This window comes from Schistocerca piceifrons, chromosome 2 (genome assembly GCF_021461385.2).
Source record: "Schistocerca piceifrons isolate TAMUIC-IGC-003096 chromosome 2, iqSchPice1.1, whole genome shotgun sequence".
NCBI lineage: Eukaryota > Metazoa > Arthropoda > Insecta > Orthoptera > Acrididae > Schistocerca > Schistocerca piceifrons.
This window is the reverse complement of record NC_060139.1, coordinates 1,072,157,939-1,072,230,027: the sequence shown is the minus strand read 5'-3', so window position 1 is coordinate 1,072,230,027 and position 72,089 is coordinate 1,072,157,939.

Sequence of the window (72,089 nt, the reverse complement as noted above, 5' to 3'; positions counted from 1 at the left end):
CGCTTTTCGGTCCTTTGGTTACATTAAACCTACATTGAAAACTTCGTGTGTTCTAGGCGGTGGAATTCCAACACCAGAAAAATCCTCTGTTCTAAGGAATAAACCATGTTGTCTACAGCACACTTGCACGTTGTGAACAGCACACGCTTACAGCAGAAAGACGACATACAGAATGGCGCACCCCCAGACTGCGTTGTCTTCTATATCTTTCACATCACTTGCAGCGCCATCTGATGTTGAAAATTGTAACTACCGTAATTTCGAAAGTTTGTCCGCCTGAAAATGTACTGTTGTCCCACGCATATTGCAACAAACGGTGTATTTCTATCGCTGCTCGTTTAGTTTTTATTGCCGTTTCAAATATACCGGTCATTTTTGAAACACCCTGTATGTGCGACACCTGCTGTAGTATTTCAGGTAGAGGATCGGAACATTGCAAAAAGATTTTTTCTAGTCACAGACTGCATCTGAAACATTTCATTTGCTTCAAAAACTTGCCCCACTGAAAGACCCATAATGTTGTCATTTTATGTAATATGTGCCTTGCTTAGTGCTTATTATCTTAAGCAAACCCACCTATATGATAGTTTCCCATATGGAGTTCCACCAGCGGCAAAAGAAACATGGACAATTCTATCCATCATGGGTAGCCAAGCTCCAAGGGCTAAGTAGGAAGTGTAAATTTGTGTGCGCTCACTGTCGACGTCCCATGACCTTAATTCGTGATGTCATTGTTCATTCTGTCCTCAACAGAGAGGTCCATCGTGAGGCATTGTGTTTAGAAGATCCAACAGTTGTGGAGATTTTAGCTATCATTATGGCTCTTGCAGTGTCACGAACTGTGTCTGAATGGTTTGCAGGTATCATGGATGTTGTGTCAGTGTGTTCATTCGCACAACATCGGCAGCATTATCCTCGATTTGTTCCCCTAAATCATTCAGTTTGCAATCGGACGTTACTGTTTCTTGCTGTCATTTGCCATTGTGTAATGACTGTTCCTGTGAATACTAGCAGCACCGTCGCCCACACAGGTATGCTGTGTGTGCCATTTACTGTAAACATGGGCATGTGGCCACGGGCCGTTGTAGCTCCCTGCGGGGGCTGAGCCTCAGACAAGGCTGTAGAGTTCACAGAATTGCATAGTGTTGCACTAGTCTATGGCCATGAGCTCAGTGTCACCAGTGGTATTTACATTATGCTGTTGATTTAGCAACAACTGCTCCATTTCCCAGTCAACACTGGGGCCTCTGTGTCCCTCATGAACCTAAAAAAATATCATCTGGGCTGACCTGCTCTCTCCTATACAAATTGTCATTCGGTCAGTTATGGAAATCCGACCATTCCTGTTCATGGGCAGTTCATGATCAACATTGAGTATCAACATGTAACGAGGGTGGTCACATTTCTGGCAGTACGCTGTGTGACGTCAAATAACATTTTTAGTCCTAATGCATTCATGGTTTTTGGTTACAAATTCAAGACATAGTACATCTTGTTACAAACTCAATTCTGATCCAGGAGATGGATTATCTCTGCTGTGAGCTGGGTCCCCTGTTTTTGTTAGGTTTGGGGGTGGTAAAAGGTTTCGAAGCACACATCACCCTCACACCAGTAGCCGTACCTAAATTTTGTCATGCTGTGCCTCTCCCCTTCACCCATAGATCAGCAGTAAAGGAAGAACTTGATAGGTTGCAGGGCCTGAGTATCATTGAACCATTTGCCTCTAGCCAACAGGCTACAACATTGGTTGTCATTTTAAAACCTTCAGGGGCACTTCTTTGTGTGGAGATTTCAAATCCAGCATTAACACTCAGTCAGGAGCGGATTTTTATCCAATTCCACAGACCAACTTAATCCTCATGAAAACGGCAGGTGGCAAATGTTTTTAAAAAATTGATTTGGTAAAGGCATACAGCATTGTCGGTATTCTGTTTCCCAAAAGATTATGGTTATCAACACAGTGTTTGGGTTATAATGTTACATGTGCTTGCCTTTTGGCATTCTGAGTGTCCCTGTTATTTTTCAGTGAGTTTTAGGACAGTTAATACATGACAACCCTGCTGTGCAAAATATCTAGATGACATTATAATCACAGGGTCCTCAGGGCAGGAATATCCTGACAACTTTTGGGCTCTGGTGAACTGCAATAAGCAGGTCACACGTGCAACCTGCAGAAGTTGAAGTTTTTCCAGGCAGATGTACAAAATGTGGACAATCTTCTTTCAAAGGATGGCATCTGGCTTATGCAGCATAATCTTACACCTATTGCCAGCCTACCTAAGCTGTGAAACTTGAAAGAAATTTAAGAATATTTGAGAAAGTCAGTTACTATTCAACTATCACTAACAAATCTTAAAGTTTTTGTTACATTAAATATTTGTTGATTTGGATACTCTGTCTGCAACTCAATAAAAGCAATGTTTAATTTTGCAGATATATGTAGTTTATTAGGGCATTATCAGTGGCTATGTGTAGTGGTAATGTATAGAACAACATTATGAGAAGGATAGATTGCTACTCAGCACATAGAGGAGCGGTTGAGTTACAGAGAGGCACAGTGAAAAAGCTACTAAACATACATTTTCTGTAAGTATTTGACTGGAGTGCAGCCTTGTGCAGAAGAAAAATTTGGACAATAAACAGTTTGTAACAGAGAGGTAATAAAAGTTTTTGAAATGTGGTGCTACAGAAGAACACTAAAGATTAACTGAGTAGCTTAGATAAATCGATCGATGGGGGAAAAATTGCAACACCAAAAAACAACAAAGGTAGAGTAATGAAATTACGAGACTACATTTGCCAAGAAAACATATTTAAATCACTAATACTGGATGAACCTAGGTTAATGTAAGCATGAGATAAGCCATTGCAAATGTGAAATGCTGGTACATTAATAACCAGTGTAACTGCCAGAATGTTGACTGCAAGCATGCACACACACATGCATAGTGTTGTAAAGGTGCCATATGTCAGTTTGTGAGATGGAGTTCTGCATGAGTCACACTTGGTCAGTCAATGCAGGGAAAATTAATGCTGTTTGTGGAAGATACTGGAGTTATCGTTTGATGGTGTCCCATATCTGCTCAACTGGGGTCTGATCTGGTGACCAAGCAGATGAGGGTAACATATTGACAGTCTGTTGAGCATGTTGGGTTACACCAATGGTATGTGAGCAAGTGTTGGAAAACACCCACTGGATGCTGTTCATGAGTGGCAGCACAACAGGTTGAATCACCAGTTTTATGTACAAATTTGCTGCCAGGGTGCTCCTGTGGTCATACACAGTTGCACCCCAGACCATAGCTCCAGGTGCAGGTTCAGTATGTCAAGCACGCAGACAGTTTGGTTGCAGGCCCCCATCTGGCTTCCTCCTAACCAACACACAGCCATCACTGGCACTGAGGCAGAATCAGCTTTTATCAGAAAAACAACAGACCTCCACCCTGCCCTCCAGTGAGCTCTTACTTGACACCATTGAAGCTGAAAATGGTGATGGATTGGGTTGAGTGGAATGCATATTACAGGACATTTGTCTCAGAGCTATCATTGAAGTAACCAATTTGTAACAGTTTGTTGTATCACTGTGGTGCCAACTGCTGTTCAGATTACTGCTGCAGATGCAATATAATGCACCAGAGCCATATGTACAATGCGATGGTCTTCCCTCTTGGTAGTGCCATGTGGCCATCCAGAACCTGGTGTTCTTGCAATCATACATTCTTGTGATCACCACTCCCAGATATCATGTACAGTGGCTACATACCTGCCAAGCATTTCTGAAACATCATAGAAGGAACATCCAGCTTCTCGTAATCCTTTTAGATGACCTTGTTCAAAATCAGTGAGCTTCTTACAATGGCATCTTTGTCACCTTAAAAGCATTCTTGACTAACATCAACTCACCACATCAAGTCTCAAAGGTGAGTAATGCCCACAGCCATTGCCTCATGTATTTGAAGCAAACCTGATTTGTATCCTCACAGTGGTACTACTAATGCCAAGCTAAGCTTGTTGACACAGGTGCCTACCAATTTTAATTGTATATTACAGCACTGAGGTTGGTCACCAAGTGACCAAAAATCGATTTTGTGGAAAAAAAAGACCAATTCTGATTCTCCTTCCAATTCTACCCACTATTTGGTCGTGGTACACAGAACACTCCTTGGAGTCGCCAATCATCTTCAATTTGGTAATAGAGGGAAGTGTGGGGTGTAAAAGTTGTACGGGGAGGGCAAGGCTGTACTATGTTAAGCAAGTTCTCACAGATTATGTGGAACTGTTGATATTTGCACTAGACAGACTAGCATGGAGAGCAGTATCAAACCAGTCTTCCATCTGAAGAGGGAAGGAAGAAAGAAAGGAAGGAAGGAAGACTGGAGTTTGACATACTCTTGACAAAGAGGTTACTAGAGATGGAGTACAAGCTGGGAACAGGGAAGGACGGGGAAGGAAATCAGCCCCGCCCTCTCAAAAGAATCCGACATTTGCACTAAGTGAGTTTGGGAAATCATGGCAAACCTAAATCCTGAGAAGAAGGTATCGAAACCATCATCCTCCATCTGAGGAAGATGAAGACGATGATAAGCACAACCACCACAAATTAATCTACCAAGCATCCATTTCAGAAGCTTCTTTTTGGTGTTGGATTTCTTTATTATGTTCCCAGATTGTGAAGTGGTCACTGGAGTTGAAAATCGTTAACAATATCTCTCTGAAAACAGTCTGCATACCATGACGTCAATGGCAGAGAATCACCTGCTGCACTAGCTGCGCGTTGCCCTCTGTGGTTGCCATATGCGGTCGCCCTACCTTTCCAGCACGTTCATCCGTCAAGTTCCCAGTCCGTTGAAATTTTTCAAACAGATCCTTTATTGTATCGCTTTTCGGTCCTTTGGTTACATTAAACCTACATTGAAAACTTCGTGTGTTCTAGGCGGTGGAATTCCAACACCAGAAAAATCCTCTGTTCTAAGGAATAAACCATGTTGTCTACAGCACACTTGCACGTTGTGAACAGCACACGCTTACAGCAGAAAGACGACATACAGAATGGCGCACCCCCAGACTGCGTTGTCTTCTATATCTTTCACATCACTTGCAGCGCCATCTGATGTTGAAAATTGTAACTACCGTAATTTCGAAAGTTTGTCCGCCTGAAATGTACTGTTGTCCCACGCATATTGCAACAAACGGTGTATTTCTATCGCTGCTCGTTTAGTTTTTATTGCCGTTTCAAATATACCGGTCATTTTTGAAACACCCTGTATGTGCGACACCTGCTGTAGTATTTCAGGTAGAGGATCGGAACATTGCAAAAAGATTTTTTCTAGTCACAGACTGCATCTGAAACATTTCATTTGCTTCAAAAACTTGCCCCACTGAAAGACCCATAATGTTGTCATTTTATGTAATATGTGCCTTGCTTAGTGCTTATTATCTTAAGCAAACCCACCTATATGATAGTTTCCCATATGGAGTTCCACCAGCGGCAAAAGAAACATGGACAATTCTATCCATCATGGGTAGCCAAGCTCCAAGGGCTAAGTAGGAAGTGTAAATTTGTGTGCGCTCACTGTCGACATCCCATGACCTTAATTCGTGATGTCATTGTTCATTCTGTCCTCAACAGAGAGGTCCATCGTGAGGCATTGTGTTTAGAAGATCCAACAGTTGTGGAGATTTTAGCTATCATTATGGCTCTTGCAGTGTCACGAACTGTGTCTGAATGGTTTGCAGGTATCATGGATGTTGTGTCAGTGTGTTCATTCGCACAACATCGGCAGCATTATCCTCGATTTGTTCCCCTAAATCATTCAGTTTGCAATCGGACGTTACTGTTTCTTGCTGTCATTTGCCATTGTGTCCTGACTGTTCCTGTGAATACTAGCAGCACCGTCGCCCACACAGGTATGCTGTGTGTGCCATTTACTGTAAACATGGGCATGTGGCCACGGGCCGTTGTAGCTCCCTGCGGGGGCTGAGCCTCAGACAAGGCTGTAGAGTTCACAGAATTGCATAGTGTTGCACTAGTCTATGGCCATGAGCTCAGTGTCACCAGTGGTATTTACATTATGCTGTTGATTTAGCAACAACTGCTCCATTTCCCAGTCAACACTGGGGCCTCTGTGTCCCTCATGAACCTAAAAAAATATCATCTGGGCTGACCTGCTCTCTCCTATACAAATTGTCATTCGGTCAGTTATGGAAATCCGACCATTCCTGTTCATGGGCAGTTCATGATCAACATTGAGTATCAACATGTAACGAGGGTGGTCACATTTCTGGCAGTACGCTGTGTGACGTCAAATAACATTTTTAGTCCTAATGCATTCATGGTTTTTGGTTACAAATTCAAGACATAGTACATCTTGTTACAAACTCAATTCTGATCCAGGAGATGGATTATCTCTGCTGTGAGCTGGGTCCCCTGTTTTTGTTAGGTTTGGGGGTGGTAAAAGGTTTCGAAGCACACATCACCCTCACACCAGTAGCCGTACCTAAATTTTGTCATGCTGTGCCTCTCCCCTTCACCCATAGATCAGCAGTAAAGGAAGAACTTGATAGGTTGCAGGGCCTGAGTATCATTGAACCATTTGCCTCTAGCCAACAGGCTACAACATTGGTTGTCATTTTAAAACCTTCAGGGGCACTTCTTTGTGTGGAGATTTCAAATCCAGCATTAACACTCAGTCAGGAGCGGATTTTTATCCAATTCCACAGACCAACTTAATCCTCATGAAAACGGCAGGTGGCAAATGTTTTTAAAAAATTGATTTGGTAAAGGCATACAGCATTGTCGGTATTCTGTTTCCCAAAAGATTATGGTTATCAACACAGTGTTTGGGTTATAATGTTACATGTGCTTGCCTTTTGGCATTCTGAGTGTCCCTGTTATTTTTCAGTGAGTTTTAGGACAGTTAATACATGACAACCCTGCTGTGCAAAATATCTAGATGACATTATAATCACAGGGTCCTCAGGGCAGGAATATCCTGACAACTTTTGGGCTCTGGTGAACTGCAATAAGCAGGTCACACGTGCAACCTGCAGAAGTTGAAGTTTTTCCAGGCAGATGTACAAAATGTGGACAATCTTCTTTCAAAGGATGGCATCTGGCCTATGCAGCATAATCTTACACCTATTGCCAGCCTACCTAAGCTGTGAAACTTGAAAGAAATTTAAGAATATTTGAGAAAGTCAGTTACTATTCAACTATCACTAACAAATCTTAAAGTTTTTGTTACATTAAATATTTGTTGATTTGGATACTCTGTCTGCAACTCAATAAAAGCAATGTTTAATTTTGCAGATATATGTAGTTTATTAGGGCATTATCAGTGGCTATGTGTAGTGGTAATGTATAGAACAACATTATGAGAAGGATAGATTGCTACTCAGCACATAGAGGAGCGGTTGAGTTACAGAGAGGCACAGTGAAAAAGCTACTAAACATACATTTTCTGTAAGTATTTGACTGGAGTGCAGCCTTGTGCAGAAGAAAAATTTGGACAATAAACAGTTTGTAACAGAGAGGTAATAAAAGTTTTTGAAATGTGGTGCTACAGAAGAACACTAAAGATTAACTGAGTAGCTTAGATAAATCGATCGATGGGGGAAAAAATTGCAACACCAAAAAACAACAAAGGTAGAGTAATGAAATTACGAGACTACATTTGCCAAGAAAACATATTTAAATCACTAATACTGGATGAACCTAGGTTAATGTAAGCATGAGATAAGCCATTGCAAATGTGAAATGCTGGTACATTAATAACCAGTGTAACTGCCAGAATGTTGACTGCAAGCATGCACACACACATGCATAGTGTTGTAAAGGTGCCATATGTCAGTTTGTGAGATGGAGTTCTGCATGAGTCACACTTGGTCAGTCAATGCAGGGAAAATTAATGCTGTTTGTGGAAGATACTGGAGTTATCGTTTGATGGTGTCCCATATCTGCTCAACTGGGGTCTGATCTGGTGACCAAGCAGATGAGGGTAACATATTGACAGTCTGTTGAGCATGTTGGGTTACACCAATGGTATGTGAGCAAGTGTTGGAAAACACCCACTGGATGCTGTTCATGAGTGGCAGCACAACAGGTTGAATCACCAGTTTTATGTACAAATTTGCTGCCAGGGTGCTCCTGTGGTCATACACAGTTGCACCCCAGACCATAGCTCCAGGTGCAGGTTCAGTATGTCAAGCACGCAGACAGTTTGGTTGCAGGCCCCCATCTGGCTTCCTCCTAACCAACACACAGCCATCACTGGCACTGAGGCAGAATCAGCTTTTATCAGAAAAACAACAGACCTCCACCCTGCCCTCCAGTGAGCTCTTACTTGACACCATTGAAGCTGAAAATGGTGATGGATTGGGTTGAGTGGAATGCATATTACAGGACATTTGTCTCAGAGCTATCACTGAAGTAACCAATTTGTAACAGTTTGTTGTATCACTGTGGTGCCAACTGCTGTTCAGATTACTGCTGCAGATGCAATATAATGCACCAGAGCCATATGTACAATGCGATGGTCTTCCCTCTTGGTAGTGCCATGTGGCCATCCAGAACCTGGTGTTCTTGCAATCATACATTCTTGTGATCACCACTCCCAGATATCATGTACAGTGGCTACATACCTGCCAAGCATTTCTGAAACATCATAGAAGGAACATCCAGCTTCTCGTAATCCTTTTAGATGACCTTGTTCAAAATCAGTGAGCTTCTTACAATGGCATCTTTGTCACCTTAAAAGCATTCTTGACTAACATCAACTCACCACATCAAGTCTCAAAGGTGAGTAATGCCCACAGCCATTGCCTCATGTATTTGAAGCAAACCTGATTTGTATCCTCACAGTGGTACTACTAATGCCAAGCTAAGCTTGTTGACACAGGTGCCTACCAATTTTAATTGTATATTACAGCACTGAGGTTGGTCACCAAGTGACCAAAAATCGATTTTGTGGAAAAAAAAAGACCAATTCTGATTCTCCTTCCAATTCTACCCACTATTTGGTCGTGGTACACAGAACACTCCTTGGAGTCGCCAATCATCTTCAATTTGGTAATAGAGGGAAGTGTGGGGTGTAAAAGTTGTACGGGGAGGGCAAGGCTGTACTATGTTAAGCAAGTTCACACAGATTATGTGGAACTGTTGATATTTGCACTAGACAGACTAGCATGGAGAGCAGTATCAAACCAGTCTTCCATCTGAAGAGGGAAGGAAGAAAGAAAGGAAGGAAGGAAGACTGGAGTTTGACATACTCTTGACAAAGAGGTTACTAGAGATGGAGTACAAGCTGGGAACAGGGAAGGACGGGGAAGGAAATCAGCCCCGCCCTCTCAAAAGAATCCGACATTTGCACTAAGTGAGTTTGGGAAATCATGGCAAACCTAAATCCTGAGAAGAAGGTATCGAAACCATCATCCTCCATCTGAGGAAGATGAAGACGATGATAAGCACAACCACCACAAATTAATCTACCAAGCATCCATTTCAGAAGCTTCTTTTTGGTGTTGGAATTCTTTATTATGTTCCCAGATTGTGAAGTGGTCACTGGAGTTGAAAATTGTTAACAATATCTCTCTGAAAACAGTCTGCATACCATGACGTCAATGGCAGAAAATGATCCCCTTAATGGTGCTAAGTTGGGTGTACTGTCCCCCATTCAGAAGGCATTATTTCCTCTCTCTTTCTCTCTTATATGAAGCTCCCAAAAAATCCACCCAGCAGTGAAGTTGTTTTCAATAGAAATCCACAAAAGGGAAATGGTCAGGGGAGTAATGTGGTAATTTCCTGACGGTTACAGCAACATCACCTACAAACCTTTCCCCACTAAGATGAACCTTGTTATGGAGAGTATGCAATCCAGGCAAAGGGACTTCAGTGTTCTTGGGATGAATTTCTTGGAGAAATGAAAACATAATCATCCATCTGCAGTAAGAGTGTGAGTCCCTCCACATGCCACTTTAGTATGAATGAAACAATGGAATTTGAAGCAACTTAACTAGTTTGATACATAGAACCTCTGTTAATACAGAACCTCTCTGCTGATTCAAAGAGGATTGGTATTTCAAATGTTAACAAAACCACTGGCATCTTCTGTCACTTACTGCTTACTTTTATAGATATAGTAATGATGTTGGTGACACAAACTGTTTCCTATCATTTCAATTTAGTTTCTTCATGAGTATCACACCCTTGCACAGCACATCATCTTTCTTGCATTTAATAAATTAGGAAAGTGCATCATAACTGGATACTGACCTTCGCAATTGTCATGTGAACATAATGAGTGCTGATGAAGATCACAATTACTCTCAGGAGTGTTCCACTTCACAACCTCTCCATTGGTTTAAGAGTTCCCATAACCTCATGTAATAGTGTTTAAATACAGGACTACTATTAATAATTTATTTGCTTTCAGAACTCTCTATAAATTTTCCAAAATATTACATGCATAAATATAATTGATGCATGAATAGAACTATAAACTCGTCATGTTTGCATTTGCACTCTATGAGTGTTTTATGAGGTCCTCTCTTGTCACACAACACATGCCCAATCAATGGTCAAGTTCGTTCCATACCTTATATGGCAAAGTCCTGTCAACGGTCATCACAGCAGCACTGATGTGTTCTCTGAGCTGTTCCAGTGTTCTTGGCAGTGATGATACGTCCTCATGAACCCGCAAATGAAAAATTGTTGAGGCATTACATCAGGCAACCTAGGTGACCAAGGGAACAGACTATGTCATTTTCACCACTATGCTCAACAAAGTGATGCAAAAGTTCATCATTTAGGTAGCGGCGAACATTGATGCTCCAATGTGGCTGTTGCCCCATCTTGTTGGAAGATGAAATTCTCAGAATTGACAATCAGTTGTGGAAACAACCACAACTGCAATATCTCAAGGTAAGAGGTACCTATCACAGCGTCCTTACGAAAGAAAAACGGCCCCTACAACTTCATATGTGACACTGTACAGCAAACATTAGCCTTCAGCAAATCTTGTTCACGTGGCACAATTCATGACGATTTTGAGTACCCCACACTCGCACATTACATTGATCAATCTTTCGAGATAAATGGAAGGTTGCTTCATAGGCGAATATCAGCTTGGAGCCAAAAATGTTCGTCCTCAAGTGTTTTCTTCTTTGTGATTCAAAATTGAAGTCATTGCCCACAATCTTCCAGTTCTAATTGTTGCACAAGCTGTAGGCAGTATGGTTTGAAATGAAACTGCTGTCACAAACTCTTCCACAAAGTTTGCTGCAGTGTCCCAAGTTTTAGGCTTGTGCAGAGAATTCATTCTTTGAACTGCATAGAAACTTTACCTCGCCCTCTCCCCAACTACACTTGGTACACTTCATCGAACAGTATTTTTCTGTTTACAGGTATAGCCTGTGTCCCTAAATTGTCAATACAAACAAACAATGCTCTGTTTAAATGGCAGTTCATTTCAATATATCCTCCTCAATGCATATTGCACTGTCACAACAGATAAACACCTCACATATTCCAGCAGACAAAAACTTTTTTCTTGCTTTGTTTCCATTTTGTCATGGCTTGCACTCATAATGCCAACTGGTGATCAAAGTGCAAACTTGGTGAATAACAGCTCTACTCAAGCATCAATCATATTTGCACATGCAATACTTTGGAAAAGTCAGACTTTGAAAATGGACGACCACTTAGGGCAGTTCTGTATAAATGAGTGATACTGTCTCAAACATAAATTCTTCACACTTCTAAAATAAGAAGATATTCTCACAAGTGATGAATGTTGTGTTACAATTTGTCTATGGCCTTTTAGATTATGCACCTATAGTTAGAATTACTACTGAATCTGAGGAAGGGCTGTTCACTCCAAATAACGGTTTGCCTAAGTCATTCCCCACATCAAAATGCAGCTTGCTGTGGTGTCAAGTATTTTTTTAGAGACTTTGTGTGGTGTATGCACAGCTACATGCTGCATGTTTCAGCTACCACAATTATGTATATCTTTTGCTGGCCAGGTATGGCCCCTGCCTCACTGTGGCATTTGTCTGTATACAGAAGAGGCAATACTGAGTACAACCACTATCAAGTGCCACTGTATCAGGTGGCACAGCTTTGACACTGTGTTGTGCAAGTCGCAGCACACAGTGCTGCAGTCACAGGCACTAATTTACGTCAGCACGGTCACATGTTCATGTGATAATGTGCACTGCATCCTTGGGTCAGCACTGCTGCTCCTGCTGACAGCGAAGTGCTGCACTGCCCTCATCTTGATCCATGTCCGATGCTGCACTCCCAGTCAGCCACTCTGAGGACATTGCTTCACAATATTAGCTGTGAATGTCCACAAGCTCATTGCCATGCGAGACAGTGTCATTACACCATCTTTCTCCTCACCAGTTGACTTCTTATGAGTCCCCAGCCTTGTAGGACCCTGTACTAACTGCACCTGCTGCTCATCTGGACAATGTCTACGGGTTCATAGTCTCATGGGACTGTGTCATTATTAATATTCCCTGCTCCTCAAGGTACTGTTGTTCTTAATTTGTGTAGATGTTCATTCCCAGAAGATGTACTAAGTTTGGTTCTTGTAATAAACAGCTGTTATTGAAACGTTTATGTCTTTCTTCAGCAAGCCTCACTCCTCAGTAAGAGGATATTTCAATTGGTACTATCCATGTGATCTGAGCTGTCAAGACAAGATGCCTGCCATACAAAATACATAATGCAACACTGTGACAGTGGACACTGAAGGTTACATAGAACATGCAATGTTTGTGATGTAGATCAGCTCCAGCTCCAAGGACAAGTTTTGCCACACTTGTATCAGGCTATTACTGGCATAGGTCTTGGTCTGCTGAATTCTTCTGCTCTGAGAGAGATGTTCCAGTGGAAGAAAGTATTGAATTTCAGCCGTTACTTAGTGAAATTACGCGTACATTCCTCAGATTTAAGTTCGTTAGATTTCTGTCTGTGCGGACATGTAAAGGTAACTTTGCATATGGTGAGCATCAGAAATTTTGCATGTTTAGGGTCTGGATTGTTGACGCTCATGCTCACATTCTGGTACATGTGTTCATTGTGGTACACATGTTCATTGAAGTACATGATGGAAGGATGAAGCCGATACTAACAACACACTAAGCTCACTCTCTGGTACATGTGTTCATTTAAGTACATGAGGAATGGATGAAACACATAACAACATTACAATGTGTTGGACAGCACACTGAGCACATGGTATAGTTTTTACGTGTTATCACCAGAATTTGCTCTGTTCCATACAAAATGCGATAAACGTGAGAATGAATAAGCTATTTTCAAATAAAAAGAAACATTTTTTCATGTATTTCTGCTTGATATTCCTCATGAAGCTTCCTCCACTTGAAAATTATGAGTTTCATCCAGGATGGTAGTTTCCGAAATGTCAGCCCTGTTGGTAACACAACCTCACAGGTTTCTCCTACCTAATACCACTTGAATTTAAATTTCTGTAATCCATCTGTTCTGGTTTAGAGGGGTGCTTCTACACCTATAAAACACCTTGTAAAACTGTGTCATTAACAGATAAATACACATTACTACTGAGAAACAGTCAATTTTTTCTTAGAATTAAATGCTCTTTTCTTTATGCAAATTTGTTTACTTGGTAAAGGTGCAACTAATACATAAATTAAATGAAAAGCATGAAAAATTTTTGTACAGTAAGATGCTACAAATAAATTTTAAAAAAAATTATTCCCAATAAATGGTCTCTACACTTTAGAAAACTGATATATACATTTAACACAGAAAATAGAGTACATGCATTGATCAAATGATAACAAATCTCTATCTACGCACAGTAGCATTCAATAGGACACAGGACAGCTAACACATGCCATGAAAAAACATATTTCATGCAGACATAATGTCATGTCAAAATAAATTCTGGACTGTCTGTTTCATAACACAGAATTGAAGAAAACATCCATACTAACCATGGACAGTCAGGAAGACTAGTTTGCTAAGTCCAACACCAATGCCGTTTGTAGCTTGACATAAGTAAAATCCTTTGTTGCTTGCCTGGGTATTATATATCACAAGACTACCATTTCGCAGTAACCTGGAAATTATTGACTTACATTATGATCAACAAATAAGTCCCATGTCTACTATATCTTTACCACAGAATTAGGTTTGGTTCTGTCCATGCACATTCAACACATTTAGGTGCACAGCAGAAACATGGAAACTAACATAGCTTGGAAGAGAATAAAAAATGTATCTTCTGTTACTTTATAACTTCACTCAGTTCATATCCCTTTATGATGGAATATTCTTAATATAATAAATAGATTAATTGTCACATTGAAAAGCTAGTTTTACTGTATGCCACTTGTGTTATAATTCTGTTGAATTCACTTCTCTTCAATGATTTAAGACGAGTTGCAAGCATTCAGTCTACATATATATGAATGCTCCAACTGACATCTCTTTAACCCTTTAACTTAAATTTCCACTTATTAAAAGAAGGTTCTGACGTATGTGTCATCCTTTATGAGTAAACATATGGCACATCAGTGCTCTATGTAGAGATCCATATTCCAGATGTGGCTCTGAGCACTATGGGACTTAACTGCTGAGGTCATCAGTCCCCTGCAACTTAGAACTACTTAAACCTAATTAACCTAAGGACATTACACACATCCATGCCCGAGGCAGGATTCGAACCCACAACCGCAGCGTTCGCACGGTTCCGGACTGTAGCATCTAGAACCGCTCGGCCACCCCGTCCAGCTATATTCCAGATGTCTTTCCATGGTTGTTCCCATGTAGTGATATAAGAAGATGGGGAAAAAATTGATATATGAGCACTGATTAAGTATTTCATTAAGATCACGTATGAAAGCACAGGAAATTCATGCCAGTTTTGGGAACACACTGGGGGACTCTGGTCCTTCACATTCAACTGTTGCTGCCAAGTGGACACACAATTTAAATTTGGTTAAGGTAGCTTAGATGATGATACACAGTGGTCGATCAAGATGTAAGACAACTCCAGAAATTACTGCAAAAGGGCATAAAATGGTCATCGAGGATTGCCAGCTGAAAGTGCTAGAAATTGCTGAAGCTGTAGGGATGTCATGTGAACAGACATATCGCATTTTAACAGTGGAACTTGATATGAGAAAATCAGCTGCCAGAATGGTGCAGCAACTCGTAACACAGAATTGGAACGTATCAGAATTGACATGTCTGAAAAATATTTGACCTGCTTTCAGAGCAACCAACAAGATTTTTTGCACCAGTTTGTGACTACAGATGAAACTTGGGTCTACTATTGTATCACAGACACAAAACAACAGTCAAATCAGTGGAAACATCATGTTGATTCACTACCACCACAGGAAGAAAAAAAAATACAGTCAGATAGAAGGTCACAGCATCAGTTTACTGGGATGTGAAAGGGATTTTGCTGATAGACTTTATCTTCCCACTGGTCATACAATTATGGAACAATACTACACTAACCTCTTGGGGCCAACTACAGCAAAAGATCTGTAAAAAAAAGTTCTGGTTTGACAAGGAAGAAAGTCACCTTTTATCAACATAAAGCGCACCCACACGTAAGTGTTGTTTCCATGGCTAAAGTATATCAACTAAGATACAAATTGTTGCCACACTCGCCTTATTCACCTGATTTGGCTCCATTAGACTTCCATCTCTTCCCTAAGCTCAAAATATTCCTCAGTGAACAGACAACCTCTTCAGACAAAGAACTGATAGTTGAAATTCAAGGATATTTTGCAGGTAGGGGAAATCTAATTTTTGAGATGGAATCAAGGCACTAGAACACTGCTGGACAAAGTGTACTATTGTACAGGGAGACTACCTTGAAAAATAAAAGAGCTTCACTGAGGTAAGTCGTTTCTTTCTATTCCATTCCAAGAACTTTTCAGACTACCCTCATTACATAATATACACTTATAGCTACGACATGAAATCACTTCAAATTATCTGTCTCCCTTTATACCAATCATTTTACTTAAATTTGTGTCTCCCTTTATACCAAGCATTTTACTTAAATTTACTCTATCACTTACCTTCAAGTGATTCAAGTTTTCACTTTTGCTTCCCTTTTTAGAAATTATGATAATGTCAGTAACATTTATTGAAAGTAAGAACCACTTTTTAATTGTAGTGAGATGATAAGTTTAGTGATCTACAGATTTGATGAGTTAATGCTACAAAGCTTGAAATTAATGCAATGCCTATTCAACAGTTTCTAGCAGATTGAAACTGTGTGCTGGACTAGGACTGGAACCTTGACCTTGTGAAACCCATTCCATTTGCAACTTCTCCACTTTTTCCAACAGGCATTTCACCTTAGCTTCCTAACACTGGATTGCTAGTTCATTATACAACACCATAGACATCTGGTGTACATAAACAGGGTATACTTGGTGTGGTATATCACATTGATCACAGAACTTAAGTGCCTGAAGATGAATCTACAGTTGCTTTGAAACTAATAGCAAATAAATGAGTGGAGCAAAAACAGTAAGAGAACAGTGTTCAATTCCTTCTTTTCTGCCCTATTTGATTCAGTACTAGTTATCTGATGGACCCATCTTATGAAAGGATTATGAAAAGGATAGATGCAGCCAAAGACCTTCTTCAGAATTAGACAAAACACACACACACACACACACACACACACACACACACACACAGTAGCCTCTGGCTGCCAAGGAGAGGCCTCAACAGCCACAGATTGTGATCATTTATGTGTGTGTGTGTGTGTGTGTGCGTGTGTGTGTGTGTGTGTGTGTGGTCTAATTCTGAAGAAGGCCTTTTTGGCCGAAAGCTTACTTGTTTGACAGTCTTTTTGTTGTGCCTATCTGCAACTCAGCATATCTGTTATATGGTGAGTAGAAATCTATCCTTTTCATAACATTATCATTTTTCAATCCATATTCCATTGTTTCAACTTATGAAAAGGATAGATTGCTACTCACCATAAAGATTATGGATTTAGTCACAGACTTGCACAACCAAAAGATTGTTACACATTGACTATTCGGCCAAAGCTCAATGTGCAACAGCCTTTCCGCTGAGCCTGTCTGCAACTCAATGCACAATCTTTACAGTGAGTAGCAATCCATCCTTTGATAATATTGTTGGTGCTTCAGGCTGGACTTTCCATTGTTTGAGCTACCCATTTTGTTGGCTCAGCTGTTTATTGTCGTAGTTTCATTTCTGTAAAAGGCAGTCTGGCTTTTGCACAGATTGTACATTACTTTTCAATCACTGTATTTTGTCCCTGCCATCTTCTGAATTTCAAACAGTGTATTCCAGTCAACACTGTCAAAAGCTTTCTCTAAACCAATAAATGTAGACTTGTCTTTCTTTAACTTATCTTCTAAAGTAACTCATAGGACCAGCATTGGTTCTCAATATTCTGGAGCCATGATCTATTCAACTAATAGCTTGGTGAGATTCCTACCAGTCAGCACCTGTCTTTTATGGAATTAAGATTATTAAATTAGTTTTGAAGTCTGAGGCTATTTCAGTTGACTTATAGGTCTTGCATACCAGCTACAATTGTTTTCTTATGGTGAGTTCTTCCAAGGATCCAAGCAATTTTGAGGGTATGTCATCTCCTGGCAGTGCCTTGCCTCAACTTACATCTTTCCATGCTCTGTCTTCCCACAGTACAGTCCCTACAATCACATCTTCATCTACTTCTGCTTCCCATTCCACAATATTTTCTTCATCTTGTTTCCTTTGTCTGGTCCTGCTACATATTGCTTCCACATATCTATCTTCCCTTCTTGGCTAAATACAGACTTTCTGTCTGAGCTCTTAAAGAAAGGTGTCCATAATTAAGTTCCAGTTTCAAAATGCTGTAGAAAGAGAACCACTGCTCAGAGTATGTCAAATTTGAACAGCATATTATTGATTCAGAGTGAAATGACATGGAACAAAAAAGAAAATTTGTTTAAATTTTGAGCAACAGATGGTGCTGTAAAAGTCAGAACATTAAAACTATGAATAATAGATGGCACTGCAAAAGTCAGAATACACACACCAACAGATGTGCAGGACATGGCTGATCCTCAGTTTGCATCCGAGATGCCCAACATGACTGTTTCCATGAAGGATTACGTGCTACTTGTAAAGCTCTTTCTTTTTAACAGTGTCTGTGTGCCATTAGCCCCACGGAAGTTCCCAACATGCAAGTGTATGAGAAAAAGCACTGGTCTAATTTCTGCTACGAGTCTGGAGAAAATAATCACAAAATTCAAAAAGGCAGGTTCTTTTGAAGTGCAATATGGTCGAGGCAGAAAAGCAGCAGATACAATGTCTGTCAAACATGTGACACAGCATTGGGAGGGGTTAAGAGGTAATGTGCGAACATGCAGTGGACAAGGAATTGACTGAATGCTGGACATGCTTGCAAGCACGGTGTACAAAATTCCACTAAACAGCCTTCAATGTTATCCATACACCATCACCCATGTTCAGGTGTTGCTTCCTGCTGACATGCCAACAATACAAACATTGTAACCTGCCAGCATGACAAATGTTACCTACGAACTTTCTTGCTCGCATGAACAAGCAAAATGAATTGCCATAGAACATTCTGCGGACAGACAAACCCATTCTGTCTCCAAGGACATGTCAATACACACAGTTGCAGAACATGGGCAACAGAAAATCTGCACGCACATCAACCAGTACCACTTCGTATTGCAAAGGTGACTGTGTGGTGCACGTATGACAACATCGTTCATCGTAGTGCCTTATTTTTTCGAGATGAGTCCTGCGGGTCCTGTTACCTTCACAGTCACTAGTAAATGCTATAGCTTACTGCACACTAATGTCATTCTAACCCTTCAAGAGCATGGATGTCTGTGAGTACGATCATGTTCACACAAGACGCTACTCTGCACATTGCACAGACAGTGAAGCAGATGCTGCATTTTGGAAAGGTTAGAATTATCAACTGTCGCTTCCCTTCCAGGTCACCTGATCTTAATACCCATCACTTCTGACTGTGGGGTTACCTGAAAGATGTTGTGTTCAATGCTGCAGTTATGAACATAGCTTAATTGATTGCTTGCATTGTGCAACACATTCTGAACATGACTCCCAAGACATTCTGATCTGTATTGGAACACGTTTCTCCCCGATTTCAGCTAGTGGCAGAAAATGGTGAACAGCATATTGAACATGTCTTGTGCCAGTCTCATAACTCCTATAACTGCTAAACTAGTGCAGTCATGCACACCGAATACTTTGGCTGTTGTGTTATGCAACTCAAACCATAGCCATCCTATTGCAATTCATCTGTCATTTGTAGCTAACTCCATTTACATTAAGATGATTACAGTGTAATCTACTGGTAAAATTTTTGTACCTCCCCCCTCCTCCCCCCGACATTTCCTCCTGTGTAAATAATACGAATTTTATATTTGATGTTATACTGAGATTCTGAGCAATGGTTCTCTTTCTACAGTTTTGAAACTGGAACTTACAGTAATGGACACCCCGTATTCATGAAGGTGTTTATCTATTCTCAAAAGGTTTCTTTGATTCACCTATGGGTGGCATCTATCTCTCCCACAGTAATTCATGCTTTTACAGCTTTCCAATTATCCCCTAGCCATTCCAGCTTTGCCATTTAGCATTATTTGTCACTCTCATTTTTTAGACATCTGTAATTCCTTTTGCCTGTTTCATTTAATATTTTTTATGTTTTCTCTTTTATTGAATTAAATTTAATATTTATATTTTGTCTTCTCTTTTTTCTGTTACTCTGCTGCCTTCACTATTTCATCTCTATCCATTTGTCCCCTACAGTATTACTGACTCCAAATGCCCCCTCTGAAACTTTACGCAACCTGTGGTACCTTCAATTTATCTAGGTCACAGCCACTTAATTCCCCACGTTTCTGTAATTTCTTCAGTTTTAGCCTACAAAAGCAATGAATTACATTATTTCACTGCAGAACTAATAGGCAAATAAACTTGTAGTACTGTGGTGGGTGTTGGCTTTAGATCTATTGTGGCTGTAATAATGCATTCACTATGCCGTACGTAGTAGCTTAGTCACATTCTCTTTCTCTTATTCATTATTAAACCTACTCTTGCATTACCCCCATTTTGCATTATCAACTCTGTACTGACTTTTTCTTTTACAACCGGCAACCAAATTAATGGTGATAACAGTCCACACTTCAACCTGTGAATGGCAGATGTGTTTCTCCTAATGACAACATATTCCCACATAGGCCCCACTGGACATCCAAATGGAGACTATTTTATCTACAAAATATTTTACTCAAGTGGCTTCCATCACCATTAAACCATACAGTAGAACTGCATGTCCTCAGGAAACTTAATGGCTGTAGTTTCCTGTTTATTTCTGATGTTCACAGAATCCATATATACCATGACCACTCCAATTAATGTTATAAGGACAATTAGCCAATCATCATTGTCTTTGCAGATACTGAAAATGATGCTGCCCCTTTCAGGAATCATGATACTCTTGCCCTTTCACAGATAGCTCTCCAATGTGGCTGCATCTAAGCCTATTTGTATTGTTGAAGCATGGAAAAACACTTCACCACAGCAAGATCCATGATTCACGGGGAGAACCAAAATTTAGATCCACTTAGTTGTGTTCTACAAATAATCCCTAATTTAGGTCCACTTAACCGTATTTGTCAGATAATTTTCAGTGAATGAATAGAATATTAGATGTAATTATTCAGATATGAATAATTTAGATATGATTCACGGTGTTGTTAAAATTACAAACCACTTAAGTGTATCGGGAAATAACAATAATTTGAAGTACTGTTAGAATGATCCAGCCAATGTAATTTTGGTTTCCCATACAAGAGTAGTTAATTCGAGTGACTTCACAAGCCAGTTGGGGAATTAGTCAGTCACAAAAATTCACAGTACACTAATCTACAGAGTAGCACACATAAAACCTGCCCGAACTGGAATGCGAACGCGCGTGAGTAGCATTACTACACTACTGGCCATTAAAATTGCTACACCACGAAGATAACATGCTACAGACAAAATTTAACCGACAGGAAGAAGATGCTATGATATGCAAATGATTAGCTTTTCATAGCATTCACACAAGGTTGGTGCCAATGGCGACACCTGCAACGTGCTGACGATGAGGAAAGTTTCCAACCAATTTCTCATGCACAAACAGCAGTTGACCGGCATTGCCTGGTGAAATGTTGTTGTGATACCTCGTGTAAGGAGGAGAAATGCATACGATCACGTTTCCAACTTTGATAAAGGTCATATTGTAGCCTATCGTGATTGCGGTTTATTGTATCGCGACATTGCTGCTCGTGTTGGCCGAGATCTAATGGCTGTTTGCAGAATATGGAATCAGTGGGTTCAGGAGGGTAATATAGAACGCCGTGCTGGATCCCAATGGCCTCGTATCACTAGCAGTCAAGATGACAGGCGTCTTATCCGCATGGCTGTAACGGATCATGCAGCCACATCTCTATCCCTGAGTCAACAGATGGGGACGTTGGCAAGACAACATTCATCTGCACGAACAGTTCAACGACGTTTGCAGCAGCATGAACTATCAACTCGGAGACCATGGCTGCAATTACCCTTGATGCTGCATCACTGACAGGAGCGCCTGCGATGGTACTCAATGACAAACCTGGGTGCACAAATGGCAAAACATAATTTTTTTCAGATGACTCCAGGTTCTGTTTACAGCATCATGACGGTCGCAACTGTGTTTGGGGACATCGCAGTGAAAGGACATTGGAAGTGTGTATTTGTCATCGCCGTACTGGCGTATCACCCGGCGTGATGGTATGGGGTGCCATTGGTTATGGGTCACGGTCACCTCTTGTTCACACTGAGGGCACTTTGAACAGTGGACATTACAATTCAGATGTGTTACGAGCCGTGGCTCTACCCTTCATTCGATCCCTGAAAAACCCTACATTTCAGCAGGATAATGCACAACCGCATATTGCAGGTCCTGTACAGGCCTTTCTGGGTACAGAAAATGTTCGACTGCTGTCCTGGCCAGCACATTCTCCAGATCTCTCACCAACTGAAAACGTCTGGTCAATGGTGGCCGAGCAACTGGCTCGGCGCAATATGCCAGTCGCTACTCTTGATGAACTGTGGTATCGTGTTGAAGCTGCATGGGCAGCTGTACCTGTACACGCCATCCAAGCTCTGTTTGGCTCAATGCCCAGGTTTATCAAGGTCGTTATTACGGCCAGAGGTGGTTGTTTTGGGTACTGATTTCTCAAGATCCATGCACCCAAATTGCGTGAAAATGTAATCACGTATGAGTTCTAGTGTAATATATTTGTCCAATGAATACCCGTTTATCATCTGCATTTCTTCTTGGTGTAGCAATTTTAATGGCCAGTAGTGTCACTTGTCAGTTTCTTTGCTACCTTACAACAGCAGTAGTGTGTAAGTAGTTCATACAGAAAGTAATTGTTATAAACCGTGTACTTCATAGTCATGCCTTACTGCACTGAAGAACATGCGTTCATTGTTGAAGAGTATGTGCAGCCTGAATTCATTAAAGTTGTTCGTGACACTTTTCATGAGAAGTTTCCCGAAAGTAATATTCCTGCAAAATCAATGATTCAGGAACTAGTGAGAAAGTGGTGTTCAACAGGCAGTGTTGTTAATTCAAAGAGAAATAAGGCACTGACTGTACGTACACCTGGAGTTGTGGCAAACGTGACAGCACACACTGAAAGAAGTCCCTACAAGTCAACATGATGATTATCACAGCAATGTGGAATATCTCGCAGGTCATGTCAATGCATCCTTCATGGCTTAAAAATGAAACATTACCGTATGAGTGTTGTTCAGCAAATAAAATAAGTGGATATGGGTAAAGTGTACATATTACTGGAACAGGTTGCTGGAAAATGTCACTGAGGGACATCTTGATCCGTTCCTCCTTTTTCCAATGGATGAATCTTGGTTTCATCTGTCGGGTTACGTTAATTCACAAAACACAAGACACTGGGCTACAGAGAATCCCCATGGCATACTGCAAAAGCCATTACACGATATAAAAATTGGTGAATGGTGGGCTGTATCTGGTAACAGAATTATCGGGTCATTGTTCTTCACTGATACTGTCAAAACACATGTTTACTTGCAACTTTACAATGAATTTTTGACTATGTTTACTCCAAATGAAAAATGTTGTGCAAATTTCCAGCAAGATGGAGCAACTTTTCATACGTCAGATTTGTTCTTAGTTGATATACATACTGATTTTACAGAAGAAAGGACCATTAGTATGGGCTTGTGGCCACCCGCTCTCCCGACTTGTCACCATGTGACTTTTACCTCTGAGGATTTCTAAAGGCTAGAGTCAACTGCAGCAATATCAGAACACTTGACACATTAAAAAACAACATGTGTGAAGAAATTTTGAACATTCCTCAAAGAGTACTGAAAAGTGGTTTCCTTAACATGCTTCGACGTGCACGACTTTGCTTGGATGTTGGCAGAGAACATTTTGAACACAGACTTTAAATTCCATTCTAAAATATGCTTATTAAACTAATAAAAGTAAATCTGCTACTTAAACTATTAATTGCATAGTTAATAATGGAACTGTACAATAAAAATGTAAGACAGCGAGTACATTGACTTTCTTCATTCATATGCCTTTGAGCGCATAGTCTGGTTTTATGTGTGCCACTCTGTACAAACCACAAGTGAGAACCCTCTTTTAATATGATAGATGACAGGAGAGAACTAAACATCTCTACTGTAGATAGGTGATGCAGTTATGTGATCAGAATCTACTTGGGTACTTGATGGTTTGAACTGAAAGTTCTCTTCATCAGGAGTAAATGGCAGAGCTTTACATTTATGAAATATAGTGATGGTGCAGAAAACAAAAAATTTTCACATGATCGGTAGTAAATGAGAGAGATTTGCATTTATGAAATATAGTGAAGGTACAGTAAACAAAAGATTACTTCATGTGATTTTCATAATGCACTGGCAAGAAACAAGACACAAAGTATCATATATCCTTAAGACTCTAGCACAGTGACGGACAGACTTGCTCATACAGTGAGCTGTGGCCCATCACAGCAAGTCAATTTATTTAACAAATCTAATACAAAAATGTATTCTCAAAAGAACTACATTGTACAAGGGCCCACTCTCTCCTTTCCAAAAGGAAATGAAGGATGATTCAAAAAGGAAATTACAAGAATGAAAGGTGAGGAGTAATTGTAAGTGAGACAGTATGCAACTGCTGACTACAATAATATACAAGGGAACAAAAGAACAGAAGAAATAGGTGCTAAATGAAGTTGAGTTTGTATTCATAGAATGTTTATTCATTCTAGGCAATGAGAAGAAAACTGAAGCACATAAATTAATTCCAAGATCTGCCAGGAAGTTTTATTTCCAGGATGTTCAATGAATTTGTGGGCGTACAGAATTTTCTTGCCAATGTAACAGGGAGTAAATGATGTTCAAAATATGTGTAAAATAACAATAATAATAATAAATAACAGAGAGAGAAAAGGAGGCCAACAAGCAACATAAGTCAATTTTGTATGATGAAAGTGCAAAATTAAGAAACATGTCTCAACTTAAAAATATACTATGAATTTCAACCTGCTTTCTGCAATGTCATGGAACTATATAGAATGAATTATTATGTCCAATAAATGCAGTATCCACATGAATAAAATTAACTAAAGCCAAGAGGGAGATGTGAGTTTAATACAGATGACATTTTCAATGCAGGTGTCTGCAAAGGAGAACTATCATGCACTTAACATTAGTAACTATTCATCCTCAGTTGTTAGTTCAATACTATTTAACTTGTAGATAAGAATAGTTACTAGTGTCCTCTGCAACAAACATTTAATTCAGTAGCAAAAGATGAGTTACATTTATTCTTATTTACCAGATAAACAGCAGTTAATCTTCAAATTTGAGCATGAGATGTGTTCCTGAATTGTATAGTCAACTGGCACAAATTATATAACTGTATCAAAAGGAAAATTCACCTGGAAAAGCTATAAAATTAGGAGGCAGAACTGATGGCCAGGAGGTGATATTTTTAATATTGTTGACAGTGACAAACAAAATTACATGAAATTATCCTGTCTTTCACAAGTATTATTCCCTTCCTTGGGGAAGGAACAGTTGTTGGTTAATGAAGGTTAAGAAAAAGAAAGGTGAGCTACTCCAATCCCAGGGTGAGACAGACTAACTTTTTGTTTATTTAAACAAAAGGGTTTCTGTACATTGGCAAACTGGAAAACAAAAGAATGTGCAGCAAACAGACAAAAGAGAGTCATTATACACTCTGTAATGCCAACTGGAAAGTAGATAAGACTGCAACAAAATTAAAGGTTTAATACTGTTGACAGTGACAACAAAATTATATGAAATTATCCTGTCTTTCACAAGTATTATTTCCTTCCTTGGGGAGGGAATAGTTGTTGGTTGATGAAGGTTAAGAAAAAGAAAGGTGAGCTACTCCAATCCCAGGGTGAGACAAACTAACTTTTTGTTTATTTAAACAAAAGGGTTTCTGACATTGGCAAACTAGAAAACAAAAGAATGTGCAAAAAACAGACAAGAGAGAGTCATTATACACACTGTAATGACAACTGGAAAGCAGATAAGACTGCAACAAAATTAAAGGAGGTTACTAAATGCAGCTCCCCCCCCCCCTCCCCCCCACAATGGAGGGGTATCTGTTGAGAGAGCAGACAAACGTGTGGTTCCTGAAGAGGGCCAGCAGCCTTTTTCAGTAGTTGCATGCGCAAAAATATGGATGATTGACTTATCTGGCCCTGTAACATTAACCAAAACGGCCTTCCAGTGGTGGTACTGTGAACAGCTGAAGGCACGGGGAAACTACAGCTGTAATTTTTCCCGAGGGCATGTAGCTTTACTGCATGGTTAACTGATCATGGTATCCTCTTGGGTAAAATATTCCGGAGGTAAAATAGTGCCCCATTTGAGTCTCTGGGTGGGGATTGCTCAGGAGGATGTCGTTATCAGGAGAAACAAAACTAGAGTTCTACAGATCCGAGTGTGGAGTATCAGATCCCTTAATCTGCAGGTAGGTCAGAAAATTTAAAAAGGGAAATGGATAGGTTAAAGTTAGATACAGTGGGAATTAGTGAAGTTCAGTGGCAGGAGGAACAAGACATACAGTCAGGTGAATAAAGGGTTATAAAAACAAAATCAAATAGGGGTAATGCAGGAGTAGGTTAATAATGAATAAAGAAAAAGGACTGCGGGTAAGCTACTACAAACAGCATAGTGAATACATTATTGTAGCCAAGATGGACAAAAAGCCCATGCCTAACACAGTGGTACAAGTTTACACGTCAACTAGCTCTGCAAATGATGAAGAGATTCAAGAAATGTACAATGAGATGAGAGAAATTATTTGGATAGTGAAGGGAAATGAAAATTTAATAGTCATGGGGGACTGGAATTTGATAGTAGGAAGAGAAGGAAAAGTAATAGGTGAATATGAACTGGTGGTAAGGAATGAAAGAGGAAGCCACCTGGTAGAATTTTGCACAGAGCTTAACTTGACCATAGCTAACACTTGGTTTAAGAATCATAAAAGAAGGTTGTATATGTGGAAGAGATCTGGAGACACTGGAAGGTTTCAGAAAGATTATATAATGGTAAGACAGAGGTTTAGGAACCAGGTTTTAAATTGTAAGACATTTCCAGGGCAGACGCAGATTCTGACCACAATCTATTGGTTATGAACTGCAGAGTAAAACTGAAGAAACTGCAAAAACTTAAGAATTTAAGGAGATAGAACCTGGATAAACTGAAAGAACCAGAGGTTACTGAGAGTTTCAGAGAGAGCATTAGGGAATGACTAACAAAAACAGAGGAAATAAATACAATTCAAGAAGAATGGATAGATTTGAAAGATGAAATACTGAAGGCAGCAGAGGATCAAGCAGGTAAAAAGAGAAGGACTAGTAAAAATCCTTGGGTAACAGAAGAATTGGTGAAAGGAGAAAATATAAAAATTCAATAAATGAAGCAGGCAAAATGAAATACAGATGTCTCAAAAATGAGATCAACAGGAAGTGCAAAATGGCTAAGCAGGGATGGCTAGAGGACAAATGTAAGGATGTGGAGGCATACGAGGTCTGTCTAAAAAGCATCCTGCGCAAAATAGAGATGATAGCATGACACCACATTACTCAGTAAAGTTGGTTGTTTTGGGGAAGGAGACCAGACAGCGAGGTCATCGGTCTCATCGGATTAGGGAAGGACAGGGAAGGAAGTCGGCCGTGCCCTTTCAAAGGAACCATCCTGGCATTTACCTGGAGCGATTCAGGGAAACCACGGAAAACCTAAATCAGGATGGCCGGACGCGGGATTGAACCGTCGTCCTCCCGAATGCGAGTCCAGTGTCTAACCACTGCGCCACCTCGCTCGGTTTACTCAGTAAAGGAAGAGACATTTATGTGCATGCGTGAATTTTGTCCCCACCTTCGAGCACATCAGTCACTGCCTGGCGTTCACTGAGTGAGGTGCTACACAACGTGTTCGTCGGATTACCGATCTTCCAAGATGACTAAATGGGTTGAGCCCAGATACTGCATCAAATTTTGTCAAAAGCTTGATGATTCTCAAAGCAAATCAATTTGTAAGATTCAGCAGGTGTTTGGAGAAGATGCGATGGGTGTAACACCAATTAAGGAGTGGTTCAACTGATTCAAAAAATGGCCGCACATTAGTGGAGAGTGTCCAGCATTCCGGCAGAACCAAAACTGCTCGGCGTGCTGCTGTAGTTGAGAGGGTGTAAAATTTGGTGATGGCAGATCGTCGTTTGACCATGCGGGAGATTGTCCAAGAAGTTGGAGTAAGTTAAGATTCTGCACATGCAATTTTGCGTGATTATTTGAACATGCACTGAGTGGCTGCGAAATTTGTGCCAAGTTGTTATCCTCAGAACAAGAAGACCTCCATTTGGACATTGCGCAGGATCTCCTGGACACCACCAACACTGTTCCTGGGTTTCTGAACATCGTGATAACTGGAGATGAGTCATAGGAGTACAGGTACGACCCAGAAACAAAGAGACAGTCGTTCCAATGGAAGTATTCCGAGTGTCTAAGACCAAAAAAAAGTGTGACAGGTGTGAAGCAAAATCAAGGTGATGCTGACTGCCTTCTTTGATGTCAGTGGAACTGTGCATCACAAATACACACTGAAGGGCAAGCAGTGACAAAGGTGTTATATCAAGATATTCTCCGGCGACTCCGTGATGCAGTTCGGTGCAAAATACCAGACATGTGGATGGCGAAAAACTGACAACTGCATCACGACATCGCCCCCACACATTCATCCCACTTGATCCAAAATTTATTGGCCAAACATGGAATTACAGCTGTTCGCGAACCTCCCTACTCTCCAGACATGGCTCCTTGCAACTTCTGGTTGTTTCCTAAATTGAAGACGCCAATGAAAGGATCCCGTTTTGAGAGTAGAAAAGAGATAATGCAGAACACGATGACTGAGCTAAACTCCATGCCAAAAGAAGACTTCGAGAGGTGTTTCCAGTAGTGGAAGGATCAGTGGGCTAAGTGTATGCAAGCACAAGGAATGTACTTTGAAGGAGGTTGTGGTCCCAATCCCGTCAGGTATTCAAAATATTTTTCCTGGCCAAAGGTCAGATACTTTTTAGACAGGCCTCGTATATCTCTGGGGGTAAGATAGATACTGCCTACAGGAAAATTAAAGAGACTTTTGGAGACAAGAAAACCACTTGTATGAATATCAAGAGCTCAGATTGAAAACCAGTTCTAAGCAAAGAAGGGGAAGCAGAAAGGTGAAAGGAGTATATAGAGGATCTACATAAGGGTGATGTACTTGAGGGCAATACAATGGAAATGGAAGAGGATGTAGGTGAAGATGAAATAAGAGATATGATACTGTGTGTAGAATTTGACAGAGCACGGGGAAACTTAAGTCAAAACAAGTTCCTCGGGAGTAGACAACATTCCATTAGAGCTACTGATAGCCTTGGGAGAGCCATTCCTGAGAAAACTCTACCATTTGGTGAGCAAGAGGTATGAGACAGACAAAATACACTCAGACTTCAAGAAGAGTGTAATAATTCCAGTCCCAAAGAAAGCAGGTGTTGACAGATGTGAAAATTACCTATCTATCAGTTTAATGAGTCACAAATGCAAAATACTGACATGAATTCTTTACAAACAATTGGAAAAACTGACCTTGGGAAGATCAGTTTGGATTTTGTAGAAATGTTGGAACACACGAGGATTGTAGTATATTCTGAGAACCATCACTTAAAGCCAGTTCTTGAAACTTTGTTAACAGACTTTCTTGGGATAGTTTACCTCTATCTTCAAGTCATTCAGTTCAGTTCCTTTAGTATTTCCGTGACACCCTATAGTGGATCAAACAAACCTATCATTATTCGTGCTGTCCTTCTCTGTACACATTCAGTATCCAATTAGTCCTATTTGGCAAAATGTGAGCAATATTCTAGAACCGGTCACATGATTGATTTGTAGCCAGCCTCCTTTGTAGACTGATCACACTTCCCAAAAGTTCCGCCAATAAATTGAGGTCTACCACCTGATTTACTCATAACTGAGCCTATGTGATCATTCCAGTTCATACCGCTACAAAGTGTTACACCCAGATATTTGTATGAGTTCACCAATTCCAACTGTGACACATTGACATTATAGTCATAGGATACTATGATTTTTCATTTTATCAAGTGCACCATTTTACATTTCTAAACATTTATAAAAGTTGCCAATCTTTGCACCACTTTGAAATCTTATAAAGATCTGACTGAATATTTATGCAACTTCTTGCAGACAGCAATACACTTCCCTGGGGCACACCTGAAGTTCTACATCTGACAATGTCCCTCCATCTGAGATAACATGCCACATCCTCCCTACCAAAAAGGCCTCAGTACAGTCAGACATTTCACTTGATACACCCTATGCTTGTACTTTTTGACAATAAGCATAGGTGTGGCAGTGAGTCAAATGCTTTTTGGAAATCAAGAAATGCTGTATCTATCTGATTGCCTTGATCCAAAGCCATCAGTATGTCACATGAGAAAAGTGAGAGTTGTGTTTCCCATGTTCAATGCTTGTTGGAATTGAGGGAGTCATACTGCTCAAGGAATCTCACTTTGTTTGAGCTCAAAATATATTCTACAACAAACCAGTGTGGAGGATATTGCATGGTAGTTTTGAGGATCACCTCTGTTACCCTTCTTGTAGACACAGTGTGAGCTGTGCTTTTTTCTAGGAACTGGGAACACTTTTTTGTTTGAGGGATCTATGATAGGGTATAGTTAAAAGATGGTCTAAGCTCAGCCACAAATTCAGTATAGAATCAGACAGGGGTTCCATCAGGCTCTGGAGCTTTGTTCAATTTTAACACTTTCAGCTGCTTCTCAACACCACTGACACTTATTCTGATATCATCATCTTTTCAGTGATACAAGGTTTAAATTGGGACAATTCACCAGCATTTTCATTTGTAAGGGAACCTTTCAGATTGGAGTTAAACATTTCAGCTTTTGCTTTGTTCCCCTCAGTTTCAGTTCCTGTCTCATTTGCTAGGGACTGGACACTAACTTTAGTGCCACTAAGAGCCTTTACATACTACCAGAATTTCTTTCGGTTTTGTGAAATATCATTTGACAAAATTCTGCTATAGTAGTCACTGAAGACATCAAGCATTGCTCTCTTGGCAGCCAAACATGTTTCATTCAGCATATCTCTAACTACATCCTTTGTTTTGTTTTAAAACTACTCTGGAATAATCTCTGTTTCCTTAGAAGTTTCTTTACAGTGGTTACAGACCATTAAGAACTGTTCTACTAAATCCATATCCATCCAGTGTATGGTCAACTATTCTTTTAAACTTAAGCCATAGTTCATCTACAATCTCCTGCCCTGTGTGAAAGTTTCAAGTTTCTCAATGAGATATGATTCTACCGATTTTTTGATCTAGTTTACTGAACATATACATTGTTCTACTTGCTCTTGTCGTCCTTTGTATTTTGGTGACCAATGTTGCCACAGATGTGTCATGGTCACTGATACCAGTTTCAATGTAGACATCCTCAAAGAGGTCAGGTCCTTTTGTTGCCATCAGATCCAATACATTTCCATCATGAGTGGGATTCCTTACTATCTGTTCCAAGCAGTTTTCAGCTAAGGCATTTAGTAATGTTTCTCTGCCTGTCTTATCACTAACAAAACTGTAATTTTCTCAATTAATTGTTGTATGATTAAAGTCTCCAGCAATGATTACGGTATGAATGGGGAACCTACAAACAAGTGAACTGAGATTTAATTCTTGGATACACTGGTAGATGGGTCTGGTCGTCAACAGAAGAATCCAGTTATCATTTTATGTCCACCCCTGATAGTGAGTCTTGCCCAAACAATCACACTTGTAGCTTCAGTTTCTATATGGGCAGATTCGAGCTTCTTGTCTACTGTGACAAATACATCTCCTCCATTTCTCATTTGCATATCCTTTTAATATACTCTTAAAAATCTCCCAAATCTCTTACAGCTATCAGTTACAGGTTTCAATCAGCTTTCTGTACCTAGTATTATGTGAGCATCATTGCTTTTCAGGAGTACTTGAAACCCCAGAAATTTGTTGGATATGCCTCAGCACTTAATCTTTAGGATTTTAATTTTTGCCAGCTGTGGGAGGCAATTCTTTCAGTCTTACACTGATACTTCTGAGATTTCTACAGCTGTCATTGTCTGGATTGGAAGGAGAGGCACAAAACTCTTGTGTGCATCTGACACCTGGTCAGCTACCTGAGTAGTATCCTCTGATGTCTAGTGCACAGAACCTTTGAGGACTCTGATTCAGTGCTTCCATTCAACTCAGAACCAAATGGCCCCAACCAGTTCTGGGGACAATGCTGCAAATTTTAAGCTTTGTTGAAACTACACGCAGAAGCCTGGTCTTCTCAACCTTCTCTGCAACTCGCTGAGATGATCCAAGTATGACCTTGGAGCCCAGACAACAGCTATAATTTGTTCCAATGTGCACCAGAATCTGCAGCTGTTCCCTCAATGGCTGCTGGAATAGCCTCTCCAACATGTTGAACGAGGCTCCCAGGCATAACACTGAGTGCACTTGGTGTCCTTTCCTGTCTCTTGCCACTCTCTCCCTAAGCGGTGTCATTGTTCACCATACATTTGAACTGCAGATGATTAACAAATCCCTACCCTTCTGCATTTACCTCCAGTTGACACCAGAGAAAACATATTTCCCCAAAACTGTTGAAGTGAGACCCACTGACTCAGTTTCAGATTCAGTGAAAGACAACACCTAAAACTTGTTGGTTGTGGGGACCAGTACAAGTCCCTAAATTCTCCCTGGTTCCCAGCCACTCTGTACAGGACACCTAGATCTACCAATGACGTATCACTTGCAGATACACGTCCCACAGGAGAGAATATTACTTGGGGTACCTCTGGTACTGGTATCACAAGTACATGACCCTTAAGAGCTCTTCCAACATACTGATTCACAGCAGCTGCCACGTGTCTGACAGTAGTCAGGGCAACTTCCAGCTGCTTACAAAGAACAATCAACTAATCCTGTGTTTGAGAACAGCATTCACATTGGGGCTGCATTTTGACAGAGAAATGTGTTACAAGACAGTGAACAAACAACATAAAATTTACAATGAAATGCAGATAATCCATAGGGCTATTTCTCTTTAAAGGAAAACTAGATGTAACACGATATGTTAGGATATGTGCTACAGCAACTAAATCACAAATGCCGGTTTACTACCAACGGCTCATAGATTATGTGAAGTACAATGGCAGCTTCTGAAAATTCTCAAAAGCACATATTTACTTGTGTTCATATAAAATTAAATTCAGGGGTGATGTATTCTTTGGCAGAACTGTGAACTACAAATGCTAATTTGCTATGAAATAAGTTATGTACACAAAACATTCCTACTGGTAACTTATGAAAATAGTTTTATAAGTGTATCAAAATTTTTAAACTAACCTATTTCTCACATAACTGTACAATGAAATTAGAGAACGACTGTTTTGAATAAGGTTAGGCCCATTATTTTCAAAAAGTTTAAATAGCACAATTAAGTTTAAGCCTATGACTGACATTAACAGTACGAGTTTATCGTGGCGCTCACGAATGTTCAAAATTTCACAATGTATCACAATACAAATGGTTATTGATATAGTAAGTGAAAAAGTATGCAGAAGCAATGCAAACAGTAAAATATATAAATCTAGAACTTCAAATCCACACATGAATCTTATACATATGATCTCAAACAGAGGAAAACTCTGAATTGGCTTTTACATATAAATAAATGTGCATATTGCATGAATTTTTCACTTAGCTTTCCTAATAAGTGTTTCAAAAAACAGTTTTCTTTCTTCTCTTTTATTAGATTTCAATATCGTTTTTGAGAGAGATACAAGTACATTGACATAAACATAACGAAAGGCTTTAACAGGCTAGTATCTTGGAGAAAAATGTCTTGGCAAAGCTTTTTTTAAGGTACAAGAAGATACCAAAAGTTCCCATCTTCTACATGTTCCAATCACATTAATGTGGTCACTGCCTATTGTCAACATCAACATCCAATAATCACTCACAGACAGCAGGTGCCAGCAGTAGCAGTGAAGGTATATAAAGCGTGTTAGTGGGATGCAGGAAACAGTGCAGACATTGGCGTGATGCTGAAACGGAGCGACTTATCTGACATTCAAAAGGGCACAATCATCAACTTTTAGGCCAAGGGTGGAAGCATTTCCAAAACAGCTAAGTTTGTGAACTGTGTATGTGCTGTTGCAATTAAAGTATACTTTGCACAGCAAAATGAGATGACAGGGTTGAATAATGGATGTGGAGGTGTGTACGGGTGAACAGATGGGCACCTGTCGAGCAACTGACTGCCCAGATGAACAAAGAGGCTACTAACAGCATCTCCTAAATAACTGTTCAGCAATCACTGCTGCATACAGGCTTCCGTGGAAGGTGCCTGATTCATGCACCCACACTGACTGCTGTTCATTGGCAACAAAGGCTCGAATTTTCATGCTAATTCTGCAACTGGATATCTGCTGATAGGTAGCATTTCCAGATGAATCCCGTTTTATGTCCCATCAGAGAGTTGGCCACTGGCATGTATGGCATGAAACATCTGATAGCAGACACCCTGCCACAACTGAGCCAACATTACAGTTTGGGGAATATTTTCGTGGTCTTCCTTGGGTGATTCCATCTTTCTAGAAGGCACAGATGATCAACACAGGTATGCATCGATCTGTGCTGTGTTATGAAAGGATCTGACATCTTGAATTCCATATGCAGCATCACTAAAGACGAGATGTAAATTATGTTCTGCACAATGCACACATTTTGTAGTTATTTTTATTTGCTGAGTTCTCAGTTTAACACCTTTGTAGATGCCCGTTATTCTGCACAACCATCGTAATCCAGACCATGGCATTTGGTTAAAGTGAATCCTTTTTCATCTATTGCACTTAGTATTTCCTCTTCTGTACCTAATGTATGTTGATCTTTTATTTCATGAAAACCTCAAAAGGTTCCCTTTACCTCATATCACAAGGCTTTCCAGTGATACCATGCGAAACCGTAACATTTCTTCATGTCTGATTTAACTGATGACTTTTTATAATGTCCTGTATTGTATCTGTAATAATACAAAATAATGGGGAAGCTTTAAAATGTCATTAATAATTTCTTTTCCAACTGCACAAACTAGGACACTTATTAACTCCTTTTGAATTGAAGGCCTATGGTGCTTTTGTGTATATTTTGGTTTATTTATGAGCTTGCATAATACCGGTTTGTATTTGGAGAGAAGTCCGATAATCAATAAATAGTTCCCATTGTTTCGTTTTCTAGTTTCCTTCCTGTGTCGCTGAACAGCTACATTACTGGATGCTATTGCTAATGCCACATTCACAGTATGCTTGAGGACCTGTTTCCATATCTTCTCACTTTTCTTTAGTTCTGAATTCATTATGTACATCAACTATGCTTTTCTTACACTATGAATTGAAAACAATGCACATGCTTAAACGTGCTAGCTAGTTGCATGTCATATTGCACTTTTGCTTAGCCACCTTCTATTTCAAACAAACCCCTTCCCTCAGAGCTGATGACGGTTTCAGTCCTCCGAAGAGACAACATTGTTTACAGTAATCAGAGTTATTTTTAAAAGAATAACACAACTATACCCTTCAAATTCTATGTTCTGTCAATATAAACTTTTCATAATGTTTAGTGGATAAGGACCTGTTTTCCTGCTTAGCATCTTTGGGGAATGGATCCACTGGTTGGTGACGATTTTGTCTAACAAAGAATTTTTTAGTTTCATCATCTATGTCCTACTGATCATCTGTGTGACTATTGAACAGTCTGTGATATTAATAGGCCAAATAACATTTGTGGTGATTTTGTTACCATCTTCTTTTTCAATTTCACAATTGCTGTTATCACTTTTCGCTTCAAACACTCACCTGTGACTCTGCAAATTTTTGTAACCATTGACCTTGCACTAGCTGCGAAAGAGAAAAATTACTTGTTTTCATGAATTTGTTTGTTTCTTCTTCTAATTCTTGCTTCTTCTTTCCTTTTTGTGCATCACTTAACTTTAAAAGGTTTCATTTTTCTACAAAAATACACAGGTAAATACAAAAAAAATGTTAATGTCAAATTAAAAAAAAAAAAAAAAAAAACACTGTGCTTCAGTAGCATGTGTTCCAGTGTTTGCTGATGGTGACATTAATATGGCGACCTTAGGGCATTATTTTGCTCCAAAGAGTCACTTTCTTGGATTAAGTTTCAGTCAAACTTGTTGGAGACACTTAAGAACTGCCCTCAGTCTTTTTATATGTTCATCAAATGTCTCTGAGAACACTATAATGTTGTCTAAATAACAAAGACACATTGTCCACTTCAGGTGACAAAGAAGATTATCCATTATCCATTCAAAAGTTGCTGGGGCATTGGACAAACCAAACGGCATTACCTTAAACTCATACAGGCCTTCATGGGAAATGAATGCAATTTTCTCACGATCAGCCTCATCTACTTCAGTTTGCCAGTATCCAGAGTACTTGTCCATGGTTGAGAAATAGTAATTGTCAATTCTTGGAAGAGGGTAAACATCCTTTTTAGTTATCTTATTAAGCTTCCTGTAACCAACACAAAAATGCCAGCAGCCATCCTTCTTCCTGATGAGGACCACTGACGACGACCATGGGCTCTGCGAAGGCTGAATGATGTCATTCTCCATCATTTTCTCTATCTCATCATGAATTATTCGACGTTCCATGGCTGGCACACGGTATGCTCTCTGGCTAATTGGTTGATGGTCTCCAGGGCTAATCCGGTACTTCATTGTCGATTTGTCTAATTTGCTCCTCACCTGTGGATTGAAGCATTCAGACAACTCTTGAAGAATGGCACGTAGCTTCTTCTGTTGTTCCTTGGTGAGATTTGGTGATAGTCGAGCTAGATCTTTTCTCGTAATGATAGCACTAATTTCTCCCACAGACAGCGCTTGCTATGCATATATGTCTTGGAAGGCTCCACAGTTCTCGGCGACAGTTAACTATCCACAATTCACTGAATCCGTTCTTAAATGAGATGACAAAGGCTGGATGACCAAGTTATTCTTCAGTGGTATGCTTCTCTTACATTGCACTACAAGATCCACGGATTGATGCATGGCACAACACATGACAGTACCTTTCTAGCACTGACTGCAGGAATGACCACTTCATCCAGTACACAGTCTCCACACACTCAGATGCGCATCTTCCTGTCCACAGTATCTCATCTTGTCTAGCATAATCTTCAAGCGACCACAATCTATAATTGCCTGAGAAGCTTTCAAAAAGTTCCATCCGAGAATGACATCATGACTACACTCTTCTAAGATGATGAATTCTAAGGGCTGTGTATGGCCACTTACACCCACACGAATAGTACATCGTCCTGTAGGTTTTACATATTTCCCATTAGCCACCTTCAGCAGAGATGTTTTGTTGTTGACGAATACGGTTTTCTGCAACTGGTGATGTTACTGCTCCAAAATGACTGAATATGATGCTCCAGAGTCCACAAGAGCTTGGGCTGGTCGGCCGTCCATGAGGATATCGATGTAGTTTCCTATCATTTTTGTAGTGATTGACAAGGGAGGGTTTTTCTCTTCGGCAGCCTCACCACCAAGAAAGGTCGCACCCTTTAGTTTTCCCGGTTGCGGTGGCTAGGTGATTGGCTGGAGCTTCTAAATGGCGATGGAGACCTTGATTGGCATGTTGGGGAGCATCCTCTCCAGCAGCTAGTTTGCGGCGATGGTGACCTACGTCATCCTGCACCCACATCTTGTTCATATTCGTCGTCCTGGAGTTGTGTCAGCTAAGATCAGTCTGCTGTCTTCTGGTGTGAGCATCATCAAATATCCACCAACTTTCTCAACAATAGTGCACCACAAGTCCCGGTCGTCCACAGTGGGAACATATTGGTTGGTTATCCTGGGTCCTCCAGATGCCAGTCTTCCTTGGTGCCCAAACAGGTTCCCTATGCGGCATTGTAAAAACTTAACTCCAGCTGGGTCTCAACTTTTTTACCATTTTAAAGGGAAATGAAGGACAAGAGATTGGGTTCAATGTCTTTTCCACTTCCTCCTTTATGACCTCTTGAAGCATCTCAGTTTTTTGCTTGCTGTGCAATCCAAGTGCCTTCTGAACTTCCTCTCTCACTATCGGATGAAGAACACTTGTGAAATCAGTTGCTTCCTCCATCATAGACATCGATACCATGTTTGGAAGCTGTTCAAACTTCATGCGTGTAATTCTTTTTTGATGCATTATCTTGATATACTGGCACCATTTTCTCAAGTTGTATGCTGTCGAAACCACCTTCAGGAGTAGGGCTTGATACATGTCCTCAGCGACACCCTTCATGAGATGTGCAACCTTATCTTCCTCCTTCATTCTAGGATCCACTATTTTACACAGCTCCAAGACATCTTGAATGTAGGATGCTGTAGTTTGTCCTGGACGCTGTGCCCTGCACTTTAATTTATCTTCAGCCTTGCACTTTTGTCATCTTGTGTCACCAAAATACTTGCGCAGCTCCACCTGGAATACTTCCCAGCTTGTGAACTTCTCCTTGTTGTTCTCATACCATTGCTTGGTAGTGCCCTCCAAGTAGAAAAATACGTTAGCCAAACACACCGTGTCAACCCATTTGTTAAATCTGGCTGTACACTCATATACCTACAGCCACTTGCTTGGATCTTGGCCATCGTCACCAGAGAAACCAGAAGGCACTTAATGAAGGTTTAGTCAGCACTTGCACATACAAGAGCGCGGAGCGAACTGCCTCTGGCCAGAACACATACAGAACATTCCAGTACAATGATTCTTCACATTTGTGGATACTTCTAGAATGTACTCAAACTGAATACAGTTTCGAACTCACAGCCCTCCATGCAACAGTTTAGTATCATAACCACTAACCACCACACCACAGTGCTACTCAGATTCTTCTGCAACAATATATATATGGTACAATCTAACTTCCATACCATTTCAGTGCAGTAATAATAAGTATTGTCGTAGTTCTATTATATGTTTATTACCTTACAAATAAAAAATACATTTTCTTTTAAATTTTAAATTCAGTGCATTAATGTGACCTCAGTAAATGAGTTGTAAAATGATACTTTCATAATTCATAAAAAAGAGACAACGATCATTCCACTTGGGACCTGTGGAAGGAACATTAGCTTATATGTTTTAGTTGTAATATTTGGCATGTATTATTGTTTTTCTCACATATTCTCGATCCTGGAGGACCTTCTCACTACTGATCAATTGGAATGAAAGTAAATCTAATCTAATCTAAAATGTAAAAGAACCAAGAGCGAACACATGTCATGAACGTCAACAAAATTGTGTGTGCCAATCAAAGACAGGCTGTCTGACAGATTGCAGAAGAATGTAACATTTCAGTTGGATCATGTCGTCAAATCCTGACACAGGGTCTTGGAATGCATAACATTGCCGCCAAGTTTGTCCCACGGCTCATGATTCACTCATGACTGTACTGCCTCATCCTCCATACTGTCTAGAACTGGCTCCTGCAGACATATATTTCTTTCTAAGGTTGAAAACCCTGTTTAAAGGACAAAGGTTTGCAATGGTAGATGAGATAAAAGAAACTTCGCACACGGCGCTTCACGCGAAACAGCAAGAGGCATACAAATGACTGCTCTGGGAAGTGGAAACGGAGTTGGGAGTGGTGTATCAATTGTGGCGAAGAGTGGTTTGAAGGAGACCTTGCACAATAAGTGAAAGGTAAGCATAGAAAAAAATAGGTGGACAAAGTTCCAGATTTTTTTGAGCAGACCTCTTAGTTACATTACATGAAACAGCTAAGCATTGTGCTATTGCCTCTATGAATGCTGCTGTCAATGAGGCAACTGAAATTAATGATAATTCTATAGAAATTACTGTGGCTTCAATGGGACATGGCAGCATAGAGGGGATACAAGTGTGAATGATTTAGTAACTGTAACAAACATGGATAACAGCACAGTGCTAGATGTAGAGCTACTGAGTAAGTACTGTCATAAATGTACATTTACAAAGGGTAAAGAAAAGCTTAAATATAAAAGAAAGTTCTGAATATATTGTGCATTTTGAAGGATCCAGTGCAAACATGGAAGCTTCAGGTGCAGTAAACGTTTTTTCCAGTTCAGGTGATATGTCTGGGGTAAGGTATGTAAAATATGTAGGGGATGGAGATAAAAAAGAGCTTCAAGAGCATGGTAGAAGCGAAGCCATATAGAGATATCAGTATGGAAAAGTTGGAATGTATTGGGCATGCCCAGAAAAGAATGGAAACCCACCTTCACAAGGCGAGGAAAGATATGAAAGGCATACAACTGCCAGATGAAAAACCACTGTTTCAGACAGGTAGGCTCACAGGCAAGGTTTTAGACAATTTACGGAACAATTATGGCATGGCAATTACAAGGGATTGTGACAGTTATATGAAAATGTAGCAGGGTATCTGGACAATTTATTTTCATAAAGTATCAAATGACAAGGAGCCTTGTCATGCCTTGTGCCCAAAAGGACCAATGGTACAAATGCAACCACGAACTATCAGCTGATGAACAGTGTAGTCATAGGCACTCACTACCTGTTGAAGTATGCAATGAAATGAAGCCCATTTTTAGGAGTTTGACAGATCAAAACCTGTCACAGAAGTGTTTGCATGGAAAAACAAAATGAATCATTTAACAGTGTCATACGTTCTACAATTCCTAAAGCAGTATTTGTATGTAAGGACATGCTGAATTTGTGTGTTTATGATTCAGTTCTTTCATTTAATGATGGCAATGTGGGGATAGTTAGACTTCTTCAAAAGTCAGGCACACAACCTAGAGAAAATATGGCAATGCCATGTTCTGAGTTGGATGCTGTTTGTGTGAAGAAAGCAGATTATGAAGTGACTGTAATAGCTTGGAATGCAAGAGTGCACACAAGGAATACTAGGAGGACAAGGGAGGATGAAGAAAATGCAGATGACCAATGATATGGTGTTAGGAAACATTTAGGTACATTTTTCTCAGGAACTTACTATTGTAGAACAGTAAAACTTCAACATTTAACAGAAACTGTGCCGGGCATCATTGATGAATTTTTTAAAGAAAGTAACTTTAATATTTCAGAAATTATGAATTAATAAAACTGAAATATTTGGAAATTTTTTACAACTTGCAAAACATTTTCTAAAAATGAATTATGAAAGATACTTATGTACAAAAATAGGTCAAGGGAGGGAAAACCTTCCTCTGCCAGGTATTTTATAACATTATCATGAACAGTTTTTGAGAAAAATGGATCTAAAATTGACAAATTTAACATTATGGTTATACAAGGTACAATTTACCTTTAAGGAACGCTTGGGAGCAAGGATGACATAAAAGGTGGACTAGACCATGCAAAGAGGGCACTCCAGGCTGAGAGAAGTCCACTGGTATCAAACACAGGCCTTAATTTCAGGAAGAAATTTCTGAGAATGTATTTTTGGAGCACAGCTTTGTATAGTAGTGAATCATGGACAGAGGGAAAAAAAAACAGCACACAAGAGAATTAAAGAGTTTGAGATGTGGTGCTATAGAAGAATGTTGAAAATTAGATAGACTCATAAGATAAGGCATTAGGAGGTTTTCTACGGAATTGGCAATGAAAGGAACATATGGGAAACACTGGCAAGAAGAAGAGACAGAATGATACAACACATGAAGGAAGAATACCAATGGTACTAGAGGGCGCTGCAGAGGATAAAAATTTTAGGCAAAGACAGAGACTGGAATACATCCAACATATAACAGAGAATATAGGAGCTTCTCTGAAATGACAAAGTTAACACAGGCAGGTTGCATATATACGGGTCCTTACCAAGTAGGATGAGAGAGAATGTCAAAAAAGTTCAAAGAAGGGCACCTTGTTTTGTATTATTGCAATGTAGGGGAGAGAGTGTCATGGATATGATAAACTAACTGGGCTGGCAGGGATAAAGAAAAGGTGTTTTTCTTGAGGTAAGACCTTTTCACGAAATTTCAAACACTAACTTCTCCTCTAAACACAAAAATTAATTGTTCATACCCACCTACATAGTAAGAAATGATCACTGTTAATTAATAATAGAAATCAGAGCTCACACATCAAGAGTCGAGTGTTAGTTTCTCCCACAGTCTGCTCAAGAGTGGAACAGTAGAGAAATAGTCTGAATGTGGTCTGATGAACCCTCTGCCAGGCTCTTAAAGTCATCATCTGTCATATGGCACACACATGCAATACATTTATAATATGCTATGGGCATCACTGCATAAAAAAAATAAATAGCCTAAATATTAATATCAGGTTTTTAATCTACTCCACCACTGTGGCATTAGCATTCATAAAATCATTCCATGTGCCCTTGTAGCATCATAGGAGGCATTCCTCTCTTATATATCAATCAATGTTCTCTTATATGTCTGATAGATTGTTTCAGTCTACCACAGTCACAACTTAAGAGACTCCACAATACACCATTTATAGAGAGTGTCAGGGCACTTTATTTGACCCATACTTTCCTGTCCAGTTCGACACCCACAGTATCACACTTATATTTCTCGAAACTAGTTCCGTTCTTGGTAATTTCCAATGCGCTGGCAGTTCTTGTTCCAGAGATCTCTTACTTTCGTGTTGCTTGGAGACAGCTTTTCAGCATATAATACTGGCAGGTGTCTTGAACAAAGTCTACTTCTTCGTAAGAAAGTTGTGTCATGACGAATATTTCTATATTCTGTATATCCCCCCAATGAACCATGGAACTTGCCGTTGGTGGGGAGGCTTGCATGCCTCAGCGATACAGATAGCCGTATAGTGCGTGCAACCACAACGGAGGGGTATCTGTTGAGAGGCCAGACAAATGTGTGGTTCCTGAAGAGGGGCAGCAGCCTTTTCAGTAGTTGCAGGGGCAACAATTTGGATGGTTGACTGATCTGGCCTTGTAACATTAACCAAAACAGCCTTCCAGTGCTGGTACTATGAATGGGTGAAAGCAAGGGGAAACTACAGCTGTAATTTTTTTCAAGGGCATGCAGCTTTACTGTACAATTAAATGACGATAGCAGTATTCTGGGTATAATATTCCAGAGGTAAAATAGTCCCCCACTCACATCTCTGGGTGGGGACTACTCAGGAGGATGTCATTATCACTAGAAACAAAACTGGTGTTCTACAGATTGGGGTGTGGAATATCAGGTCCCTTAATTGGCAGGTAGGTTAGAAAATTTTAAAAGGGAAATGGATACATTAAAGTTAGACATAGTGGGAGTTAGTGAAGTTTGGCGGCAGGAGGAACAAGACCCCTGGTCACATGAATACTGGGTTATAAATACAAAATCAAATACCGTATTTACTCGAATCTAAGCCGCACTTTTTTTCCGGTTTTTGTAATCCAAAAAACCGCCTGCGGCTTAGAGTTGAGTGCAAAGTAAGCAGAAGTTCTCAAAAATGTTGGTAGGTGCCGTCACAACTAAGTTCCGCCGTCGAATATATGTAGCACTACACAGGCATGCTTTGTAGGCACAAAGATAAATACTGGTGCCAAAACCTCTGTGTCAGTAAATAAATTTTTAAAAAAAGGTGGAAAATGAGCTTTTTTCTCCACCCCGAGTTTCGGCCACTGCATTTTCATACATTATCCAACGAAGTAAATACACATTCCGTATTGTTCATCTTCGAATGTAGCAGCATTTCAATGTACTATGAAAATCCGACTGGAAAGACTGTTTGGGATGTTTGTCAATATGGCCAACTGTGAGAAGAGATGGTTGCTATTAGGGATTTGTATGTATTGTGAATCACATGCAGTATTCTCAGCACCATAAGAATAATACGAATATAAACATTTTGCCATGTATTGTTTCGTGTTTGCTTCTATCTCATTTAAATCTTGTCTGCCTAATAAACTACAAAACTTGAGTGAGACAACAGCTAACGCGGAAGAATATACACAACATGTAATGTTTATATTCGTATTATTCTTATGCCTAATGGTGGTACAGTCAGAAATGAAGCACGGCAATTGACTAGATTTTTAAATCTAAGATGACTCTAATTTCTGTGCAGAATGTAATGTACTAAAGAGGTGTCTGCAAAGATTTTCAAATGGAGAAAAATTTTTGCTAAACTCTCATTCAGAACATCTTCTATCATACGCAGTCTATTATTTGGTTACTGTTGATCATTATCGAAGAAAGCAGCAGTGTAAGTAACAACAAATAGCAGTATCTTGCCATTGTTTCACTAATGAGACGATTCCTCTCTTTTGTTTTTTTAACTGTAAGCGGCGGTAGAGTGCACAAAAGCAAGCCATGCCGCGAGCGGCGACAGGTCGTAAACACACGTTATCAGAATGCGACAAACAATGCAGGAGACAGTACAGTAATGCAGTAATGCATTTCAGCTTAGAGTGACATAAACACCTAAAACAAAGAGAACAGCACTTATCAGGTCAAAGAAAAATAAGCAATCAATTCAAACCAGACGAAGGACGTGAAAAAGGACGGGTGCCCGTATAAATACGGACGGAGCGCCTGACGCATAGCAATGGCTACCTGGTAAAGCTTAACTGCTAAGCTTACGACTCAAACCAAACTACTGTAGCTGTATCATCATTCATTCGACCTAAATTGTGTCTCATATTACAATGGACCAACTTTGTTTCGATTTGGAGGTGCGGCCTAAAACTTTTCTCTCCCCTTGAATTTCGAGTCTCAAATTTCAGGTGCGGCTTAGATTAGGGAAAATTTTTTTCCCTTGATTTCGAGTTTCATTTTTTAAGTGCGGCTTAGATTCGAGTGCGGCTCAGATTCGAGTAAATACGGTAACGGTAATGCAGGAGTAGGTTTAATAATGAATAAAAAAAAATAAGAATGCAGATAAGTTACTACAAACAGCATAGTGAATGCATTATTGTGGCCAAGATAGACATGATGCCCTTGCCTACCACAGTAGTACAAGTTTATATGCCAAACAGCCCCGGAGATGATGATGAGCTTGAAGAAATGTATGATGCAATAAAAGAAATTATTCAGATAGTGAAGGGAGATGAAAATTTAATAGTCATGGGGGGACTGGAAGGGAGAACTACAAGGTAAATATGGACTCGGGATAAAGAATGAAAGAGGAAGCCGCCTGGTATTTTGCACAGAGAATAAGTTTATCATGGCTAACAATTGATTTAAGGACCATGAAAGAAGGTTGTACAAGTGGAAGAGGCCTGGAGACATTGGAAGGTTTCAGATAGATGGTAAGACAATAGATTTAGGAACCAGGTTTTAAATTGTAAGACATTTCCAGGAGTAGATGTGGACACTGGCCACAATTTATTGGTAATGAACTGTAGATTAAAACTGAAGAAATAGAAGAAAGGTAGAAATGTAATGAACTGTAGATTAAAACTGAAGAAATAGAAGAAAGGTAGAAATGTAAGGAGATGGGACCTGAATAAACTGAAAGAACTGCATGCAGGTTGTAGAGAGTTTCAGAGAGAGCATTAGGGAACGGTTGACAAGAACAGGTGAAAGAAATACAGTAGAAGAAGAATGGGTAGCTTTTAAGAGATGAAATAGTAAGCGCAGCAGAGGAACAAGCAAAAAAGACAACAGCTAGTAGAAATACTTGGGTAACATAAGAGATAATGCAATTAATTGATGAAAGAAGAAAATAGAAGAATACAGTAAATGAAGTTGGAAAAAAGGAATACAAATGTCTTGAAACTGACATCAACAGGAAGTGCAAAATGGCTACGCAGGGATGGCTAGAAGACAAATGTAAGGATGTAGAGGTATGTATCACTAGGGGTAAGAAAGATACTGCCTACAGCAAAATTAAAGAGACCTTTGGAAAAAAGAGAACCACCTGCATGAATATCAAGAACTGGTTGGAAAACCAGTACTGAGCAAAGAAGGGAAGCAGAAAGGTGCAAGGAGTATATAGAGGGTCTATACAAGGGCGATGTACTTGAGGACAATATTATGGAAATGGAAGAGGACGTAGGTGAAGATGAAATGGGAGATAGGAAACTGTGTGAAGAATTTGACAGAGCACTGAAAGTTGAAACAAGGCCCCAGGAGTAGACAACATTCCATTAGAACTACTGATAGCCTTGATAGAGCCAGTCATGACAAAACGCTTGCATCTGGTGAGCAAGATGTATGAGACAGGTTTAATACCTTCAGACTTCAAGAAGAATATAATAATTACAATCCCAAAGAAAGCAGGTGTTTGACAGGTGTGAAAATTACCAAACTATCAGTTTGATAAGTCATGGTTGCATTTGATAAGTCATGGTTGCAAAATATGAACACTATTTCTTGAAAAATGAATAGAAATACTGGTAGAAGCTGATCTTGGGGAAGATCAGCTTGGATTCCGTAGAAATATTGGAACACACGAGGCTATATTGACCCTATGACTTATCTTATAAAATAGGTTGAGGAAAGGCAAACCTACGTTTTTAGCATTTGTAGACTTAAGAGAAAGCTTTTAAAATGTTGACTGGAATACTCTCTTTCAAATGCTGGAGGTGGCAGTGGTAAAATATAGGGAACGAAAGGCTATTTACAATTTGTACAGGAACCAGATGGTAGTTATAAGAGTTGAGGGGCATGAAAGGGAAGCAGTGGTTGGGAATGGAGTGAGACAGGGTTGCAGCCTGTCCCCGATGTTAGTCAATCTGTATATTGAGCAAGCAGTAAAGGAAACAAAAGAAAAATTTGGAATAGGATTTAAAATCGATGGAGAAGAAAGAAAAACTTTGAGCTTTGCCGACAACATTGTAATTCTGCCAGAGATAGCAAAGGACCTGGAAGAGCAGCTTAACGGAATGGACGGCATCTTGAAGGTAGGATATAAGATGGACAATAACAAAATCAAAACGAGGATTATGGAATGTCATCAAATTAAATCAGGTGATGCTGTGGGAATTAGATACGGAAATGTGACACTTGGGGTAGTAAATGAGTTTTGCTGTTTGGGGAGCAAAATAACTGATACTGGTCAAAGTAGAGAGGATTATAAAAAATAGGCTAGCTATAGGAAGGGAAGCGTTTCTGAAGAAGAGAAATCTGGGAACGTTTGAGTACAGATTTAAGTGTCAGGAAGTCTTTTCTGAAAGTATTCGTATGGAGTGCAGCCTTGTATGGAAGTGAAACATGGACAATAAACAGTGAAGACTAAAAGAGAAATGTGGTGCTACAGATGAATGGGGAAGATTGGATGGGTAGATCTACATCTACATCTACATTTATACTCCGCAAGCCACCCAATGGTGTGTGGCAGAGGGCACTTTACATGCCACTGTCATTACCTCACTTTCCTGTTCAACTCGCGTATGGTTCGCGAGAAGAACGACTGCCAGAAAGCCTCCATGCATGCTCAAATCTCTCTAATTTTACATTCCTGATTTCCTAGGGAGATATAAGTAGGGGGAAGCAATATATTCGATACCTCATCCAGAAACACACCCTCTCGAGACCTGGACAGCAAGCTACACCGCGATGCAGAGCACCTCTCTTGAAGAGTCTGCCACTTGAGTTTGCTAAACATTTCCGTAACACTATCACGCTTACCAAATAACCCTGTGACGAAATGCGCCACTCTTCTTTGGATCTTCTCTATCTCCTCTGTCAACCTGACCTTGTACGGATCTCACACTAATGAGCAATCCAAGTATAGGTCGAACGAGTGTTTTGTAAGCAATCTCCTTTGTTGATGGACTACATTTTCTAAGCACTCTCCCAATGAATCTCAACCTGGCACCCGCATTACCAACAATTAATTTTATATGCTCATTCCACTTCAAATCGTTCCGTACGCATACTACCAGATATTTTACAGAAGTAACTGCTACCAGTGTTTGTTCCGCTATCATATAATCAAACAATAAAGGATCCTTATTTCTACGAATTCACAATATATTACATTTGTCTATGTTAAGGGTCAGTTGCCACTCCCTGCACCAAGTGCCTATCCACTGCAGATCTTCCTGCATTTCGCTCCAATTTTCTAATGCTGCAACTTCTCTGTATACTACAGCATCATCCACGAAAAGCCGCACGGAACTTCCGACACTATCTACTAGGTCATTTATACGTATTGTGAAAAGCAATGGTCCCGTAACACTCCCCTGTGGTATGCCAGAGGTTACATTAACGTCTGTAGACGTCTCTCCATTGAGAACAAGATGCTGTGTTCTGTTTGCTAAAAACTCTTCAATCCAGCCACACAACTGGTCTGATATTCCGTAGGCTCTTACTTTGTTTATCAGGCGACAGTGCGGAACTGCATCGAACGCCTTCCGGAAGTCAAGGAAAATGGCATCTACCTGGGAGCCTGTATCTAATATTTTCTGGGTCTCATGAACAAATAAAGCCACACAAATTACATTTTAAAATTATAATATGGGTAATCACTGTCTTAAGCTGCCTTTCGCCAAGCATTCTGCAATATTCTGGTGCAGAAAACTGATCGTAAATCTTGAGGGTGAAGTTTGGTAATTAAATAATAATTATGTATCTTCACTTGTAGTTTCGTACACTGTAGTGTTGCAAAATCATTGCATTGTTAGCTGCAACAGCAGAAGATGTACTTTGTTGGTGCTGCATATTTTAGCGATTTTCACTGAGATACACTCATGCTGCCGTGGTCTTTGTCAGCATGCCAGTGTAGAAGTGGGCACAGAATCAGCTAAGTGAAAAATTTGTGCAATACGCACATTTGTTTGTGTATGAAACACCATGTCAGAATTTTGCTTTATGTGAGACTGATTGTACAAGAACCATGGGCCAATTTGAATTTCTAGATTCACGTATTTTACTGATCATGTAGCTTCTGCATAATCTTTCATTGATTTTATCAATATCAGTTTGTATGGTGATATACTGTGAAATTTCATATAATCATGATTGCTACAATAAACTCGTATTGATATTGTAAATTATAGGCTTAAAATTAATTGTGCTCTTTTAAAATTTTTGAGAATTTTACTAAAAGTTATTTTTTCACTGTCTTGTAATATGTGGCACCAGCCAAAATGCAGCCCCACTGTGAATGCTATTCTCAAACATGGAATGAATTGGTTGAAGTTATTAAGCAGCTGAAAATCGTCATGACCACTGTCAAACTATTGATAGCTGCTGTGATCAGTGTGCTAGAAGAGCTCCTGCGAGTGATGAACAATACCACATAACAAACCTGACATCAAACTCACCAATAAAAAGAAGATATTAACACAACTGATCAAAATATCCATACCCAATACAACAAATATACATAAGAAAACAAGAGAAAAAATTGAAAAATACATCCAACTGGCTGAGGAAGTCAAGGACATGTGGCATCAGGATAAAGTTGACATCATACCAATTATACTATCAACTACAGGAGTCATACCACACAACATCCACCAGTACATCAACGCAATACAGCTACATCCAAACTTATATATACAACTACAGAAATCTGTAATTATTGATACATGTACAATTACCCGAAAGTTCCTAAATGCAATGTAACATATACCGGACAGTTAAAAGGAAGTCACGCTTGATCAAGGTCCACATCACTTTCTATTTTTAACCAGACATAACGTCTGAGAAAGGAAGGAAATAATAATAATAATATGTGACAAAATATACTATTGTAAAAACAAAAATTCAGATCAATTCAACCTCAAGGACCTAAAATGTGAGAATTTCAACTTCAAGACTTAGACCCCTAGATAAGAAAAACTGGAGCCAACACTACAAGAAAATCTAAGTAAACTAAAAAGTTTATTGTAACCTTACTCCTCTCAAATCTTCAGAAAAGACTTTGCTTGTTGTGGACAATAGCTACAAGTAGGAAGATGGGGGAGATTACACATGGCAAGCTATGGTTTAAATGGAATATGACAACTCATAATAATTTGTTATGTTAGAAGTTGAAGATAGCAAAATAAAATCTGGAGTTTTAAATATAATGTGCAAGAAATTGTTCACACGGGAGGACTGTACAAACATACCATCATTTGACTCCCAAAGAACAGCCACTGAGGGAAGGGGTGCAACCAGCTGCAGATTGTGGCACTTGTTGAAACAAATGATGCCTGTCATCTGAGCTCTGAGGTCATAGTTGAGTCATTCCATGGACTTGAAACAAATACTAACAAAGAGATAGAGGGGTGGCCAGTACTTACCTCAGCCCAGTACAGCCGATAGATACACAAAAAACAGAACCGAAAATTTACGTTCCTAGCTTTAGGAACAAATGTTCCTTCATCAGGGAGGAGAGAGGGGAAAGAAGGGAAAGTAGATTCAGTTACTCACAACCCAGGTTATGAAGCAACAGGGAAAGGAAAACAGGGAGGGTAGCAAGGATGGAGGCATGGTTGCCAGAGGGAAGCCAAAGATATTCTACTGTAAGTACTGTGCCAGCTTCAAACCAAAGAGGATGCATACAGAAGTAAAGAGGTATATAGTATAAAGATAAACACAACTATGTAGGATGAAAAGATGCGTGAATGGCTAAAGAGGAAAGGGAAAGAGGAGAAGACTGAAGAGTAAATGGGAGTGAGGTTGTTTAACGTAGGTTCAGTCCAGGGGGATGGCGGGATGAAAGGATGTGTTGGAGTGCAAGTTCCCATCTCCGCACTTTGGAGGGACTGGTGTTGGGTGGGAGAAGCCAAATGGCACATACGGTGTAGCAGGTTCCTAGGTCCCTAGGATTATGCTGGAGGGCATGCTCCGCTACTGGGTATTGGGCATCTCCTAGGCAGACAGTTTGTCTGTGTCCGTTCATGCGCTCAGCCAGTTTAGTTGTTGTCATACCGATGTAAAAGGCTGTGCAGTGCAGGCATGCCTTTGGTATTGAACATTACCAACACAATATCTTTCTTTCTTGTCCTTCTCTCTGTGTTTTATTCCTTCTTATGATTACTATTTCAACTTTAGTTATTTAATTTCCCTACCCACCAGTTACCCACTATGTACCCTAATCCTATACCACATTATTTACATTCATTCCGGAAACATGCATTCACCGTAGCCAAACTGCAATCCCACATACTTTTCCTCCGGTCCTGCTTAACCTTTGGAATTACCCCTAAAGGACTTACCTTAAAAGTTCCCATGTCTGGGTGCAATTCCTCCTTCCACCAGTCTCTCCTGGACTTCCAGAACCTTCAATCCTTAGGCCTTATCCAACTTGTCCTGAATCTCTACACTACTTCATGTAACCACCACTCCCAACAGCTCCTATCTCTCTTCAAAGTCCTCCACCTCTCAAACCCTTGCTTGGAGAACACACTCAGGAACATCATCCTAGAAGCCAGCTGCAAACTTGAGTTCCATGCCACACACCACCTGAAAAAACTATCCACAGCGCTAGTGCAACACCTAAGAAGTGGGGCCCCTCTCCCTATCCCTCACAAACACCAACCACAACAGAACCTTCAACAAACCCCCCTCATAGCCAACAAACCTAGCCTAGCTACCCTACTCAAACTCCCCATCCCAGCACATACCCCACACAGACCAAATCTCAACTATAACCACAGTCAAATGCCACATATCACCAGTCCCAATTCAGTTCTAAACCTCTCATCCAGATCCCTCTCTCCTCCAGAGACATCTGTTCTATCAAAAGGCTTAACCTTTAGCCCCACGCCTAAATTCAACCACACTGCCCTGGTTAAAGATCTCCTCTCATTCACCCGGAACCTCAATTGGAAATATCACTTCACTACCCAAACACAGCCCCCAAATACTAGACCTAGTGTTGAACCCTGTCTAGAACAGTTCCGACCACCTTCTCAAAGGGATCCTCCTCCCCTCCCCCAAAACCATCCCTTGCAGATATTTCAGGAATTCCTCACATCCAGTGTTGCCTCCCAGTCCTTATTGAAGAACATCCCGACAACCCCCAACATCACCCCAGCTGAGTCCCGTCCCATTAAGGAGCTGAAAATAGATCGCTCTATTGTCATCCTCCCGGCGGATAAAAGCCCCACAACTGTCGTACTTGACCGTGTGGAGTATGTGGCAGAAGGACTGCGTCAACTCTCCGACATCTCAAACTACAAAGCTGTTACCCAGGATCCCATTCCCTCCATCCAGACTGAGCTGCAGAAAATCCTAAAAATCCAAGGTCCCTCACAAGGCCTCACAATGGCTTCCATAGACTTACTCACTCCACCTGAGCCACATACCCCTACCTTCTACCTATTACCCAAAATCCACAAAGAGAACCATCCTGGTCGTCCCATTGTAGCAGGCTTCAAAGCCCCAACAGAACGTATCTCAGCTCTGGTAGACCAGCACCTCCAACCTATCACCCGCAGACTCCCATCCTACATCAAAGACACAAACCACTTTCTAGAATGCCTCAAATCCATTCCCACTCCTCTCCCACCTGAAACATTTCTTGTCACCATAGATGCTACATCCCTTTACACAAACATCCCACATACCCATGGTCTCTCTGCCCTTGAGCACTACCTCTCCCAAAGCCCACCCGAAGATCTTCCAAAAACCTCGTTCCTTATCACACTTACCAACTACATCCTCACCCATAATTACTTCACTTTTGAAGGCCAGACCTACAAACAAATCAGGGGAACAGCCATGGGAACCAGGATGGCTCCGTCCTATGCCAACCTCTTCATGGGCCGCACGGAGGCGGCTTTCCTGAAGACCCAACAGCTGCTTCCCCTGGCCTGGTATAGGTTTATAGATAACATCTTTGTGGTCTGGACTCATGGTGAAGAAACACTCCTTAATTTCCTCCATAACCTCAACTCCTTTTCGAATCAGAATTTCACCTGGTCCTTCTCCAAAACCAAAGCCACCTTCCTGGATGTTGACCTTCATCTTGTTGAAGCTCACATCCACACCTTTGTCCATATGAAACCCACAAACAAACAACAGTACCTTCACTTTGATAGCTGCCATCCATTCCACAACAAACACTCCCTTCCATACAGCCTAGGTATTCGTGGCAAACGTATTTGCTCCAGTGACGAATCCCTCAACAATTATACCAATAACCTGACCAGTGCTTTCCTCTCCCGCAACTATCCTGCAGACCTTGTCCACAAACAGATCTCCCGAGCAATACATTCCTCCCCGTCCAACAACAATGTTCCTACCCCCAGACCGCACAGAAGCATCCCCCTTGTCGCCCAATATTATCCTGGCCTTGAAAACATCAACAAATTACTCCGCCAGGGATATGACTTTCTCAAGTCAACACCTGAAATGAGATCATCCCTTGACAAAATTCTCCCCACACCACCCAGAGTTGCCTTTCGTCGCCCCCCCAACCTCTATAACATCCTTGTTAAACCCTACAATATTCCCAGACTACCTTCTCTACCCAGCGGTTCCTACCCCTGTAACTGACCCCGCTGCAAAAGCTGCCCCATGCATCCCCCCACAACCACCTACTCCAGCCCCGCTACTGGTAAAGCATACACAATTCAAGGCAGGGCCACGTGTGAAACTACACATGTCATTTATCAACTGACATGCCTGCACTGCACAGCCTTTTACATCGGTATAACAACAACTAAACTGGCTGAGCGCATGAACAGACACAGACGAACTGTCCGCCTAGGAGATGCCCAATACCCAGTAGCGGAGCATGCCCTCCAGCATAATTCTAGGGACCTAGGAACCTGCTACACCGTATGTGCCATTTGGCTTCTCCCACCCAACACCAGTCCCTCCAAAGTGCGGAGATGGGAACTTGCACTCCAACACATCCTTTCATCCCGCCATCCCCCTAGACTGAACCTGCGTTAAATAACCTCACTCCCATTTACTCTTAAGTCTTCTCCTCTTTTACCTTTCTTCTTTAGCTATTCACGCATCTTTTCATCCTACATAGTTGTGTTTATCTTTATACTATATACCTCTTTACTTCTGTATGCATCCTCTTTGGTTTGAAGCTGGCACAGTACTTACAGTAGAATATCTTTGGCTTCCCTCTGACAACCATGCCTAAATCCTTGCTACCCTCCCTGTTTTCCTTTCCCTGTTGCTTCATAACCTGGGTTGTGAGTGACTGAATCCACTTTCCCTTCTTCTCTTCTTTCCCCTCTCTCCTCCCTGATGAAGGAACATTTGTTCCGAAAGCTAGGAACGTAAATTTTCGGTTCTGTTTTTTGTGTATATATCGGCTGTACTGGGCTGAGGTAAGTACTGGCCAGCCCCTCTATCTCTTTGTTAGTATTTGTTTCACATCTTTATATGAGATTTTCCATTAATCATTTAGATCATTCCATGGACTGGCAGAGAAGGTTGATAAGAGCCGCAATGCACATTGAGTTTCGAGGAAGCTCACAATCTGCAGCATTGTCCCCAGAACTGATAGTGGTCCTCTGCTTCTGAGTCAAGAAGAACTGAACCAGAGAATTCGTAGGTTCTGTGACAAGCTCGGCTGTGACTTCCTGGGCTTACACCATAGGGTTGAGAACTATAGGATCCCCGTAAATGAATCAGGTGCAGGAAAAATATAAGTGTAATATTGAAAGAAATGCCTCCCACAGGTATTAAAATCTTAATGGTAAACTGCCGAAGCATTCACAACAAAGTGCCAGTTTGAAGTACTAATGAAAAGCACCAAAATTTAGATGTACATCTAAAGGAGAGACAAATAGGAAATGGAGGTGATGTATTTGTCTCAGTAGACAAGAAACTCAGCTCCTCCGATATATAAATTGAAGCTGCATGTGAGATTGTTTGGGAAAGACTCAGTATCAGGGATGTGCACAAAATGGTAATTGCATTCTTCTATCACTCATCAGGCTCATCTCCTGATGTAACTGAAATCTTCATAAAAAACCATAGTTCACTTGTATGTACATTCCCCCATCTTACTGTAATCAATGGTGGGGACTTTAATCATCCAACAATTAATTGACAAAATTACAGTTTTGCTAGTGGTGGGCGTGATAAGACATCCTGTGAAACAGTGCTAAATGCCTTCTCTGAAAACTATCTAAAACAGATAGTTAGGAACCCCACTCATGATGAAAACATACTGGATCTAATACCAATTTAAAGACCTGACCTCTCTAAGGACATCCACATCGAAACTGGTTTCAGTGACCACAATGCGAATGGGAATGATTACCAAGGTACAAAGGACAACTAAACCAAGCACAAAGTTATATATGTCCAGTGAACTAGATAAAAAATCAGTGGTGTCATATCTTGATGGCGAACTCAAAACTTTCAGCACAGGGCAGGAGCATGGAGAGGAGCTATGGCTCAAGTTTAAAAGACTAGTTGACCATGCACTGGAAAGATATGTACACAGTAGAGCAGTAAATAATGGGAGGGAATGTAAAGCCTTCAATGACTACTGTACCAGAACACTGTCAAATGATATTTAACAAAACCCAAAGAAATTCTGGTCACATGTAAAGGCTGTTAGCAGCACCAACATTAGTTTCCAGTCCCTAGCACATGAGACGGGAACTGAAACTGAGAGTAGCAGAGTAAAAGCTGAAATGCGTAACTCCATTTTGAAATGTTCCTTCACAAAGGAAAACGCTGGAGAATTGCCCCAATTTAACCCTCATACCACTGAAAAGATGAATGATATAAGTATTAGTGTCAGTGGTGTTGATAAACAAGTGAAATGGTTAAATTTGAACAAAGTTTTAGGGCCTAATGGAATCCCATCAGATTCTATGCTGAATTTGCAGCTGAGTTATTTCCTCTTCTAACTATAATCTATCATAGATCCCTTAAAAAAAAAAAACTGCCCAGTTCTTGGAAAAAAGTACAGGTCACACCCATCTACAAGAATGGTAGTAGAAGTGACCCAAAAAAATTACCACCCAACATTACACCTGATATTAATTTGCTGTAGAATATTAGAGCATATTCTGAGCTCGAACATGATGAGGTATCTGGAACAGATTGATCTCCTCAAAGCCAACCAGCACGGATTCCAAAAAAATTGATTATGTGAAACCCAACTTGCACTTTTCTCACATGACATAATGAAAGCTTTATATCAAGGCATTCAGGTAGATGCAGTGCTTCATTATTTCCAAAAAGCATTTGACTTAATACCACATCTACATTTATTGTCAAAAGTTCGATCATATGGGGTATCAAGTGAACTTTGTGACTAGAATGAGGACTTGTTGATAGGCAGGTCACAGCATGTTATTTCAGATGGAAAGTCATCATCAGATGTAGAAGTAACTTCGGGTGACCCCAGGGATGTGTGTTGGGATTCTTGTCATTCATGTTGTATATTAATGACCTTTCACAGGTGATGCAGTTATCCATAATGAAGCGCTATCTGAAAAGAGCTACATAAATATTGAGTAAGATCTTGATAAGATTTCAAAGTGGTGCAATGATTGGCAACTTGCTTTAAATGTTCAGAAATGTAAAATTGTGCATTTCATAAAATGAAAAAAACATAGTATCATATGACAATAATTTCAATGAATCACTGCTGTAATCAGCCAACTCGTACTAATACCTGACTGTAACAATATGTAGGGATATGAAATGGAAGATCACATAGGCTCAGTCATGAGTAAAGCAGGTGGTACACTTCAATTTATTGGCAGAACATTGGGGTAGCGCAATCAGTCTACAAAGGAGATTGCTTACAAATCACTTGTGGGACCAATTCTAGAACATTGCTCAAGTTTGTGTGATCTGCGCCACATAGGACTAACAGCAGATATTGAATTTATACAGAGAAGGGAAGCAAAAATGTTCGCTGTCACAGAAGTACTGAAGAAATTGAACTGGAAGACTTTTGAAGATAGATGTAAGCTATCCCAAGAAAGTCTACTAATGAAGTTAACAAGAACTGGCTTTCAATGGTGACTCTATGAATATACTACAATCCCCTACATATCACTCACATAGGGATCGCGAGAATAAGATTAGAATACTTACTCCATGCAGTCATTCAAACAATCATTCTTCTCATGTTCCATATGTGAATGGAAAGGAAAGAAACCCTAATAGCTGGTACAATGGGACATACCCTCTGTCATGCACCTCACGGTGGTTTGCAGAATATAGCTTTTGTGTTGGCAGAAGAGCCAACACCATGTTATGAATGGAGGCTTTTTAGCTCAAGCAGGCTAGCGTGAGGAGGGAAGAACTATACTGACGTGAGGTCTGAAACATGACAAGGAATGAGAATTCAGAAAGCGGACATAATTAGTTTGATACTTAACTTTAATCCATTAATGATGAATGTTGCTCTTGACGGTACATGATTCACAATATTATCTGTTCAGAATACATTCTTGAAGTGATTATAGTAACTGAACATGGCGCCTTGCTAGGTCGTAGCAAATGATGTAGCTGAAGGCTATACTATACTGTTGTCTCTGCAAATGAGAGCGTATGTAGACAGTGAACCATCACTAGCAAAGTCAGCTGTACAACTGGGGCGAGTGCTAGGGATTCTCTCTAGACTAGACCTGCCGTGTGGCGGCACTTGGTCTGCAATCACTGATAGTGGCGACACGCGGGTCCGACGTATACTAACGGACCGCGTCCAATTTAAAGGCTACCAACTAGCAAGTGTGGTGTCTGGCGGTGACACCACAATAGCTGTGGATGTAGATGTAGACATCAGCAATCTTTCTGATGTAGAGCTTATATTGCCAAAATGAGTTGGGGTTGACAACATTTTGTTGTTTACAATGACAATATCTTCAGCATTACATCCTTGTTTGCAAAATACGCATTTACAAGGGTACGATCTGTGTTATGTGGCATTTATCTGACGAAAATCACAAGGCAACAGGCTTGTTATTATAGTTGCCAAGGACTGAAGTCAGAAAACATTTCATGTGTTTTTGAGTCTAGCGCCCCTATTTGCAAATTATGATATTAAATGTTCTTTCATAGTTTGTAATTGTAACAGTCTGTTTCCTTTAAAATGAGCTCCTGCTCGCATTTTTGCTAGACACATAATTTAGAATTAATCTGCAATTTGATGTACTTTTATAGCACGCATCACATAGTGTGGCACCTCTGCGCACAGAGGTGAAGCGTCAGGGAAGTGTGGAGGGGACCAGAAGCACCAATGCATGACAGCAGAGAACGGACAAAAAAGTCCATGTTGCTGAACTGTGTTGTTTTAAAACAGATTTTGATCAAACATTATGAGAAAAATCTTACTTCACTTCTTGACGATGTTGTGTCCACTACTCCACAGCTTTAGCCCGTGTGCCGTCGGAAGGCGAGAATGGCTGATACAGCTTCAAGAAATACAATTTTTTTCAAAATGAAAATTGTCTAATGACAACACCATTGAGACTGCTTGCAATAATTGTCATTTATTGCAATCTGGACTGTGTAATAAATTAGATTTTAATAAACAACAAAATTAACTTCATGCACAAATCAAAATCATTATATTTGCTTGACAACTGCTTCTACTCCACAGAATTTTTAAATATTTGTGTTAGGTGTAAGTGTGTCTGACTGTAGGTAAGTGTAATCACCCTTTGTGTGAAAGAATTATTGATGGAAAAGACTAATGTGCAAAACTATTGTAAAAATGGTCAGTATGCTCTCATTTTTCACTATCAATGAGTGTTATGAGAATAAACTAGCTTATTTGACATTACAGTGGGAGGCCGCATTTATAATCCATTGAACAAGCAATCAATTAACAATCTTCCATGAAAAACTCAAATGTTGACTATAATATCGAAAACCATTGATATCTTGACAGGTAACTGTCCTTGTCACTTCAAGGCATTTTTGAATTTGTGTCTTGAAACTGGATATATCAAAACTTTTAACAAACGTATCCGGCCACATTCTCACTAGATATTAGGGCATAGAACACGCTGCATTTGCTATGTATGTAACTGCAATGCTGACAAACGTTTTACACCATAAATCTTTAAATGTAATAAATATTCTTCTTTACTTTGTTTCAAAGTCAACATCATAGTACCATTGTCACTGCTATCTGAATCTTGTCTCCGAACCATCTGATTGTAAATTTATGATGATAGGTTCAAGGCTTATTTCTGTCTTCTTCCTGGAGCTTTTCAGCATGACATGCAGACAGTGCCCTCACTGAAAGGGGGGATGTAGTCTATTTCTTCATGCAACAAGCAATTCAGTGTCTGTTATCTCGAATGCCTCCCCCCTCCCACTTAGCCTTTCACCTCGCCCAAATTAATTCCATCGGCTTATACTGACAGTGATCTGTGGGTAAATACAAAACTGTGTGACCACATTCACATGCAAGAAAGTCAATTTTGTACATTTTGTCGTGTGACTTCTATAAATTAATGGGCTGCAGGAGTTCAGAGTGAATGAACAATATGGTTGTCGCAAGGTACAGTAAGAGTGCAGCATGCAGGAGAGAGATTCTTGCTGTATAGCTGTAACTCACGGCAAGCCACTCGGCAAGAGAATGAATCTTACTGGCTTTCAGCAGTTAATGGAGGGGGATGCATAAAATGGCTGAAAATTGGGCCGCCTTCCTACACGACGCACACTTTAATACACTTATAGTGCCTCATTACTTTGCTGTTGGAATTGAAACCACGACAAACCATGATCTTCATAAATGTTCTCTATTACACTGTCATCCATATCTTGTAATACAATGGACTTCGAGTTTTTTGGTGGAGATAGTTCATACTCATTTGGACTGGACTGTTCCCGTTGCTCTGGAGATGAATATCATGTACTGCTCAAACAGCCATACTCAGGTTCAGGCTCTTCCTGTCCTTTAAAATCAATATATCTGTCTACTGCAAAGTCACATAGTTTTGTGTCATCCACTTTATATTTCTGAATTATTATATTATATATCCATTAACAGTCTATCCTCGACCCAAATTTCATTCTATATTTGGCAGGTCACAACTTTGTCCCTCATATTGGTATGATTAACTGTCTTCATGATATCACTGTACACATTTTAAACAATGACATGTGAACATTCTAAGAGACACATTCATACTCCAGCTATACCATTCATGCAATTCAAGCACTTATTAATGCCACTACAAAATGCTACCATCTGACGGCACCAGCAGACAAGTGTGGGGTTTTGCATGGGAATGACACAGATCACCATTATTTTTACAACCGAGTATTAGTCTAAGTACAAGGTGTGACTGGAAAGTTTTAAGAATGGATCCGCTACTGCTTACTGGTTTGGCGGGCAGGTACACGGAGAGCGGGGAGTGGGTCATTGCCTTGTCGTTGAATGCCCTCTGACAGGAAACTGTTGTTCCTTTATTCGGTTCATTGTGGGAGCTGGTTGAGTGCCGGTCTGTTAGAGCTTGTTGCCGGATTCTGTCTACGTGAAAATGGATGTAAAAATGGAGCAACAAGTTTGTTTGAAATTTTGTTTTAAACATGGAAAATCACTTTCTGAGACTTGCAAACTATTAAAAACAGCTTTTGGAGATAACTGTATGAGCCAGTCAAATGTTTTTGTCCGGTTAAACAGATTTAAAAATGGCCACGAATCATGTGAAGATGAACCACAGTCCGGCCATCCTTCCACCTCAAAAACAAATTAAAATGTTGTGAAAGTTCGTGACTTAGTGCACTCTCATCGTAGACTTACAATTAGGGAGCTGGTTGATGAACTTAATTTATGTTTCTATGCAGTTCAGTCAATTTCAACTGACAATCCAAACAGGCATCGAATGTCTGCAAAATTCATTAAAAAATGCTGTCAAGTGACCAGAGACAATACCGACTTGAAGTGTGCCAAGAATTGATTAATCGGGCTAAAAATGACCCAGATTTGTTAAAAAGGGTACATGATCCTAAACCAAAATGCAGTCTGCGCAGTGGAAGACTCCAGGTTCACCACGACCGAAAAAAGCACGGCAAAGTCGGTCGAAGGTGAAGACAATGTTGGTGATTTTCTTCAATTCTACCAGTATTGTGCATAATGAATTTACCTCTGGATGACAGACAATTAACCACAAATACTACAAATGTGTCCTTGAGCATTTGCATGGGAAGGTGCAGAGGAAAAGGCCTGCATTGTGGAAAGACAGAAGTTGGGTGCTACATCATGACAATGCTCTGGCTCATTGTGCCTTCTCCATCATTGAATTTTTGACCAAATTCAAAATTCCTGTGCTTCCACAGCTGCCATATTCCCCTGATTTGGCCCCTGTGGATTTCTGCCTGTTTCCTAAACTGAAATTTTCACTGAAAGGGAAGCAATTTGACTCAACTGATGACATCCACGCAAATACGGAGTGCATCCCTAACACACTCCAGGAAAAAAAATTTCAAGAAAGTATCCAAAAGTGGAAACACTGCTGGAGTCAGTGTGTTCAGACAGAAGGGGATTATTTTGAAGGAGATGCATCACAGTAGCACGTAAGTACCACCATTGTACAATTACAAGCTCAGTCTTAAAACTTTCCAATCACACTTTGTATGGTTTCATGTGGTTATTTGAGGTCAAAGATGTTCCTTGTAAGAAGGAAATATGGAAGAAAGTTCTGGAAGAGATCCAGTGATTTGTTAGGTTTTATGATTGCCACGATTTCTGTATTTTTCAGTTCCTTGGGAAGTGTTCCATCTTCAGCAAAATACAGAAGAAGTAAGTCAGCCAGTGTTTGGCATTTTCCGCAAGATTGGGCAAAAATTCTGGTTGTGTTATATCAGGTCCCACCTCTGCTAAAGCTACCTCTGTTTCATCTAGGGCAAATGGGGAAGAAAATTTTGAATCACTTGGGGTCTGAGCTTTTAGATTTGTTAGCTCTTTTTTTTTTTACCCTGGAAGTACGCTGTTTATCCCAGGATGATCTTGACTGACATTTTTACTATATGGTTAGCAATATGACTGGCTGAAATACAAGGTCACACTTATTAAAGAGCCACCCAGAGCAAGGATCAAGCCTTCTTACATGAATGTTTGAAATTCAAGTTTTCTACCATCTCAGACCAGCACATTTTCCTTGCATTATCAACACTAGGAAGAAGTCCATATGCAATGTCACTGTCTTCACTTCCGTTAAATTGTTCATACAGATTTTCATGTCTCTCATCTCACCTTGGAATATATCCTATCCTATATCCATGAGGAATATGTTTCTTAGCAGATGCAACAACAATTCCAATGAAGCTCTGGAGTTCTGGTGGGATGAACAAGTATATTTTTATATATTTTTTCCACGAGGTCCAAGAAACCCTGCCAGTTTTCCCTTCTTAAATTCTGCCTAGGTCTTGGCACTGATGTAACCAGTGGGATGGATAAGCCAATACTGAGAATAACAGGTCTGTTTTGTCTATGTGTGAAATCTGACAAGATTTTCTTGTTGTAGGAACTAGTTGGTCTTTATGATCATGGGAGGTCTGGATTATAGCCTCTCTACCAGCAGCTGATCTAAATTTACGCAAATCCTTGATGTCAAAAATTAGATAAAGGTTGTTATTTTCAGCACAGTCAACAAGTGTATTACCACAGTTGTTGTTCTGTGCATACTTCCCCTGCTTGTGGCAGCTTTTATGAAGATCTTCTTTGTTTGATGCATAGGTTTCCTGGATTAAAGCAATGTAAATATTATTCCGTAAATGAAATTCTGACAAGTAATGACTTTAGCTCAGATAATTCATTCCCTATTTAGTTGGCAAATGCTGACTGAAAGTCCCAGTTTTTTAGTCATTTGGTCTCGAGAAGGGCCATTTGTTAGTGTTTAGTTGCCTGCATGCTTGTAGCCAGGAACCCCAATAAAGGTCCAGCTGCCAAGACACTCTTGCACATTTAGCATTATCCAGGATGCACATGCAGTATTTTACTGGGGAAGCGAGCTTGATTTACATCTCAGCACTTGGATTGCTGAGTAGTCATGTATAACAATGAAAACATCAATTATTGATAAAATTATTTAATTGGATAGATAAAAAAATCCACTCACCAAGCGGCGGCAGAACACACACACACACCCAAACATAGAAGACTGTTGTGATTTTCAAGCTTTCAGTTCTGGGTTGACTTTCCCCAAAACCTACCCCTTTCCCTAGACCTTTCCAGTCCTTTTCCTTTGCACTTCTTCCTTCCCCTTCACCCCTTCTGCCTGAAGAAGGAGCCACTGGCTCCAAAAGCTTGCCAATCACAACAGTTACATGGGTGTGTTCTGCCACCACTTGCTGAATAGATATTTTACCCAACCAAGTAAATGAGTAGTCATGCAGATGTGGATACCACAGAAGGCGGTTCAACTGAAGAGGACAGTCACAGAAGCTGGACAAGACATATATATGTAGAAGGATATAACTGTAAAGACATGATTCCACTGCTCAATAAAAGAAAGAAATACAAAAATGTACAGGGAAAGAAAGGTACACAGAAATATAAGCCACTTAGGAATGAAATCAGTTGAATGTACAAGGAAGCTAAAGAGAAATGACTGCAAGGAAACTGTGAAGAACTCAAGAAGAAAACAGGTGTCAGGAAGACTGCTTCCAGCATATATAAAAGTCTCCATAACTTTTCGTGAAACTAAAATCAAATCCATTTCCATTAAGAATGAACAGTATTCCACTATTAAAAGCACAGGAGAGGATGTACAGATGGAAAGAGTACCCTGTTCTCTCGATGAGGGGGAGAATCTGTCTGCAGACATGACAGATGAAGAACTGGAGATCTGGATGACACTGGGTATACTTTATTAGAGTCAGAGTCTGATGGAGTTTTGGGAAACTTGTGATCAAATAAGGTGGAAGACATAGATAAAATTCCTCCAAAGTTTCTAAAATCACTGGGGGAACTGCCAACCAAATCATTATTCAAGTTAGTTTGTATAATCAACACAACTAGGGATAGTACAATGGACTATCAGAAGGATATCATCCACATAATCTCAATTATAGAGAAGGCACATATACATAACTTATGTGAGAACTGTCGCACAACCACCTTAGTTATTTCTTTCTACATCTACTCTGCAGTTAACAATTATGTACCTGGCAGAGTTTTCATCTACATCAACATCTACGTGGATAGCCCACAAGCCACCATAAGGCACCTGGTGGAAGGTACCATGTATTTTTCATTTCCCCTCCTGTTTCACTCGCAAACAGAGCAAGTGGAAAATCTACTGTCTGCACACCTCCGTGTGAGCCCTAATTTCTCATATCTTACCTTCGTGGTCCCTATACGCGATTATGTTGGTGGGAGCAGAATCATTCATCAGTCAGTTTCAAATACTGGTTCTATAAATTTTCTCAAGAGTGCTTCCAAGAACACCACCTTCCCTCCCGGGATTCCCATTTGAGTTACCGAAGCATCTCTGTAACACTTTAGCTTTCTTCGAACCTACCGGTAACAAATCTAGCAGCTCTCCTCTGAATTGCTTCAATGTCTTCCTTCATCCGACATAGTACAGATCCCAAACACCTGAGTAGTACTCAGGATTAGGTTGAACCAGCATCCAATATATGGTCTCCTTTACAGGTGAACCACTCTTTCCTAAAATTCTTCCAGTAAACCAAAGTTGACCATTTGCCTTCCATACCACCATTTTCACATGCTCGTACCACATCATATCTCTTTGCAACGTTACACCAAGATATTTAAACAACCTAACTGTGTCGAGCTGCACAATAGTATTAATGTATCCTACTCATTCACATTAACTTACATTTTTTCATTTTTAGGGTTAGCTGTCATTCATCAGACCAACCGGAAATTCTGTCTTAGTCGTCTTGTATCTTCGTACAGTCACTCAACTTTGACATCTTACCATACATCATGGCATCATCAGCAAATAACTCCAGACTTCTGCCCACCCTGACTGCCAAATCATTTATGTATACAGAGAACAACAGCGGTCCTACCACACATCCCTGGGGCACTTCTCACAATAGCCTTGTTTCTGATGAACACTCATCCTTGAGGACAACATACTGGATTCTATTAGTTAAGAAGTCTTTGAGCCACTCATATATATGTGATCCTATTCCATATGCTCATATCTTTGTTAACAGCCAGCAATGGGGTACCATTTCAAATGCTTTACGGATACCTAGAAATATGGAATCTACCTGTTGCCCTTCATTCATAGTTCTCAGTACATCATGTGAGAAAAGGGCAAGCTGAGTTTTGCACAAGTGATGCTTTCTAAAACCATGCTGATTCGTGGACATAAGCTCCTCAGCATCAAGAAACTTTATTATATTTGAACTGAGAATGTGTTCAAGGATTCTGCAGCAAACAGAAGTTAGGGATATTGGTCTGAAATTTCGCAGATCTGTTCCTTTACTTTTCTTATATAAGGAGTCACCTGTGCTACTTTCACCTGCACTAGGTGAAAGATTCACGATAAATGCAAGCTAGGTAAGGGGCTAGTGCCATAGACCACCCTCTGTAAAATCAGACTGGAATTCCATCCAGACCTAGTGTTTATTTTTTTCAAATCTTTCAGTTGCTTCTCTACACCAGGTATGCTTATTTCCATGTCGTCCATAAGGGAGTGTGTGTATCTGTCAAATAATGGTATGTTTGTTAGGTTCTTCTGCATGAACAATTTCTTGAACATGAAATTTAAAACTTCAACTTTCGTTTTGGTATCTTCCAACTGCCACACCAGACTGGTCAACAAGGGACTGAATGGAAGCCGTTAGAACTGCTTAGCAATTTTACATATGACCAGAATAGTCTTGGGTTCTCTGCCAGATCTTTTGCTAAGGTGTGACGGAGGTAGTTGTTGTATGCTTTGTGCATACATTGTTTCACAGATGCATGAATCTCTACTAACCTTTGTTTGTCATCGTTTGTGCGTCCCCTATTGAACCTAGAGTGCAACAGCCTCTGCTTCCTCAGCATCTTACAAATTTCATTATTAAACCACGGTGGGTCTTTTCTATCCTTTAGGCACTTACTAGGCACATAACTCTCCAGACCACAATTTACAGTCTGTTTAAACTTTGTCCATAATTCCTCTACATCCATCTTACCGGAACAATTCACTGTCTAAGTGAGGTGGTGATAACTGCTTATCTGCTCTATTTAGCAGAAACACTCTGCTAGCTTTCTTGACTGATTTCTTAACTTTTGTAATCATAATTGCCATAATGGCATCATGATCGCTAATCCCTGTTCCTATACTGACATTGTCGGTAAGGTCCAGCCTATTTGTAGCTACAGGTCTAAGATATTTCCACTGCGTGTAGGCTGCTGAGCTAGCTGCTCAAGACACTTTTCAGAAAAGGTGTTCAAAAGTATTTCACCTGACTGTCTGTCTGTACAGCCCACAATAAATCCATAGACATCCCAGTCTATTCTCAGTAGATTAAAGTCGCTAGTATTGCCGGATTCGAGTACTTATGCACTACTGACTGTAGACTTTCTTTGAATGTTTCTGGAACTGCCAGAGCATAATTGGGTGGCTGGTAAAAACATCCAACAATTAACTTATTTTCACCTACACCTGTTATACACAACTTTGACCTCAATAGAGACAATATTTCTGTTAACTGCAATAAAAGCTTTCCCTCCTATGGCCTCTAATCTGTCTTTCCGATGTATGTTCCATGACTCACTAAATATCTCGGAGCTTTCCACTTCAGATTTCAGCAAGCTCCCAGTCCCAAGAACAATTTGAGTGCAAGAACTTTCCTGGAGGGCAGTAAATTTGGGAATTTTATTATGAATTCTTCAACAGTTTACTGATAAAATTATGACAGTCCAAGTGTCTTTATTCTGAACAGCTCATGCATCCAATCGCTCGTAAGAATAATGAAGCCACACGTTGAAAATCTGTTAGATGACAATCAGTTTGACTTTAGGAAACATAAAAGCTGCAATGAGGCAGTTTTGATTTTCTGCTTGATAATGGAGGCAAGACTTTAGAAAAATCAAAAGACTTTCATAAGATTCGTTCATGTATAAAAAGCTTTCAGTAATCTAAAATGGTGAAGGATGTCCAGAATTCTCAGATAAACAGATATAAGCTTAAGGCAAAGAGTGGTAATACATATTATACATGAACCAAGAGGGAACAATAAGAATGCAACATCATGAGAGAAGTACTCAGACTGAAAAGGGTACACAATGGTGTACGTGTGGTCCACAATGAACCAGTCAGAAATACACTGGAGATATTCAGACAGTTGTACTTTGTGTTTATTGCTCAAGTGCCTGGAGATGAAGTCCTAGTTTCTTTGAAATTGATTGCAAATAAATGTAAACAATAAACACAGATTAAGTGGACAAAAATAGTAAGAGGCCAGCATTTATCATCCATAGAATAAAGACTGATATGTGTCCAAGAAAGGACATACTATGGTGTAAGTGTAGCCCACTTCCCTGCTTCCCAAGTGGGAAGACGTGTCAGTCCCTGGCATGAATCCGCCTGGCGGATTAGTGTTGAGGTCTGATATGCCGCCCAGCCTGTAGATGGTTTTTATGGCGGTTTCCCATCCAACTCAGTGAATGCAGGCTTGTTCCCCTTATTCCACCTTAGTTACACTATGTCAGCAATTGCTGCGGAAACACTGTCTCCATGCATGCATACACCATAATTACTCTATCACACAAACATTTGGGGTTACACTCGTCTGGTATTAGACGTTCCCCATGGGGTCCACTGAGGGGCCGAATCACACAATAACTCTGGGTTCTGTGTGGGGTGGTGGTGGGGTGGGGCGGGTGGACTGCTGTGAGGTTTGTGAACCACTGAGGGCTACAGTGGGATGAAGCCTCTCCATCGTGTCTCAGTCCCCAGTTTAATACACAATGGTGTACGTGTGGTCCACAATGAACCAGTCAGATATACATTGGAGATATTCAGACTGTTGGTCTTTGGTTAAAGAGTTGGGTGGAGAGGAGCCTCTTATAGCTGAAGGTGTAGGAAACATGGCAGCAGTCCTCAGCAGTTAGGGGGCCTAATTCACCTGCAAACTGTGACAGAAAGAAGGAGGTTCTGCTGCTAGGTAGTTCACATGGCAGAGGTGTGGGATAGCAGGAAGTGTTGAGGAGTGAGTACCAAGTCACCAGCATTGTGAAGCCTAGTGCAGGGTTGGCTCATGTGACTGTTAACATAGGGGAGTTATGTAAGAACTTTATGAGAGGATCAGGTAGTGATTGTGGGTGGAGCAGGGAACAGTCTTCATAGGGATGCAGAATACAATGCAGGTGATGACCTGGTAAAGACAGCTACTTAAAACTGGTGGCACTGATATGCACTTTGTGCAACTGTTTCAGCATCTTGATCGGCCTCATCTGAATTCTGCTGTTAGGATTGTTAACACGGGGCTGGAGAAGGCACTGATGGCAGAGGGCATGGCTCATATTGTAGTGGTGCTGGCTGAGTCTATCAACAGTTTGGGTTTCAGTAGGCATGACCTGCATGTCAGCAGGTATGGGAAAGGAAGGCTGGCGAAGCTTATAGATGACAGTGTAATGGGTGGTGGTGGGATCACTCATAGAAAAATTCCCGCAGTAGTTGGTGTTAGAGCTGCACCTTCTTTAGAATGAAGTCAGCTGACACTTACCCCAGCTTAAAGGAAGTCCCTCTAACAAAGGAATCATCTTCAGAGGTCACGTATCCAAGTAGAAAAGGAATTAGCATATTTCATCAAAATATAAGAGGTACTACAGATTAAGTTAGTGAGCTGCTTATAGATGTTGACTCTGACATTATTGGTACATCAGAGCACCACTTAAATAATTTGACATTCAGAGCCTTCCTTTACCAGGATACACATTAACTGGCTATTTTGCAAGGAGTTCTTCGGGGAGTGGGGGAGTGGCCACTAATGTAAAAAAAACAGTATTCCATTTGCATCCGTAGACATTCTCGGTACTGCACAGAACAGGTATTTGAATGTTGTGCAGAGGCGGTTGAATTTAGTGACACTAAATTTCTAATTGTTGTTGTTTATAGGTCCCCTAACTCTGACTTCAGAACATTTCTGCTCAAGCTAGAGAGGGTTCTTGATTCACTGGTACTCATTGTACAAAAACCTACACAGAATATTGTCTTTGGTATCACCCTAAAACCTAGTGGATACAATTGTCTCAGCAACTAGGAAATCTAACAATAGTTTGCTTCCTTATAAAGTTTTGTCATTAACACCTGTTCAAAACTTGAAAACAGTAGCATTCATAGATGTAACAGCACAAACAACAAAAGCTTTCACTAACCTGACTATAGGACAGAAAGAGGTGAATTATTCTGCCATAAAAGTATGCAACCATTTCACCTGTGAACTAAAGGTGCTGATGGACAATATGAGCAAACACAACAAAAAACTGAAACATTCTTACCTGATAAGTATTTTCAGTTCATGAGTTTATCTAAATACAGTTTAATGTCATTAAAATAAATTTTCACAGAAAGCAGACTTTCATGGATGGGATTTCAGTAATTGCTGATATTTGTTTTATGAGCATAAGGCATGATTTCCTGCCTAACATTTCATCTTGCAATGATGGAGACATCATCAGAGGCTCTAACAACTCAAGATCCAGTTATAGATCCGAACAAGCTCAGCAAGCCAAACTGTTTATATGTATCCATGCAATGGTCTCTTCAAGCATCATCAGAGCACTGCGTATTTCAATCCTCCACCTTTTCTTTTCAAATTGGTTTTGTGCTTTTGAAGTTCTATGGCCTTTCTGTACATTCTAGCATAGTAAATATTGGTTGTTACTAAAGCCACAGTCCCAGGGAAATGAATGTGGTGGTTTCCTGGTCTTATTGCATGATCTGCTACTGCAGATTTATCCATCTCACCCAGGCGACATCTGCTCGTGTTCCTTAAGATGCGTATCAATGCTTCTTCTTGTAGTTCCTATGCACACTTGGTTGCAAGCGCAAAGCATTTTATGTACTCCTGCTATGGCAAGTGGCTGGCATAGGTCTTTTGCAGTGTTCAAATATTCATTCATATTTCTTGCTGGTTTTAGCACTGTATCAATACCATGTTTCCTGAGTATTCTGCTAATTCAATGTGTGACTGTTTTTACAAACAGAAGGAAAACATTACATTTAGTTGGGTCTTTTTCATTGGAAGTTCTAGACCTTTTAGGATGTAGTGCCCTGTCTATGAAAAAGAACCAACTAAATGGAATATCACCCTTACATTTGTCAAAACTGTCACAGACTGCATTACCAAAGCACTCAGAAAACATGGTAGAGTATTGATACAATGTTTAAACCAAGAATAACGGAGCACAAATACTTGAGCACTGCAATACCTACAACCCATGCTTGCCATAGCAGGAATGAATAAAATTGTTTTTACTTGGTCAAAGTATAAGTAGAAACTACAAAAACAAGCATTAGCACCTGGCTTAAGGAATACAAGAGCAACTGTCACCTGGGCAAGATGGATAAATCAGCAGTAGCGGATCATGCACTAGGACTGAGAAACCACCAAACTCATTCCTCTAATGTACCCAATAACTACTATGCTAAGGATGTACAGAGAGGCCATAGCAATTCAAAAGCACAAAAACAATTTTCAAAGAAAATAAGGACTGCAATTAGTTAGAAAGCTGAGATCTTATTGCTAAATAAAATAATGCCAACCTTTACCACTACAAGCTCCATAGCAGATGTCAGTATGACTCTACTATCTTAGGCATTGGTCTGATGACATCACATCAACACCATTGTGTGGATACATTGAGTCTGTTTGAATCTGTGATGATAGTGAGTGAGTGAGTGAGTGTGTGTGTGTGTGTGTGTGTGTGTGTGTGTGTGGGGTGTGCGGGGGGGGGGGGGGGGGGGGGGGCATGCATGCGCTTGCGTGCACATGTTTATACATTCCTGCAGACATTCTCTCAAGAACCATGAAATATGTAAGGTGAGTGTATATTTATTGCTCGATGCCTCTGTTATTAGTAAATGGTCATCTTGGTCATGTCACCATACAGAATTAAACCAAATGCATTTTACAGTAAAAATCATAATGATGCTGAATCATAGACTTTCCTGTTGCTTCACACACCTGTAATTGCTCATCACAACATCAAGCTCTTCATACACAGGTGGCTGGGAGCCGCTGTCTTTCTTCCACTGTATTCTAGGGACAGGGTAGCCCTCAGCAGCACATGACAATGATACTGTTCTTCCAACTGTGGTTTCTGTGTCAGCAGGCTCTGCTCTCCATGAAGGGGGAACTGTACACAAGAAAGTTTGTTTCCTATTACAGACATCTGCAAGTATTTACAATATCATTCTAAATGTCAGAAAAGCACATGTAAAGAATTCAGTATGCAACAACACAAATAAACTCAACTGAAAAGAGGTTATTATAAAGTGTATTGTGATTAAAATGAAACTGGCCTACAATCATTTTGTGACAATGTAATCTAAGCAGAACAGTTAACTACAGACTGCCAACAGTGGCTGTTTCTGTCCTCTTCTGTAAGAAGAGTACTCCATTTCATTGACTAGGGCAATTTATTTTATGTCAGACTTACAACCATTCACTGGGACTTTTTACTTTGCAAAATGTTATTTTTCCTTGGATGCTGAAACTGTTATGTGCTTGAAAACCAAAGAAAGAATAATGCTGAAATCATGATCAAGTTGTTTAAATAATATGGCTGCATTCTACAATCAGATTTCACAAACAGCACAATAAGTGAAATCAACACAAAAAACATTTACCAACACTAAACTAATTTCAGAATTCAGTCTCATTTTTTTCTCAAGGAGAGACCTACATCTTCACCTAGCTACATACTGCACAAGGCAACCTAAGGAAGAGGACACCTTGTATCGCTACTAATCATTTTCTTTCCTGCTCCAATCACAAAAGGAGTATTGCACATCACAATGAGGTTTACTACTGAAATTTTTGGAGCACACTTTCTGGGAAGAGTGGACAAGACATTTCTTCCTCCCACACATATCTTGCAAAATGATCACAATGACAAAACTCAAGAAATCAGAGCTAATACAAAGGCTTACCAACAATCTTTCTTCCCACACACCATTCGCGAGTGGAACAGGGAAGTGGGAATCAAATTAGTGGTACCAGGAGACCCTCCGCCACACACCGTTAGGTACGTTGTGATTGGTTGTTTTGGGGAAGGAGACCAGACAGCAAGGTCATGGTCTCATCGGATTAGGGAAGGACGGGGAAGGAAGTCGGCCGTGCCCTTTGAAAGGAACCATCCCGGCATTTGCCTGGAGCGATTTAGGGAAATCACAGAAAACCTAAATCAGGATGGCCGGACGCGGGTTTGAACCGTCGTCCTCCCGAATGCGAGTCCAGTGTCTAACCACTGCGCCACCTCGCTCGGTCCAGTACGTTGTGAAGTATGTTGTAGAGGTAGATGTAGAAAAACTGCTGTCCACGTGCCTCCATATGAGCCATAATTTCTGTTATCTTGTCTTAATA